Source organism: Pelophylax lessonae (genome assembly GCF_965119305.1).
Source record: "Pelophylax lessonae genome assembly, chromosome: 12".
In the NCBI taxonomy this organism is placed as follows: Eukaryota; Metazoa; Chordata; class Amphibia; order Anura; family Ranidae; genus Pelophylax; species Pelophylax lessonae.
In genome coordinates, this window is record NC_138779.1 from 164772049 (window position 1) to 164844137 (window position 72089).

The window sequence follows — 72089 nt, forward strand, 5'->3', positions numbered from 1 at the left end:
GAGTCTTAAAAAGCCGGTTTTAGACAAGATAACTGCATTTGGTTTCCAATGGCCTGAAAAAAACTTTTAAGTGAAAATGACTACTTTGGTCTCTAAGTGTCTAAAAAGGATTTTTTAGTCAAAATAACTGCATTTGGTCACCAAAGGTCTGAAATTAATTTTTAGCCGAAATGACTGTATTTTTGTCTTTTAGAGTCTTAAAAAGCCGGTTTTAGACAAGATAACTGCATTTATGGTCTCCAATGGTCTGAAATTTGTTTTGCTCAAAATGACTGTATTTTGGTCTCCAAGTGTCTAAAAAGCCTTTTGTTGTCATGATAACTGCATTTGGTCTCCAATGGTCTGAAATTTTTTTGTCAAAATTACTGTATTTTGGGCTCCAAGTGTCTAAAAAGCCATTTTTAGTCAAAATAACTGCATTTGGTCACCAAAGGTATGACATTTCTTTTGGCAAAATGACTGTATTTTTGTCTTTTAGTGTCTTAAAAAGCAGGTTTTAGACAAGATAACTGCATTTGGTCAATAGATGGTCTGAATTTTTTTGTCAAAATGACTCTATATTGGTCTCCAAGTGTCTAAAAAGCCTTTTTTGGTAAAAAAAATAACTTCATTTGGTCACCAACGGTCTGAAACATTTTTTTTACTCAAAATGACTGTATTATTGTCTTTCAGAGTCTTAAAGCGGTTGTAAACCCAAAAATTGAAAAAAAAACCCTGCAAGACAAAGGCATAATGAGCTAGTATGCATAGCATACTAGCTCATTATGTATTTCTTACCCTAGAATGAAGCCCCGATACAGACCCCCGGACATCGCTGTGGGCGCTGCCATGATCCCTCGTCGTCTCTTCCGGGTTCGGCTCCGGCCAATCATAGCGCCGGAGCCGGGCCGACGTCACTCCCGCACGATTTTCCGGCAAGCTCCCAGCAAGTAAAACTGAAGGTCCCCTGGACTCTCAGAGCGCATGCGCCGCTCGCGTGAGCGGCAGCATGCACTGCAAATATCTCCTAAACTGTGCCGGTTTAGGAGATATTAATTGTACCTACAGGTAAGCCTTATTATAAGCTTACCTGTAGGTAAAAGTGTCAAAAAGCGGGAAACTACCGTTTTAAAAAGCCGGTTTTAGTCAAGAAAACTGCATTTGGTCACCAAAGGTCTGAAATTAATTTTTAGTCAAAATGATTGTATTTTTGTCTTTTAGAGTCTTAAAAAGCATTTTTTAGTCAAAATAACGGCATTTGGTCACCAAAGGTCTGAAAATGTTTTTGTCAAAATTACTGTATTTTTGTCTTTTAGAGTCTTGAAAAGCCGGTTTTAGACAGGATAACTGCACTGAATTTTTTTGTCAAAATGCATGTATTTTGGTCTCCAAGTGTATAAAAAGCCTTTTTTGTCAAAATAACTGCATGTTTTGTTTCCAATGGTCTGAAAAAAATTTGGGCCAGAATGACTGTATTTTGGTCTCCAAGTGTCTAAAAAGCCTTTTGTAGTCAAAATAACTGCATTTGGTCACCGAAGGTCTGAAAAAATTTTTTAGTCAAAATGACTGTATTTTTGTCTTTTAGAGTTTTAAAAAGCCGGTTTTAGACCAGATAACTACATTTGGTCTCCAATGGCCTGAAAAGTTATTTTTGGTCAAAATTACTCTATTTTGGTCTCCATGTGTCTAAAATGCCCTTTTTAGTCAAAACAAAGGCCAACAAAGTCTGGTCTCCAGTTTGGTCTCCTTCTCCATCTCTAGTTTGGTCTCCAATGGCCTGAAAAATTTTTTTTGGTCAAAATGACTGTATTTTGGTCTTTTAGAGTTGTAAAAAGCCAGTTTTAGACAGGATAACTGCACTGAATTGTTTTGTCAAAATGCATGTATTTTGGTCTCCAAGTGTATAAAAAGCATTTTTTAGTCAAAATAAATGCATTTGGTCACCAAAGGTCTGAAAATGTTTTTGTCAAAATGACTGTAAAAAATGACATTTTTGTCTTTTAGAGTCTTGAAAAGCCGGTTTTAGACAGGATACATTGATTGTCAAAATGCATGTATTTTGGTCTCCAAGTGTATAAAAAGCCGGTTTTAGACAAGATAACTACATTTGGTCTCCAATGGCCTGAAAAAAATGTTTTGGTCAAAATAACTCTATTTTGGTCTCCAAGTGTCTAAAAAGCCTTTTTTAGTCAAAATAACTGCATTTGGTCACCAATGGTCTGAACAGTTTTTTTTTCAAAATGACTGTATTTTTGTCTTTTAGAGTCTTAAAAAGCCGGTTTTAGACAAGAATACTGCATTTGGCCTCCAATGGTCTGAGAAAATGTTTGTGTTCAAAATTACTTTATTTTGGTCTCCAACTGTATTTTAGTCTCCAACGGCCTGAAATTCTTTTTTGGTCAAATTGACTGTATTTTGGTCTTTTAGAGTCGTAAAAAGCCGGTTTTAGACAGGATAACTGCACTGAAATTGTTTTTTGTCAAAATGCATGTATTTTGGTCTCAAAGTGTATAAAAAGCCTTTTTTTGTCAAAATAACTGCATTTGGTCACCAAAGGTCTGACATTTTTTGTCAAAATGACTGTATTTTTGTCTTTTAGAGTCTTGAAAAGCCGGTTTTAGACAGGATAACTGCACTGAAATTTTTTTGTCAAAATGCATGTATTTTGGTCTCCAAGTGTATAAAAAGCCTTTTTTTGTCAAAATAACTACATTTTTGGTCTCCAATGGTCCTGAAAATTTTTTTGGTCACAATGACTGTATTTTGGTCTCCAAGTGTCTCAAAAGCTTTTTTTAGTCAAAATAACTGCATTTGGTAACCAAAGGTCTGAGAATTTTTTTAGTCATAAATGACTGTATTTTTGTCATTTAGAGTCTTAAAAAGCCGGTTTTAGACAAGATAACTACATTTGGTCTCCAATTGCCTGAAAAAAATGTTTTGGTCAAAATAACTCTATTTTGGTCTCCAAGTGTCTAAAAAGCCCTTTTTAGTCAAAATAACTACATTTGGTCACCAAAGGTCTGAAAAAATTTTTAAGTCAAAATGACTATATTTTTGTCTTTTAGAGTCTTAAAAAGCCGGTTTTAGACAAGAAAACTGCATTTGGTCTTTAATGGTCTGAGAAAATGTTTGTGTTCAAAATGACTTTATTTTGGTCTCCAACTGTATTTTAGTCTCCAACGGCCTGAAAATTTTTTTTTTTGGTCAAAATGACTAGTTTGGTCTCCAAGTGTCTAAAAAGCTTTTTTTGTCAAAATAACTGCATTTGGTAACCAAAGGTCTGATACATTTTTTTAGTCATAAATGACTGTTTTTTTTGTCTTTTAGAGTCTTAAAAAGCCGGTTTTAGACAAGATAACTGCATTTGATCTCCAAAAGCCATAAAAAAATTTTAGTCAAAATGATTGTAATTTTGTTCTCCAAGTGTCTAAAAAGCTTTTTTTGATCAAAATAACAGCATTTGGTCACCAACGGTCTGAAACATTTTTTTAGTCAAAATGACTATTTTTGTCTTTTAGAGTGTTAAAAAGCCGGTTTTTGAAAAGATAACTGCATTTGGTCTCCAATGGCCTGAAAAATTTTTTTTGTTCAAAATGACTCTACTTTGGTCTCCAAGTGTTTAAAAAGCCATTTATTAGTCAAAATAACTGCATTTGGTCTCCAATGGTTTGAGAAAATGTTTTTGTTCAAAATGACGGTATTTTGGTCTCCAACTGTAGTTTGGTCTCCAATGGCCTGAAAAAATTTTTTTGGTCAAAATGACTGTATTTTGGTCTTTTAGAGTTGTAAAAAGCCAGTTTTAGACAGGATAACTGCACTGAATTTTTTGTCAAAATGCATGTATTTTGGTCTCCAAGTGTATAAAAAGCATTTTTTAGTCAAAATAAATGCATTTGGTCACCAAAGGTCTGAAAATGTTTTTCTCAAAATGACTGTAAAAATGACATTTTTGTCTTTTAGAGTCTTGAAAAGCCGGTTTTAGACAGGATAAATTTTTTGTCAAAATGCATGTATTTTGGTCTCCAAGTGTATAAAAAGCCTTTTTTTTGTCAAAATAACTGCATGTTTTGTTTCCAATGGTCTGAAAAAAGAGTTTTTGGCCAAAATGACTGTATTTTGGTCTCCAAGTGTCCAAAAATCCTTTTGTAGTCAAAACAACTGCATTTGTTCACCAAAGGTCTGAATTTTTTTTAGTCAAAATGACTGTATTTTTGTCTTTTAGAGTCTTAAAAAGCCAATTTTAGACAAGATAACTGCATTTGGTCTATAATGGTCTAAATTTTTTTTTTTCAAAATTACTGTATTTTGGTCTCCAAGTGTCTAAAAAGCCATTTTTAGTCAAAATAACTGCATTTGGTAACCAAAGGTATGACATTTTTTGTCAAAATGACTATTTTTGTCTTTTAGAGTCTTTAAAAGCAGGTTTTAGACAAGATAACTGCATTTAGTCAATAGATGGTCTGAATTTTTTTGTCAAAATTACTCTATTTTGGTCTCCAAGAGTCTAAAAAGCCTTTTTTAGTCAAAATAACTGCATTTGGTCACCAAAGGTATGAAATTTGTTTGTCAAAATGACTGTATTTTTGCCTTTTAGTCTTAAAAAGCCGGTTTTAGACAAGATAACTGCATTTGGTTTCCAATGGCCTGAAAAAACTTTTAAGTGAAAATGATTATTTTGGTCTTCCAAGTGTCTAAAAAGCCTTTTTTTAGTGAAAATAACTGCATTTGGTCACCAAAGGTCTGAAATTTTTTTTAGTCAAAATGACTGTTTTTTGTCTTTTAGAGTCTTAAAAAGCCAGTTTTAGACCAGATAACTGCATTTGGTCTATAATGGTCTGAAATGTTTTTGTCAAAATTACTGTATTTTGGTCTCCAAGTGTCTAAAAAGCCTTTTTAGTCAAAATAACTGCATTTGGTCACCAAAGGTATGACATTTTTTTGTCAAAATGACTATTTTTGTCTTTTAGAGTCTTTAAAAGCAGATTTTAGACAAGATAACTGCATTTAGTCAATAGATGGTCTGAATTTTTTTGTCAAATTGACTCTATTTTAGTCTCCAAGTGTCTAAAAAGCCTTTTTTTAATCAAAATAACTGCATTTGGTCACCAAAGGTATGAAATTTGTTTGTCAAAATGAATGTATTTTTTCTTTTAGAGTCTTAAAAATCCGGTTTTAGACAAGATAACTGAATTTGGTTTCCAATGGCCTGAAAAAAACTTTTAAGTAAAAATGACTATTTTGGTCTTCCAAGTGTCTAAAAATTCTTTCTTTAGTGAAAATAACTTCATTTGGTCACCAAAGGTCTGAAATTAATTTTTAGTCAAAATGACTGTATTTTTGTCTTTTTGAGTCTTAAAAAGCCGATTTTAGAAAAGATAACTGCATTTATGGTCTCCAATGGTCTGAATTTTTTTGCTCAAAATGACTGTATTTTGGTCTCCAAGTGTATAAAAAGCCTTTTTTTATCAAAATAACTGCATTTGGTCACCAAACATCTGAAATTTTTTTGTCAAAATGACTGTATTTTTGTCTTTTAGAGTCTTGAGAATCCAGTTTTAGACAGAATAACTGCACTGAATTTTTTTGTCAAAATGCATGTATTTTGGTCTCCAAGTGTATAAAAAGCATTTTTCAGTCAAAATAACTGCATTTGGTCACCAAAGGTCTGAAAATGTTTTTGTCAAAATTACTGTATTTTTGTCTTTTAGAGACTTGAAAAGCCGGTTTTAGACAGGACAAATTTTTTTGTCAAAATGCATGTATTTTGGTCTCCAAGTGTATAAAAAGCCCTTTCTTTGTCAAAATAACAGCATGTTTTGTTTCTAATGGTCTGAAAAAAGTTTGGGCCAAAATGACTGTATTTTGGTCTGAAAGTATCTAAAAAGCCTTTTGTAGTCAAAATAACTGCATTTGGTCACCAAAGGTCTGAAAAATTTTTTAGTCAAAATTACTGTATTTTTGTCTTTTGGAGTCTTAAAAAGCCGGTTTTGGACAAGATAACTGCATTTAGTCAATAGATGGTCTGAATTTTTTTGTCAAAATTACTCTATTTTCGTCTCCAAGTGTCTAAAAAGCCTTTTTTAGTCAAAATAACTATATTTGGTCACCAAAGGTATGAAATTTGTTTGTCAAAATGACTGTATTTTTGTCTTTTAGAGTTTTAAAAAGTCGGTTTTAGACAAGATAACTGCATTTGGTTTCCAATGGCCTGAAAAAAAACTTTTAAGTGAAAATGACTATTTTGGTCTCCAAGCCTTTTTTTTTCAAAATAACTGCATTTTTGGTCTCCAATGGTCCTGAAAATTTCTTTGGTTAAAATGACTGTATTTTCGTCTCCAAGCGTCTAAATAGCTTTTTTTAGTCAAAATAACTGCATTTGAAAATCAAAGGTCTGAAAAAAAATTTTAGTCATAAATGACTTTTTTTCTTTTAGAGACTTAAAAAGCCGGTTTTAAACAAGATAACTACATTTAGTCAATAGATGGTCTGAATTTTTTCATCAAAATGACTCTATTTTGGTCTCCAAGTGTCTAAAAAGCATTTTTAGTCAAAATAACTGCATTTGGTCACCAAAGGTCTGAAATTAATTTTTAGTCGAAATGACTATATTTTTGTCTTTTAGAATCTTAAAAAGCCGGTTTTAAAAAAGATAACTGCATTTATGGTCTCCAATGGTCTGAAATTTGTTTTGCTCAAAATGACTGTATTTTTGTCTTTTAGAGTTTTAAAAAGCCGGTTTTAGACCAGATAACTACATTTGGTCTCCAATGGCCTGAAAAGTTATTTTTGGTCAGAATTACTCTATTTTGGTCTCCATGTGTCTAAAATGCCCTTTTTAGTCAAAATAACGGCATTTGGTCAACAAAGGCCTGAAAAAAGTTGCCTTAAAAAGACGGTTTTAGACAAGAAAACTGCATTTGGTCTCCAATGGTTTGAGAAAATGTTTGTGTTTTCATTATGACTGTATTTTGGTCTCCAACTGTATTTTGGTCTTCGATGGCCTGAAAATTGTTTTGGTCAAAATGACTGTATTTTGGTCTTTTAGAGTCGTAAAAAGTCGGTTTTAGACAGGATAACTGCACTGAAATTGTTTTTTGTCAAAATGCATGTATTTTGGTCTCCAAGTGTATAAAAAGCCTTTTTTTGGCAAAATAACTGCATTTGGTCACCAAAGGTCTGAATTTTTTTGGTCAAAATGACTGCATTTTTCTCTTTTAGAGTCTTGAAAAGCCGGTTTAAGACAGGATAACTGCACTGAAATTTTTTGTCACAATGCATGCATTTTGGTCTCCAAGTGTATAAAAAGCATTTTTTTGTCAAAATAACTGCATTTTTGGTCTCCAATGGTCTGAAAAAAATATCTTGGTCAAAATGACTCTATTTTGGTCTCCAAGTGTCTAAAAAGCCTTTTTTTGGTCAAAATAACTGCATTTGGTCACCAACGGTCTGAATCATTTTTTTAGTCCAAATGACTGTATTTTTTTATTTTAGAGTCTTAAAAAGCCGGTATTAGACAAGATAACTACATTTGGTCTCCAATGGCCTGAAATGTTTTTTTTTTCTTCAAAATTACTCTATTTTGGTCTCCAAGTGTCTAAAGAGCCTTTTTTAGTCAAAATAACTGCATTTGGTCACCAAAGGTTGGAAAATTTTTTTTAGTCAAAATGACTTTATTTTTGTCTTTTAGAATCTTAAAAAGCCAGTTTTAGACAAGATAGCTGCCTTGGGGGTCTCCAATGGTCTGAATTTTTTTCAAAATGACTGTATTTTGGTCTCCAAGTGTCTTAAAAGCATTTTTTAGTCAAAATAACTGCATTTGGTCACCAAAGGTCTGAAATTAATTTTTATTCAAAATAACTGCATTTGGTCACCCAAGGTTGGAAAAAAAATTAGTCAAAATAGACAAAATAGTCAAAAAGACAAGATAACTGCATTTAGTCTCCAATGGCCTGAAAAAACATTTTTTGATCAAAATAGCTGTATTTTGGTTCCAAGTGTCTAAAAAGCCCTTTTTAGTCAATATAACTACATTTGGTCACCAAAGGTCTGAAAAAAATTTTAAGTCAAAATGACTATATTTTTTGTCTTTTAGAGTCTTAAAAAGCCGGTTTTAGACAAGAAAACTGCATTTGGTCTTTAATGGTCTGAGAAAATGTTTGTGTTCAAAATGACTTTATTTTGGTCTCCAACTGTATTTTAGTCTCCAACGGCCTGAAAAAAAATTTTATGGTCAAAATGACTGTAGTTTGGTCTCCAAGTGTCTAAAAAGCTTTTTTTTATCAAAATAACTGCATTTGGTAACCAAAGGTCTGATACAATTTTTTAGTCATAAATGACTGTTTTTTTGTCTTTTAGAGTCTTAAAATGCCGGTTTTAGACAAGATAACTGCATTTGATCTCCAAAAGCCATAAAAAAATTTTAGTCAAAATGATTGTAATTTTGTTCTCCAAGTGTCTAAAAATCTTTTTTTGATCAAAATAACAGCATTTGGTCACCAACGGTCTGAAACATTTTTTTAGTCAAAATGACTATTTTTGTCTTTTAGAGTGTTAAAAAGCCGGTTTTTGAAAAGATAACTGCATTTGGTCTCCAATGGCCTGAAAAAAATTTTTTTGTTCAAAATGACTATTTTGGTCTCCAAGTGTTTAAAAAGCCATTTATTAGTCAAAATAACTGCATTTGGTCTCCAATGGTCTGAGAAAATGTTTTGGTCAAAATTACTGTATTTTGGTCTTTTAGAGTTGTAAAAAGCCAGTTTTAGACAGGATAACTGCACTAAATTTTTTTGTCAAAATGCATGTATTTTGGTCTCCAAGTGTATAACAAGCATTTTTTAGTCAAAATAACTGCATTTGGTCACCAAAGGTCTGAAAATGTTTTTTTAGTCAAAATGACTGTATTTTCGTCTTTTAGAGTCTTTAAAAGCAGGTTTTAGACAAGATAACTGCATTTAGTCAATAGATGGTCTGAATTTTTTTGTCAAAATGACTCTATTTTGGTCTCCAAATGTCTAAAAAGCCTATTTTAGTCAAAATAACTGCATTTGGTCACCAAAGCTATGAAATTTGTTTGTCAAAATGACTGTATTTTTGCTTTTAGAGTCTTAAAAAGCCGGTTTTAGACAAGATAACTGCATTTGGTTTCCAATGGCCTGAAAAAAACTTTTAAGTGAAAATGACTACTTTGGTCTCTAAGTGTCTAAAAAGGATTTTTTAGTCAAAATAACTGCATTTGGTCACCAAAGGTCTGAAATTAATTTTTAGCCGAAATGACTGTATTTTTGTCTTTTAGAGTCTTAAAAAGCCGGTTTTAGACAAGATAACTGCATTTATGGTCTCCAATGGTCTGAAATTTGTTTTGCTCAAAATGACTGTATTTTGGTCTCCAAGTGTCTAAAAAGCCTTTTGTTGTCATGATAACTGCATTTGGTCTCCAATGGTCTGAAATTTTTTTGTCAAAATTACTGTATTTTGGGCTCCAAGTGTCTAAAAAGCCATTTTTAGTCAAAATAACTGCATTTGGTCACCAAAGGTATGACATTTCTTTTGTCAAAATGACTGTATTTTTGTCTTTTAGTGTCTTAAAAAGCAGGTTTTAGACAAGATAACTGCATTTGGTCAATAGATGGTCTGAATTTTTTTGTCAAAATGACTCTATATTGGTCTCCAAGTGTCTAAAAAGCCTTTTTTGGTAAAAAAATAACTTCATTTGGTCACCAACGGTCTGAAACATTTTTTTTACTCAAAATGACTGTATTATTGTCTTTCAGAGTCTTAAAGCGGTTGTAAACCCAAAAATTGAAAAAAAAACCCTGCAAGACAAAGGCATAATGAGCTAGTATGCATAGCATACTAGCTCATTATGTATTTCTTACCCTAGAATGAAGCCCCGATACAGACCCCCGGACATCGCTGTGGGCGCTGCCATGATCCCTCGTCGTCTCTTCCGGGTTCGGCTCCGGCCAATCATAGCGCCGGAGCCGGGCCGACGTCACTCCCGCACGATTTTCCGGCAAGCTCCCAGCAAGTAAAACTGAAGGTCCCCTGGACTCTCAGAGCGCATGCGCCGCTCGCGTGAGCGGCAGCATGCACTGCAAATATCTCCTAAACTGTGCCGGTTTAGGAGATATTAATTGTACCTACAGGTAAGCCTTATTATAAGCTTACCTGTAGGTAAAAGTGTCAAAAAGCGGGAAACTACCGTTTTAAAAAGCCGGTTTTAGTCAAGAAAACTGCATTTGGTCACCAAAGGTCTGAAATTAATTTTTAGTCAAAATGATTGTATTTTTGTCTTTTAGAGTCTTAAAAAGCATTTTTTAGTCAAAATAACGGCATTTGGTCACCAAAGGTCTGAAAATGTTTTTGTCAAAATTACTGTATTTTTGTCTTTTAGAGTCTTGAAAAGCCGGTTTTAGACAGGATAACTGCACTGAATTTTTTTGTCAAAATGCATGTATTTTGGTCTCCAAGTGTATAAAAAGCCTTTTTTGTCAAAATAACTGCATGTTTTGTTTCCAATGGTCTGAAAAAAATTTGGGCCAGAATGACTGTATTTTGGTCTCCAAGTGTCTAAAAAGCCTTTTGTAGTCAAAATAACTGCATTTGGTCACCGAAGGTCTGAAAAAAATTTTTAGTCAAAATGACTGTATTTTTGTCTTTTAGAGTTTTAAAAAGCCGGTTTTAGACCAGATAACTACATTTGGTCTCCAATGGCCTGAAAAGTTATTTTTGGTCAAAATTACTCTATTTTGGTCTCCATGTGTCTAAAATGCCCTTTTTAGTCAAAACAAAGGCCAACAAAGTCTGGTCTCCAGTTTGGTCTCCTTCTCCATCTCTAGTTTGGTCTCCAATGGCCTGAAAAATTTTTTTTGGTCAAAATGACTGTATTTTGGTCTTTTAGAGTTGTAAAAAGCCAGTTTTAGACAGGATAACTGCACTGAATTGTTTTGTCAAAATGCATGTATTTTGGTCTCCAAGTGTATAAAAAGCATTTTTTAGTCAAAATAAATGCATTTGGTCACCAAAGGTCTGAAAATGTTTTTTTAGTCAAAATGACTGTATTTTCGTCTTTTAGAGTCTTTAAAAGCAGGTTTTAGACAAGATAACTGCATTTAGTCAATAGATGGTCTGAATTTTTTTGTCAAAATGACTCTATTTTGGTCTCCAAATGTCTAAAAAGCCTATTTTAGTCAAAATAACTGCATTTGGTCACCAAAGCTATGAAATTTGTTTGTCAAAATGACTGTATTTTTGCTTTTAGAGTCTTAAAAAGCCGGTTTTAGACAAGATAACTGCATTTGGTTTCCAATGGCCTGAAAAAAACTTTTAAGTGAAAATGACTACTTTGGTCTCTAAGTGTCTAAAAAGGATTTTTTAGTCAAAATAACTGCATTTGGTCACCAAAGGTCTGAAATTAATTTTTAGCCGAAATGACTGTATTTTTGTCTTTTAGAGTCTTAAAAAGCCGGTTTTAGACAAGATAACTGCATTTATGGTCTCCAATGGTCTGAAATTTGTTTTGCTCAAAATGACTGTATTTTGGTCTCCAAGTGTCTAAAAAGCCTTTTGTTGTCATGATAACTGCATTTGGTCTCCAATGGTCTGAAATTTTTTTGTCAAAATTACTGTATTTTGGGCTCCAAGTGTCTAAAAAGCCATTTTTAGTCAAAATAACTGCATTTGGTCACCAAAGGTATGACATTTCTTTTGTCAAAATGACTGTATTTTTGTCTTTTAGTGTCTTAAAAAGCAGGTTTTAGACAAGATAACTGCATTTGGTCAATAGATGGTCTGAATTTTTTTGTCAAAATGACTCTATATTGGTCTCCAAGTGTCTAAAAAGCCTTTTTTGGTAAAAAAATAACTTCATTTGGTCACCAACGGTCTGAAACATTTTTTTTACTCAAAATGACTGTATTATTGTCTTTCAGAGTCTTAAAGCGGTTGTAAACCCAAAAATTGAAAAAAAAACCCTGCAAGACAAAGGCATAATGAGCTAGTATGCATAGCATACTAGCTCATTATGTATTTCTTACCCTAGAATGAAGCCCCGATACAGACCCCCGGACATCGCTGTGGGCGCTGCCATGATCCCTCGTCGTCTCTTCCGGGTTCGGCTCCGGCCAATCATAGCGCCGGAGCCGGGCCGACGTCACTCCCGCACGATTTTCCGGCAAGCTCCCAGCAAGTAAAACTGAAGGTCCCCTGGACTCTCAGAGCGCATGCGCCGCTCGCGTGAGCGGCAGCATGCACTGCAAATATCTCCTAAACTGTGCCGGTTTAGGAGATATTAATTGTACCTACAGGTAAGCCTTATTATAAGCTTACCTGTAGGTAAAAGTGTCAAAAAGCGGGAAACTACCGTTTTAAAAAGCCGGTTTTAGTCAAGAAAACTGCATTTGGTCACCAAAGGTCTGAAATTAATTTTTAGTCAAAATGATTGTATTTTTGTCTTTTAGAGTCTTAAAAAGCATTTTTTAGTCAAAATAACGGCATTTGGTCACCAAAGGTCTGAAAATGTTTTTGTCAAAATTACTGTATTTTTGTCTTTTAGAGTCTTGAAAAGCCGGTTTTAGACAGGATAACTGCACTGAATTTTTTTGTCAAAATGCATGTATTTTGGTCTCCAAGTGTATAAAAAGCCTTTTTTGTCAAAATAACTGCATGTTTTGTTTCCAATGGTCTGAAAAAAATTTGGGCCAGAATGACTGTATTTTGGTCTCCAAGTGTCTAAAAAGCCTTTTGTAGTCAAAATAACTGCATTTGGTCACCGAAGGTCTGAAAAAAATTTTTAGTCAAAATGACTGTATTTTTGTCTTTTAGAGTTTTAAAAAGCCGGTTTTAGACCAGATAACTACATTTGGTCTCCAATGGCCTGAAAAGTTATTTTTGGTCAAAATTACTCTATTTTGGTCTCCATGTGTTTAAAATGCCCTTTTTAGTCAAAACAAAGGCCAACAAAGTCTGGTCTCCAGTTTGGTCTCCTTCTCCATCTCTAGTTTGGTCTCCAATGGCCTGAAAAATTTTTTTGGTCAAAATGACTGTATTTTGGTCTTTTAGAGTTGTAAAAAGCCAGTTTTAGACAGGATAACTGCACTGAATTGTTTTGTCAAAATGCATGTATTTTGGTCTCCAAGTGTATAAAAAGCATTTTTTAGTCAAAATAAATGCATTTGGTCACCAAAGGTCTGAAAATGTTTTTCTCAAAATGACTGTAAAAAATGACATTTTTGTCTTTAAGAGTCTTGAAAAGCCAGTTTTAGACAGGATACATTGATTGTCAAAATGCATGTATTTTGGTCTCCAAGTGTATAAAAAGCCGGTTTTAGACAAGATAACTACATTTGGTCTCCAATGGCCTGAAAAAAATGTTTTGGTCAAAATAACTCTATTTTGGTCTCCAAGTGTCTAAAAAGCCTTTTTTAGTCAAAATAACTGCATTTGGTCACCAATGGTCTGAACAGTTTTTTTTTCAAAATGACTGTATTTTTGTCTTTTAGAGTCTTAAAAAGCCGGTTTTAGACAAGAATACTGCATTTGGCCTCCAATGGTCTGAGAAAATGTTTGTGTTCAAAATTACTTTATTTTGGTCTCCAACTGTATTTTAGTCTCCAACGGCCTGAAATTCTTTTTTGGTCAAATTGACTGTATTTTGGTCTTTTAGAGTCGTAAAAAGCCGGTTTTAGACAGGATAACTGCACTGAAATTGTTTTTTGTCAAAATGCATGTATTTTGGTCTCAAAGTGTATAAAAAGCCTTTTTTTGTCAAAATAACTGCATTTGGTCACCAAAGGTCTGACATTTTTTGTCAAAATGACTGTATTTTTGTCTTTTAGAGTCTTGAAAAGCCGGTTTTAGACAGGATAACTGCACTGAAATTTTTTTGTCAAAATGCATGTATTTTGGTCTCCAAGTGTATAAAAAGCCTTTTTTGTCAAAATAACTACATTTTTGGTCTCCAATGGTCCTGAAAATTTTTTTGGTCACAATGACTGTATTTTGGTCTCCAAGTGTCTCAAAAGCTTTTTTTAGTCAAAATAACTGCATTTGGTAACCAAAGGTCTGAGAATTTTTTTAGTCATAAATGACTGTATTTTTGTCATTTAGAGTCTTAAAAAGCCGGTTTTAGACAAGATAACTACATTTGGTCTCCAATTGCCTGAAAAAAATGTTTTGGTCAAAATAACTCTATTTTGGTCTCCAAGTGTCTAAAAAGCCCTTTTTAGTCAAAATAACTACATTTGGTCACCAAAGGTCTGAAAAATTTTTTAAGTCAAAATGACTATATTTTTGTCTTTTAGAGTCTTAAAAAGCCGGTTTTAGACAAGAAAACTGCATTTGGTCTTTAATGGTCTGAGAAAATGTTTGTGTTCAAAATTACTTTATTTTGGTCTCCAACTGTATTTTAGTCTCCAACGGCCTGAAATTCTTTTTTGGTCAAATTGACTGTATTTTGGTCTTTTAGAGTCGTAAAAAGCCGGTTTTAGACAGGATAACTGCACTGAAATTGTTTTTTGTCAAAATGCATGTATTTTGGTCTCAAAGTGTATAAAAAGCCTTTTTTTGTCAAAATAACTGCATTTGGTCACCAAAGGTCTGACATTTTTTGTCAAAATGACTGTATTTTTGTCTTTTAGAGTCTTGAAAAGCCGGTTTTAGACAGGATAACTGCACTGAAATTTTTTTGTCAAAATGCATGTATTTTGGTCTCCAAGTGTATAAAAAGCCTTTTTTGTCAAAATAACTACATTTTTGGTCTCCAATGGTCCTGAAAATTTTTTTGGTCACAATGACTGTATTTTGGTCTCCAAGTGTCTCAAAAGCTTTTTTTAGTCAAAATAACTGCATTTGGTAACCAAAGGTCTGAGAATTTTTTTAGTCATAAATGACTGTATTTTTGTCATTTAGAGTCTTAAAAAGCCGGTTTTAGACAAGATAACTACATTTGGTCTCCAATTGCCTGAAAAAAATGTTTTGGTCAAAATAACTCTATTTTGGTCTCCAAGTGTCTAAAAAGCCCTTTTTAGTCAAAATAACTACATTTGGTCACCAAAGGTCTGAAAAATTTTTTAAGTCAAAATGACTATATTTTTGTCTTTTAGAGTCTTAAAAAGCCGGTTTTAGACAAGAAAACTGCATTTGGTCTTTAATGGTCTGAGAAAATGTTTGTGTTCAAAATGACTTTATTTTGGTCTCCAACTGTATTTTAGTCTCCAACGGCCTGAAAAATTTTTTTTTGGTCAAAATGACTAGTTTGGTCTCCAAGTGTCTAAAAAGCTTTTTTTGTCAAAATAACTGCATTTGGTAACCAAAGGTCTGATACATTTTTTTAGTCATAAATGACTGTTTTTTTTGTCTTTTAGAGTCTTAAAAAGCCGGTTTTAGACAAGATAACTGCATTTGATCTCCAAAAGCCATAAAAAAATTTTAGTCAAAATGATTGTAATTTTGTTCTCCAAGTGTCTAAAAAGCTTTTTTTGATCAAAATAACAGCATTTGGTCACCAACGGTCTGAAACATTTTTTTAGTCAAAATGACTATTTTTGTCTTTTAGAGTGTTAAAAAGCCGGTTTTTGAAAAGATAACTGCATTTGGTCTCCAATGGCCTGAAAAATTTTTTTTGTTCAAAATGACTCTACTTTGGTCTCCAAGTGTTTAAAAAGCCATTTATTAGTCAAAATAACTGCATTTGGTCTCCAATGGTTTGAGAAAATGTTTTTGTTCAAAATGACGGTATTTTGGTCTCCAACTGTAGTTTGGTCTCCAATGGCCTGAAAAAATTTTTTTGGTCAAAATGACTGTATTTTGGTCCTTTAGAGTTGTAAAAAGCCAGTTTTAGACAGGATAACTGCACTGAATTTTTTGTCAAAATGCATGTATTTTGGTCTCCAAGTGTATAAAAAGCATTTTTTAGTCAAAATAAATGCATTTGGTCACCAAAGGTCTGAAAATGTTTTTCTCAAAATGACTGTAAAAAATGACATTTTTGTCTTTTAGAGTCTTGAAAAGCCGGTTTTAGACAGGATAAATTTTTTGTCAAAATGCATGTATTTTGGTCTCCAAGTGTATAAAAAGCCTTTTTTTTTGTCAAAATAACTGCATGTTTTGTTTCCAATGGTCTGAAAAAAGAGTTTTTGGCCAAAATGACTGTATTTTGGTCTCCAAGTGTCCAAAAATCCTTTTGTAGTCAAAACAACTGCATTTGTTCACCAAAGGTCTGAATTTTTTTTAGTCAAAATGACTGTATTTTTGTCTTTTAGAGTCTTAAAAAGCCAATTTTAGACAAGATAACTGCATTTGGTCTATAATGGTCTAAAATTTTTTTTTCAAAATTACTGTATTTTGGTCTCCAAGTGTCTAAAAAGCCATTTTTAGTCAAAATAACTGCATTTGGTAACCAAAGGTATGACATTTTTTGTCAAAATGACTATTTTTGTCTTTTAGAGTCTTTAAAAGCAGGTTTTAGACAAGATAACTGCATTAAGTCAATAGATGGTCTGAATTTTTTTGTCAAAATTACTCTATTTTGGTCTCCAAGAGTCTAAAAAGCCTATTTTAGTCAAAATAACTGCATTTGGTCACCAAAGCTATGAAATTTGTTTGTCAAAATGACTGTATTTTTGCTTTTAGAGTCTTAAAAAGCCGGTTTTAGACAAGATAACTGCATTTGGTTTCCAATGGCCTGAAAAAAACTTTTAAGTGAAAATGACTACTTTGGTCTCTAAGTGTCTAAAAAGGATTTTTTAGTCAAAATAACTGCATTTGGTCACCAAAGGTCTGAAATTAATTTTTAGCCGAAATGACTGTATTTTTGTCTTTTAGAGTCTTAAAAAGCCGGTTTTAGACAAGATAACTGCATTTATGGTCTCCAATGGTCTGAAATTTGTTTTGCTCAAAATGACTGTATTTTGGTCTCCAAGTGTCTAAAAAGCCTTTTGTTGTCATGATAACTGCATTTGGTCTCCAATGGTCTGAAATTTTTTTGTCAAAATTACTGTATTTTGGGCTCCAAGTGTCTAAAAAGCCATTTTTAGTCAAAATAACTGCATTTGGTCACCAAAGGTATGACATTTCTTTTGTCAAAATGACTGTATTTTTGTCTTTTAGTGTCTTAAAAAGCAGGTTTTAGACAAGATAACTGCATTTGGTCAATAGATGGTCTGAATTTTTTTGTCAAAATTACTCTATATTGGTCTCCAAGTGTCTAAAAAGCCTTTTTTGGTAAAAAAATAACTTCATTTGGTCACCAACGGTCTGAAACATTTTTTTTACTCAAAATGACTGTATTATTGTCTTTCAGAGTCTTAAAGCGGTTGTAAACCCAAAAATTGAAAAAAAAACCCTGCAAGACAAAGGCATAATGAGCTAGTATGCATAGCATACTAGCTCATTATGTATTTCTTACCCTAGAATGAAGCCCCGATACAGACCCCCAGACATCGCTGTGGGCGCTGCCATGATCCCTCGTCGTCTCTTCCGGGTTCGGCTCCGGCCAATCATAGCGCCGGAGCCGGGCCGACGTCACTCCCGCACGATTTTCCGGCAAGCTCCCAGCAAGTAAAACTGAAGGTCCCCTGGACTCTCAGAGCGCATGCGCCGCTCGCGTGAGCGGCAGCATGCACTGCAAATATCTCCTAAACTGTGCCGGTTTAGGAGATATTAATTGTACCTACAGGTAAGCCTTATTATAAGCTTACCTGTAGGTAAAAGTGTCAAAAAGCGGGAAACTACCGTTTTAAAAAGCCGGTTTTAGTCAAGAAAACTGCATTTGGTCACCAAAGGTCTGAAATTAATTTTTAGTCAAAATGATTGTATTTTTGTCTTTTAGAGTCTTAAAAAGCATTTTTTAGTCAAAATAACGGCATTTGGTCACCAAAGGTCTGAAAATGTTTTTGTCAAAATTACTGTATTTTTGTCTTTTAGAGTCTTGAAAAGCCGGTTTTAGACAGGATAACTGCACTGAATTTTTTTGTCAAAATGCATGTATTTTGGTCTCCAAGTGTATAAAAAGCCTTTTTTGTCAAAATAACTGCATGTTTTGTTTCCAATGGTCTGAAAAAAATTTGGGCCAGAATGACTGTATTTTGGTCTCCAAGTGTCTAAAAAGCCTTTTGTAGTCAAAATAACTGCATTTGGTCACCGAAGGTCTGAAAAAAATTTTTAGTCAAAATGACTGTATTTTTGTCTTTTAGAGTTTTAAAAAGCCGGTTTTAGACCAGATAACTACATTTGGTCTCCAATGGCCTGAAAAGTTATTTTTGGTCAAAATTACTCTATTTTGGTCTCCATGTGTTTAAAATGCCCTTTTTAGTCAAAACAAAGGCCAACAAAGTCTGGTCTCCAGTTTGGTCTCCTTCTCCATCTCTAGTTTGGTCTCCAATGGCCTGAAAAAATTTTTTTGGTCAAAATGACTGTATTTTGGTCTTTTAGAGTTGTAAAAAGCCAGTTTTAGACAGGATAACTGCACTGAATTGTTTTGTCAAAATGCATGTATTTTGGTCTCCAAGTGTATAAAAAGCATTTTTTAGTCAAAATAAATGCATTTGGTCACCAAAGGTCTGAAAATGTTTTTGTCAAAATGACTGTAAAAAATGACATTTTTGTCTTTAAGAGTCTTGAAAAGCCAGTTTTAGACAGGATACATTGATTGTCAAAATGCATGTATTTTGGTCTCCAAGTGTATAAAAAGCCGGTTTTAGACAAGATAACTACATTTGGTCTCCAATGGCCTGAAAAAAATTTGTTTTAGTCAAAATAACTCTATTTTGGTCTCCAAGTGTCTAAAAAGCCTTTTTTAGTCAAAATAACTGCATTTGGTCACCAATGGTCTGAACAGTTTTTTTTTCAAAATGACTGTATTTTTGTCTTTTAGAGTCTTAAAAAGCCGGTTTTAGACAAGAATACTGCATTTGGCCTCCAATGGTCTGAGAAAATGTTTGTGTTCAAAATTACTTTATTTTGGTCTCCAACTGTATTTTAGTCTCCAACGGCCTGAAATTCTTTTTTGGTCAAATTGACTGTATTTTGGTCTTTTAGAGTCGTAAAAAGCCGGTTTTAGACAGGATAACTGCACTGAAATTGTTTTTTGTCAAAATGCATGTATTTTGGTCTCAAAGTGTATAAAAAGCCTTTTTTTGTCAAAATAACTGCATTTGGTCACCAAAGGTCTGACATTTTTTGTCAAAATGACTGTATTTTTGTCTTTTAGAGTCTTGAAAAGCCGGTTTTAGACAGGATAACTGCACTGAAATTTTTTTGTCAAAATGCATGTATTTTGGTCTCCAAGTGTATAAAAAGCCTTTTTTTGTCAAAATAACTACATTTTTGGTCTCCAATGGTCCTGAAAATTTTTTTGGTCACAATGACTGTATTTTGGTCTCCAAGTGTCTCAAAAGCTTTTTTTAGTCAAAATAACTGCATTTGGTAACCAAAGGTCTGAGAATTTTTTTAGTCATAAATGACTGTATTTTTGTCATTTAGAGTCTTAAAAAGCCGGTTTTAGACAAGATAACTACATTTGGTCTCCAATTGCCTGAAAAAAATGTTTTGGTCAAAATAACTCTATTTTGGTCTCCAAGTGTCTAAAAAGCCCTTTTTAGTCAAAATAACTACATTTGGTCACCAAAGGTCTGAAAAATTTTTTAAGTCAAAATGACTATATTTTTGTCTTTTAGAGTCTTAAAAAGCCGGTTTTAGACAAGAAAACTGCATTTGGTCTTTAATGGTCTGAGAAAATGTTTGTGTTCAAAATGACTTTATTTTGGTCTCCAACTGTATTTTAGTCTCCAACGGCCTGAAAAATTTTTTTTTGGTCAAAATGACTAGTTTGGTCTCCAAGTGTCTAAAAAGCTTTTTTTGTCAAAATAACTGCATTTGGTAACCAAAGGTCTGATACATTTTTTTAGTCATAAATGACTGTTTTTTTTGTCTTTTAGAGTCTTAAAAAGCCGGTTTTAGACAAGATAACTGCATTTGATCTCCAAAAGCCATAAAAAAATTTTAGTCAAAATGATTGTAATTTTGTTCTCCAAGTGTCTAAAAATCTTTTTTTGATCAAAATAACAGCATTTGGTCACCAACGGTCTGAAACATTTTTTTAGTCAAAATGACTATTTTTGTCTTTTAGAGTGTTAAAAAGCCGGTTTTTGAAAAGATAACTGCATTTGGTCTCCAATGGCCTGAAAAATTTTTTTTGTTCAAAATGACTCTACTTTGGTCTCCAAGTGTTTAAAAAGCCATTTATTAGTCAAAATAACTGCATTTGGTCTCCAATGGTTTGAGAAAATGTTTTTGTTCAAAATGACGGTATTTTGGTCTCCAACTGTAGTTTGGTCTCCAATGGCCTGAAAAAATTTTTTTGGTCAAAATGACTGTATTTTGGTCTTTTAGAGTTGTAAAAAGCCAGTTTTAGACAGGATAACTGCACTGAATTTTTTGTCAAAATGCATGTATTTTGGTCTCCAAGTGTATAAAAAGCATTTTTTAGTCAAAATAAATGCATTTGGTCACCAAAGGTCTGAAAATGTTTTTCTCAAAATGACTGTAAAAAATGACATTTTTGTCTTTTAGAGTCTTGAAAAGCCGGTTTTAGACAGGATAAATTTTTTGTCAAAATAAATGTATTTTGGTCTCCAAGTGTATAAAAAGCCTTTTTTTTGGTCAAAATAACTGCATGTTTTGTTTCCAATGGTCTGAAAAAAGAGTTTTTGGCCAAAATGACTGTATTTTGGTCTCCAAGTGTCCAAAAATCCTTTTGTAGTCAAAACAACTGCATTTGTTCACCAAAGGTCTGAATTTTTTTTAGTCAAAATGACTGTATTTTTGTCTTTTAGAGTCTTAAAAAGCCAATTTTAGACAAGATAACTGCATTTGGTCTATAATGGTCTAAATTTTTTTTTCAAAATTACTGTATTTTGGTCTCCAAGTGTCTAAAAAGCCATTTTTAGTCAAAATAACTGCATTTGGTAACCAAAGGTATGACATTTTTTGTCAAAATGACTATTTTTGTCTTTTAGAGTCTTTAAAAGCAGGTTTTAGACAAGATAACTGCATTTAGTCAATAGATGGTCTGAATTTTTTTGTCAAAATACTCTATTTTGGTCTCCAAGAGTCTAAAAAGCCTTTTTTAGTCAAAATAACTGCATTTGGTCACCAAAGGTATGAAATTTGTTTGTCAAAATGACTGTATTTTTGCCTTTTAGTCTTAAAAAGCCGGTTTTAGACAAGATAACTGCATTTGGTTTCCAATGGCCTAAAAAAAACTTTTAAGTGAAAATGATTATTTTGGTCTTCCAAGTGTCTAAAAAGCCTTTTTTTAGTGAAAATAACTGCATTTGGTCACCAAAGGTCTGAAATTTTTTTTAGTCAAAATGACTGTTTTTTGTCTTTTAGAGTCTTAAAAAGCCAGTTTTAGACCAGATAACTGCATTTGGTCTATAATGGTCTGAAATGTTTTTGTCAAAATTACTGTATTTTGGTCTCCAAGTGTCTAAAAAGCCTTTTTAGTCAAAATAACTGCATTTGGTCACCAAAGGTATGACATTTTTTTGTCAAAATGACTATTTTTGTCTTTTAGAGTCTTTAAAAGCAGATTTTAGACAAGATAACTGCATTTAGTCAATAGATGGTCTGAATTTTTTTGTCAAATTGACTCTATTTTAGTCTCCAAGTGTCTAAAAAGCCTTTTTTTAATCAAAATAACTGCATTTGGTCACCAAAGGTATGAAATTTGTTTGTCAAAATGAATGTATTTTTTCTTTTAGAGTCTTAAAAATCCGGTTTTAGACAAGATAACTGAATTTGGTTTCCAATGGCCTGAAAAAAACTTTTAAGTAAAAATGACTATTTTGGTCTTCCAAGTGTCTAAAAATTCTTTCTTTAGTGAAAATAACTTCATTTGGTCACCAAAGGTCTGAAATTAATTTTTAGTCAAAATGACTGTATTTTTGTCTTTTTGAGTCTTAAAAAGCCGATTTTAGAAAAGATAACTGCATTTATGGTCTCCAATGGTCTGAATTTTTTTGCTCAAAATGACTGTATTTTGGTCTCCAAGTGTATAAAAAGCCTTTTTTTATCAAAATAACTGCATTTGGTCACCAAACATCTGAAATTTTTTTGTCAAAATGACTGTATTTTTGTCTTTTAGAGTCTTGAGAATCCAGTTTTAGACAGAATAACTGCACTGAATTTTTTTGTCAAAATGCATGTATTTTGGTCTCCAAGTGTATAAAAAGCATTTTTCAGTCAAAATAACTGCATTTGGTCACCAAAGGTCTGAAAATGTTTTTGTCAAAATTACTGTATTTTTGTCTTTTAGAGACTTGAAAAGCCGGTTTTAGACAGGACAATTTTTTTTGTCAAAATGCATGTATTTTGGTCTCCAAGTGTATAAAAAGCCCTTTCTTTGTCAAAATAACAGCATGTTTTGTTTCTAATGGTCTGAAAAAAGTTTGGGCCAAAATGACTGTATTTTGGTCTGAAAGTATCTAAAAAGCCTTTTGTAGTCAAAATAACTGCATTTGGTCACCAAAGGTCTGAAAAAATTTTTAGTCAAAATTACTGTATTTTTGTCTTTTGGAGTCTTAAAAAGCCGGTTTTGGACAAGATAACTGCATTTAGTCAATAGATGGTCTGAATTTTTTGTCAAAATTACTCTATTTTGGTCTCCAAGTGTCTAAAAAGCCTTTTTTAGTCAAAATAACTGCATTTGGTCACCAAAGGTATGAAATTTGTTTGTCAAAATGACTGTATTTTTGTCTTTTAGAGTTTTAAAAAGTCGGTTTTAGACAAGATAACTGCATTTGGTTTCCAATGGCCTGAAAAAAAACTTTTAAGTGAAAATGACTATTTTGGTCTCCAAGCCTTTTTTTTTCAAAATAACTGCATTTTTGGTCTCCAATGGTCCTGAAAATTTCTTTGGTTAAAATGACTGTATTTTCGTCTCCAAGCGTCTAAATAGCTTTTTTTAGTCAAAATAACTGCATTTGAAAATCAAAGGTCTGAAAAAAAATTTTAGTCATAAATGACTTTTTTTCTTTTAGAGACTTAAAAAGCCGGTTTTAAACAAGATAACTACATTTAGTCAATAGATGGTCTGAATTTTTTCATCAAAATGACTCTATTTTGGTCTCCAAGTGTCTAAAAAGCATTTTTAGTCAAAATAACTGCATTTGGTCACCAAAGGTCTGAAATTAATTTTTAGTCGAAATGACTATATTTTTGTCTTTTAGAATCTTAAAAAGCCGGTTTTAAAAAAGATAACTGCATTTATGGTCTCCAATGGTCTGAAATTTGTTTTGCTCAAAATGACTGTATTTTTGTCTTTTAGAGTTTTAAAAAGCCGGTTTTAGACCAGATAACTACATTTGGTCTCCAATGGCCTGAAAAGTTATTTTTGGTCAGAATTACTCTATTTTGGTCTCCATGTGTCTAAAATGCCCTTTTTAGTCAAAATAACGGCATTTGGTCAACAAAGGCCTGAAAAAAGTTGCCTTAAAAAGACGGTTTTAGACAAGAAAACTGCATTTGGTCTCCAATGGTTTGAGAAAATGTTTGTGTTTTCATTATGACTGTATTTTGGTCTCCAACTGTATTTTGGTCTTCGATGGCCTGAAAATTGTTTTGGTCAAAATGACTGTATTTTGGTCTTTTAGAGTCGTAAAAAGTCGGTTTTAGATAGGATAACTGCACTGAAATTGTTTTTTGTCAAAATGCATGTATTTTGGTCTCCAAGTGTATAAAAAGCCTTTTTTTGGCAAAATAACTGCATTTGGTCACCAAAGGTCTGAATTTTTTTGGTCAAAATGACTGCATTTTTCTCTTTTAGAGTCTTGAAAAGCCGGTTTAAGACAGGATAACTGCACTGAAATTTTTTGTCACAATGCATGCATTTTGGTCTCCAAGTGTATAAAAAGCATTTTTTTGTCAAAATAACTGCATTTTTGGTCTCCAATGGTCTGAAAAAAATATCTTGGTCAAAATGACTCTATTTTGGTCTCCAAGTGTCTAAAAAGCCTTTTTTTGGTCAAAATAACTGCATTTGGTCACCAACGGTCTGAATCATTTTTTTAGTCCAAATGACTGTATTTTTGTATTTTAGAGTCTTAAAAAGCCGGTATTAGACAAGATAACTACATTTGGTCTCCAATGGCCTGAAATGTTTTTTTTTCTTCAAAATTACTCTATTTTGGTCTCCAAGTGTCTAAAGAGCCTTTTTTAGTCAAAATAACTGCATTTGGTCACCAAAGGTTGGAAAAATTTTTTTAGTCAAAATGACTTTATTTTTGTCTTTTAGAATCTTAAAAAGCCAGTTTTAGACAAGATAGCTGCCTTGGGGGTCTCCAATGGTCTGAATTTTTTTCAAAATGACTGTATTTTGGTCTCCAAGTGTCTTAAAAGCATTTTTTAGTCAAAATAACTGCATTTGGTCACCAAAGGTCTGAAATTAATTTTTATTCAAAATAACTGCATTTGGTCACCCAAGGTTGGAAAAAAAATTAGTCAAAATAGACAAAATAGTCAAAAAGACAAGATAACTGCATTTAGTCTCCAATGGCCTGAAAAAACATTTTTTGATCAAAATAGCTGTATTTTGGTTCCAAGTGTCTAAAAAGCCCTTTTTAGTCAATATAACTACATTTGGTCACCAAAGGTCTGAAAAAAATTTTAAGTCAAAATGACTATATTTTTTGTCTTTTAGAGTCTTAAAAAGCCGGTTTTAGACAAGAAAACTGCATTTGGTCTTTAATGGTCTGAGAAAATGTTTGTGTTCAAAATGACTTTATTTTGGTCTCCAACTGTATTTTAGTCTCCAACGGCCTGAAAAAAAATTTTATGGTCAAAATGACTGTAGTTTGGTCTCCAAGTGTCTAAAAAGCTTTTTTTTATCAAAATAACTGCATTTGGTAACCAAAGGTCTGATACAATTTTTTAGTCATAAATGACTGTTTTTTTGTCTTTTAGAGTCTTAAAATGCCGGTTTTAGACAAGATAACTGCATTTGATCTCCAAAAGCCATAAAAAAATTTTAGTCAAAATGATTGTAATTTTGTTCTCCAAGTGTCTAAAAATCTTTTTTTGATCAAAATAACAGCATTTGGTCACCAACGGTCTGAAACATTTTTTTAGTCAAAATGACTATTTTTGTCTTTTAGAGTGTTAAAAAGCCGGTTTTTGAAAAGATAACTGCATTTGGTCTCCAATGGCCTGAAAAAAATTTTTTTGTTCAAAATGACTATTTTGGTCTCCAAGTGTTTAAAAAGCCATTTATTAGTCAAAATAACTGCATTTGGTCTCCAATGGTCTGAGAAAATGTTTTTGTTCAAAATGACGGTATTTTGGTTTTCAACTGTAGTTTGGTCTCCAATGGCCTGAAAAATTTTTTTTGGTCAAAATGACTGTATTTTGGTCTTTTAGAGTTGTAAAAAGCCAGTTTTAGACAGGATAACTGCACTGAATTGTTTTGTCAAAATGCATGTATTTTGATCTCCAAGTGTATAAAAAGCATTTTTTAGTCAAAATAAATGCATTTGGTCACCAAAGGTCTGAAAATGTTTTTGTCAAAATGACTGTAAAAAATGACATTTTGTCTTTTAGAGTCTTGAAAAGCTGGTTTTAGACAGGATACATTGATTGTCAAAATGCATGTATTTTGGTCTCCAAGTGTATAAAAAGCCGGTTTTAGACAAGATAACTACATTTGGTCTCCAATGGCCTGAAAAAAATGTTTTGGTCAAAATAACTCTATTTTGGTCTCCAAGTGTCTAAAAAGCCTTTTTTAGTCAAAATAACTGCATTTGGTCACCAATGGTCTGAACAGTTTTTTTTTTCAAAATGACTGTATTTTTGTCTTTTAGAGTCTTAAAAAGCCGGTTTTAGACAAGAATACTGCATTTGGCCTCCAATGGTCTGAGAAAATGTTTGTGTTCAAAATGACTTTATTTTGGTCTCCAATAGTGTTGAGCGAACACGGACTGTATTATTCGTGTTCGTACCGAATAATTGGATTTTTTGTACCCGAACACGGACACGGACACTTTACTGTATGTTCGGGTAAAAATCCGTGTTCGGTCGTTTTATTTCCGGGTTTTGCATGCTTTGGCGCTCTTTTCATGGCGGGCTTTCAACAGCCAATCAACAATCGTTTAACTGGTGTGCCTTAAGCCATCCCAGCCATGCCTGCAAATGTCTCAGTAGCTGTGATTGGCCGTCTGAAGCATGTGACCAAGTCTTTATAAGTTCGAGGCAGCCGCAGCGGCGTCATTATGCTGCTTAGATTCAGGGACAGAGCACACATCAACGTGCTGGCTGCTGATTAGGGAAAGATAGGCAGGAAAAAACCATTTGTGTCCGGATAGAATTGAGGGACAGGTCGGAGTGTTTAGGCAGGGCGAGTTGTAGGCATTTTAGGGATAGAGTCTGCTGAATTATAGGGTCAGTGTCTTCTACAAACTACAATCGATATTGCTGTGTGGGGGGTGGGGTGAATCTGCACTCAATCCTGATCTACGATCTCTTCTCAATCCTGTTAGGGACAGAGTCTGCTGAATTTTAGGGAAACTGTGTTCTACAAACTACAATCGATATTGCTGTGTGGTGTGGGATTGGAGATAGGCAGGTGTCAGTGATCCACATCCATTTTTCTGTGTGTGAGCTGCAGTGAACACAATCTTTTTGGGCTGCAGTGAACACAATCTTTTTGGGCTGCAGTGAACACAATCTTTTTGGGCTGCAGTGAACACAATCTTTTTGGGCTGCAGTGAACACAATCTTTTTGGGGTGCAGTGAACAAAATCTTTTTGGGGTGCAGTGAACACAATCCTTTTTGGTGTGCAGTGAACACAATCTTTGTGGGGTGCAGTGAACAAAATCCTTTGTGGGGTGCAGTGAACACAATCTTTTTGGGGTGCAGTGAACAAAATCCTTTTTGGGGTGCAGTGAACAACATCCTTTTTGGGGTGCAGTGAACACAATCTTTTTGGGGTGCAGTGAACAAAATCCTTTGTGGGGTGCAGTGAACACAATCTTTTTGGGGTGGAGTGAACAACATCCTTTTTGGGGTGCAGTGAACAAAATCCTTTTTGGGGTGCAGTGAACAAAATCATTTTTGGGGTGCAGTGAACACAATCTTTTTGGGGTGCAGTGAACACAATCTTTGTGGGGTGCAGTGAACACAATCTTTTTGGGGTGGAGTGAACAACATCCTTTTTGGGGTGCAGTGAACAACATCCTTTTTGGGGTGCAGTGAACACAATCTTTTTGGGGTGCAGTGAACACAATCTTTGTGGGGTACAGTGAACAGAATCTTTGTGGGGTGCAGTGAACACAATCTTTGGGGGGTACAGTGAACACAATCTTTGTGAGGTGCAGTGAACACAATCTTTGTGGGGTGCAGTGAACACAATCATTGTGGGGTGCAGTGAACTCAATCTTTGTGGGGTACAGTGAACACAATCTCATACTTCTGAAGGTTTGAGGGTGCTGCCTGTTCCATACTCCCCCTACTCCTCATCTAGCCTTTTAGGGGTACAAACAATAGTAATTGGGGCCTAGTGTGGTTGTGTACGTGTGATATACATACACTTTTTTGGGATCATATTTTCTATTCCGCTATTTAATCAAAAACCTTTGGGGATCAGTTAAATTGGGGGATAGTCTGTGTTGGTACGTGTGAGAGAGATCCACCTTTCCAAGTTGTTGGGGTTCATCTCATACTTCTGAAGGTTTGAGGGTGCTGCCTGTTCCATACTCCCCCTACTCCTAGCCTTTTAGGGGTACAAACAATAGTAATTGGGGCCTAGTGTGGTTGTGTACGTGTGATATACATACACTTTTTTTGGATCATATTTTCTATTCCGCTATTTAATCAAAAACCTTTGGGGATCAGTTAAATTGGGGGATAGTCTGTGTTGGTACGTGTGAGAGAGATCCACCTTTCCAAGTTGTTGGGGTTCATCTCATACTTCTGAAGGTTTGAGGGTGCTGCCTGTTCCATACTCCCCCTACTCCTCATCTAGCCTTTTAGGGGTACAAACAATAGTAATTGGGGCCTAGTGTGGTTGTGTACGTGTGATATACATACACTTTTTTGGGATCATATTTTCTATTCCGCTATTTAATCAAAAACCTTTGGGGATCAGTTAAATTGGGGGATAGTCTGTGTCGGTACGTGTGAGAGAGATCCACCTTTCCAAGTTGTTGGGGTTCATCTCATACTTCTGAAGGTTTGAGGGTGCTGCCTGTTCCATACCCCCCCTACTCCTCATCTAGCCTTTTAGGGGTACAAACAATAGTAATTGGGGCCTAGTGTGGTTGTGTACGTGCGAGATACATACACTTTTTTTGATCATATTTCCTATTCCGCTATTCAATAAAAACCTTTGAGGATCAATTGAATTGCGGGATAGTCTGTGTTGGTACGTGTGAGAGAGATCCACCTTTCCAAGTTGTTGGGGTTCATCTCATACTTCTGAAGGTTTGAGGGTGCTGCCTGTTCCATACTCCCCCTACTCCTCATCTAGCCTTTTAGGGGTACAAACAATAGTAATTGGGGCCTAGTGTGGTTGTGTACGTGTGATATACATACACTTTTTTGGGATCATATTTTCTATTCCGCTATTTAATCAAAAACCTTTGGGGATCAGTTAAATTGGGGGATAGTCTGTGTCGGTACGTGTGAGAGAGATCCACCTTTCCAAGTTGTTGGGGTTCATCTCATACTTCTGAAGGTTTGAGGGTGCTGCCTGTTCCATACCCCCCCTACTCCTCATCTAGCCTTTTAGGGGTACAAACAATAGTAATTGGGGCCTAGTGTGGTTGTGTACGTGCGAGATACATACACTTTTTTTGATCATATTTCCTATTCCGCTATTCAATAAAAACCTTTGAGGATCAATTGAATTGCGGGATAGTCTGTGTCGGTACGTGTGAGAGAGATCCACCTTTCCAAGTTGTTGGGGTTCATCTCATACTTCTGAAGGTTTGAGGGTGCTGCCTGTTCCATACTCCCCCTACTCCTCATCTAGCCTTTTAGGGGTACAAACAATAGTAATTGGGGCCCAGTGTGGTTGTGTACGTGTGATATACATACACTTTTTTGGGATCATATTTTCTATTCCGCTATTTAATCAAAAACCTTTGGGGATCAGTTAAATTGGGGGATAGTCTGTGTCGGTACGTGTGAGAGAGATCCACCTTTCCAAGTTGTTGGGGTTCATCTCATACTTCTGAAGGTTTGAGGGTGCTGCCTGTTCCATACCCCCCCTACTCCTCATCTAGCCTTTTAGGGGTACAAACAATAGTAATTGGGGCCTAGTGTGGTTGTGTACGTGCGAGATACATACACTTTTTTTGATCATATTTCCTATTCCGCTATTCAATAAAAACCTTTGAGGATCAATTGAATTGCGGGATAGTCTGTGTCGGTACGTGTGAGAGAGATCCACCTTTCCAAGTTGTTGGGGTTCATCTCATACTTCTGAAGGTTTGAGGGTGCTGCCTGTTCCATACTCCCCCTACTCCTCATCTAGCCTTTTAGGGGTACAAACAATAGTAATTGGGGCCTAGTGTGGTTGTGTACGTGTGATATACATACACTTTTTTTGGATCATATTTTCTATTCCGCTATTTAATCAAAAACCTTTGGGGATCAGTTAAATTGGGGGATAGTCTGTGTTGGTACGTGTGAGAGAGATCCACCTTTCCAAGTTGTTGGGGTTCATCTCATACTTCTGAAGGTTTGAGGGTGCTGCCTGTTCCATACTCCCCCTACTCCTCATCTAGCCTTTTAGGGGTACAAACAATAGTAATTGGGGCCCAGTGTGGTTGTGTACGTGTGATATACATACACTTTTTTGGGATCATATTTTCTATTCCGCTATTTAATCAAAAACCTTTGGGGATCAGTTAAATTGGGGGATAGTCTGTGTCGGTACGTGTGAGAGAGATCCACCTTTCCAAGTTGTTGGGGTTCATCTCATACTTCTGAAGGTTTGAGGGTGCTGCCTGTTCCATACCCCCCCTACTCCTCATCTAGCCTTTTAGGGGTACAAACAATAGTAATTGGGGCCTAGTGTGGTTGTGTACGTGCGAGATACATACACTTTTTTTGATCATATTTCCTATTCCGCTATTCAATAAAAACCTTTGAGGATCAATTGAATTGCGGGATAGTCTGTGTCGGTACGTGTGAGAGAGATCCACCTTTCCAAGTTGTTGGGGTTCATCTCATACTTCTGAAGGTTTGAGGGTGCTGCCTGTTCCATACTCCCCCTACTCCTCATCTAGCCTTTTAGGGGTACAAACAATAGTAATTGGGGCCTAGTGTGGTTGTGTACGTGTGATATACATACACTTTTTTTGGATCATATTTTCTATTCCGCTATTTAATCAAAAACCTTTGGGGATCAGTTAAATTGGGGGATAGTCTGTGTTGGTACGTGTGAGAGAGATCCACCTTTCCAAGTTGTTGGGGTTCATCTCATACTTCTGAAGGTTTGAGGGTGCTGCCTGTTCCATACTCCCCCTACTCCTCATCTAGCCTTTTAGGGGTACAAACAATAGTAATTGGGGCCCAGTGTGGTTGTGTACGTGTGATATACATACACTTTTTTGGGATCATATTTTCTATTCCGCTATTTAATCAAAAACCTTTGGGGATCAGTTAAATTGGGGGATAGTCTGTGTCGGTACGTGTGAGAGAGATCCACCTTTCCAAGTTGTTGGGGTTCATCTCATACTTCTGAAGGTTTGAGGGTGCTGCCTGTTCCATACCCCCCCTACTCCTCATCTAGCCTTTTAGGGGTACAAACAATAGTAATTGGGGCCTAGTGTGGTTGTGTACGTGTGATATACATACACTTTTTTTGGATCATATTTTCTATTCCGCTATTTAATCAAAAACCTTTGGGGATCAGTTAAATTGGGGGATAGTCTGTGTCGGTACGTGTGAGAGAGATCCACCTTTCCAAGTTGTTGGGGTTCATCTCATACTTCTGAAGGTTTGAGGGTGCTGCCTGTTCCATACCCCCCCTACTCCTCATCTAGCCTTTTAGGGGTACAAACAATAGTAATTGGGGCCTAGTGTGGTTGTGTACGTGCGAGATACATACACTTTTTTTGATCATATTTCCTATTCCGCTATTCAATAAAAACCTTTGAGGATCAATTGAATTGCGGGATAGTCTGTGTCGGTACGTGTGAGAGAGATCCACCTTTCCAAGTTGTTGGGGTTCATCTCATACTTCTGAAGGTTTGAGGGTGCTGCCTGTTCCATACTCCCCCTACTCCTCATCTAGCCTTTTAGGGGTACAAACAATAGTAATTGGGGCCCAGTGTGGTTGTGTACGTGTGATATACATACACTTTTTTTGGATCATATTTTCTATTCCGCTATTTAATTTAACTGGGCCTCCATGCGAGACCTGTGTGCCTTGTTGCGCTGTTTTGAGTACTCCACCAACATGGCCAGTGGCAATGACGCCGTTCTCAGCTTAACTATCCCACTTCTATGCCTCCTTGAAAAAACAATTCGGGCGATGATGGAAGAGGATGTGGCACAGGATGAGGAGGAGGAGGAGGATGAAGAGGTAACATTTCCAAGGCTTTCAGGGCAGTCATTCGCAAGGGGCTCCGAGGGTGGGTTCCTGCACACGCAAACGCCAGGGACGCAATTGTCCAGCAGGGGCACAGTTCTGGAGGATGAGGAGGATGAGGAGGAGGAGGAGCTGGAGGAGGAGATGGAACCATGTTCACAGCAGGGTGGCACCCAGGCCAGCTCATGGCCATCACTGGTGCGTGGCTGGGGGGATACAGAGGACACGGACGATACACCTCCCACAGAGGACAGCCTTTCGTTGCCTCTGGGCAGCCTGGCACACATGAGCGATTACATGCTGCAGTGTCTCCACAACGACCGCCGAGTTGCCCACATTCTAACTTGTGCTGATTACTGGGTGGCCACGCTGCTGGATCCCCGTTACAAGGACAACGTACCGTCCTTAATTCACTCACTGGAGCGCGATCGCAAGATGCGCGAGTACAAGCGCACGCTGGTAGATGCCATGCTGCTGGCATTCCCATCTGACAGCGGGGCCACAGTGGAAGCACAAGGCAGAGGAGGAGGAGGAGGAGGTCGCCAACGCAACCAGGGCACCGCCAGCACCTCAGAAGGCAGGGTTAGCATGGCCGAAATGTGGAAAAGCTTTGTCAGCACGCCACAACAAACAGCAGCACCAGCAGCTCAGATGGAACGTCTTAGCAGGAGGCAGCATTTTACCAACATGGTGGAGCAGTATGTGTGCACACGCCTACATGTAGTGAATGACGGGTCTGCCCCCTTCAACTTCTGGGTCTCCAAATTGGGCACATGGCTTGAGCTTGCCCTTTACGCCTTGGAGGTGCTGGCGTGCCCTGCAGCCAGTGTATTATCTGAACGGGTATTTAGCACGGCTGGGGGCGTTATAACAGACAAGCGCAGCCGCCTGTCCAGAGACAATGTGGACAAGCTCACGTTCATTAAAATGAACCAGGCATGGATCCCACGGGACTTTTCCGTACCTTATGCAGAATAGCAATGGATACCGACCTTACCCACCCATTGTTCCATTTTTGCTCTTTCTCACTCTTTTGGGGTGTACCCTCATTTAAAATTTTTGAAAAGAAGCAGTGTTGGCTACCTCGTCCTCCTCCTCAGGGCCAGATTAATGTAGGGGCTATTGGAGCTGCAGCTCCAGGCCCCTACCTTTTATATAGGCCCCGGGTTGGCCATATTCACTGTTACCGCTCTTCTGTCACTTGTAAACACAGAAGTCTGGCTTCTATGCTCGCTTCCCCAGGCAGCACCCTCAGAACCTCCCCACACAGCGTGAAGGCCGGACAAGGAGGGACAGTTGGCGATGCATGGATGTGTTTATGGGCTTCAGAGACAGCATCCCATGTTGAATTAGGCATGCATGGCTGCACCCTTCCTCCTCTGGGTGCATGGCAAGGCACGGCCCTTAAGGCCCTTCAAAATCCTCAGCACCAAGCCCATGATGCTGTTAATCCGGCCCTGGTCCTCCTCCACCGCCGCTTCCACCTACACCGCCCATAGGTGTGCGCAGCCTATTGCATTAAGGTGTGCACCCCAAAGTTGAAATACACATGCATGTGTTTGCCAGCAGGGAGAGTAATGTATCGGGGCCATGTACCTGTAGGCAAGGAGAAATAGAGCAGAGCAGGTCCCAGGGAGATCTTTCCCATCTCCTCACTGGCAATGCTATGTGCCCTAGGTGATTAGGGTGTGCCCAGGCACACCCAGCACACCCTGTGCGCACGCCTATGTCACCGCCACATCCACCACCACCTCAACCTCCCTCCTACTCCATATGGGCCTCGTCCTTCAGAGATGAAGAAGAACATTGTTTTATTTTTCTGTTTTTTTTTTGTTGTTTTAAGTTATTTCCCTATCCACATTTGTTTGCAGAGCACTTGCCATGCTCTTAATTACGTTTTGCTGCCATTTGCAGCACTCTAGCCCTTTCCTTTGGTGTTTTAGAGCCATTTTAGTGCCTTAAAGTTCGGGTCCCCATTGACTTCAATGGGGTTCGGTGTCCGGGAAAAGTTCGGTAAAAGTCCGGGACACGGACCCGGACTTTTTTTTAAAGTTCGGCCGAACCCGTCGAACACGGACATCTAGGTGTTCGCTCAACCCTAGTCTCCAACTGTATTTTAGTCTCCAACGGCCTGAAATTTTTTTGGTCAAATTGACTGTATTTTGGTCTTTTAGAGTCGTAAAAAGCCGGTTTTAGACAGGATAACTGCACTGAAATTGTTTTTTGTCAAAATGCATGTATTTTGGTCTCAAAGTGTATAAAAAGCCTTTTTTTGTCAAAATAACTGCATTTGGTCACCAAAGGTCTGACATTTTTTGTCAAAATGACTGTATTTTTGTCTTTTAGAGTCTTGAAACACCGGTTTTAGACAGGATAACTGCACTGAAATTTTTTTGTCAAAATGCATGTATTTTGGTCTCCAAGTGTATAAAAAGCCTTTTCTTGTCAAAATAACTACATTTTTGGTCTCCAATGGTCCTGAAAATTTTTTTGGTCACAATGACTGTATTTTGGTCTCCAAGTGTCTCAAAAGCTTTTTTTTAGTCAAAATAACTGCATTTGGTAACCAAAGGTCTGAGAATTTTTTTAGTCATAAATGACTGTATTTTTGTCATTTAGAGTCTTAAAAAGCCGGTTTTAGACAAGATAACTACATTTGGTCTCCAATTGCCTGAAAAAAATGTTTTGGTCAAAATAACTCTATTTTGGTCTCCAAGTGTCTAAAAAGCCCTTTTTAGTCAAAATAACTACATTTGGTCACCAAAGGTCTGAAAATTTTTTTAAGTCAAAATGACTATATTTTTGTCTTTTAGAGTCTTAAAAAGCCGGTTTTAGACAAGAAAACTGCATTTGGTCTTTAATGGTCTGAGAAAATGTTTGTGTTCAAAATGACTTTATTTTGGTCTCCAACTGTATTTTAGTCTCCAACGGCCTGAAAAAAAATTTTTATGGTCAAAATGACTGTAGTTTGGTCTCCAAGTGTCTAAAAAGCTTTTTTTGTCAAAATAACTGCATTTGGTAACCAAAGGTCTGATACATTTTTTTAGTCATAAATGACTGTTTTTTTGTCTTTTAGAGTCTTAAAAAGCCGGTTTTAGACAAGATAACTGCATTTGATCTCCAAAAGCCATAAAAAAATTTTAGTCAAAATGATTGTAATTTTGTTCTCCAAGTGTCTAAAAATCTTTTTTTGATCAAAATAACAGCATTTGGTCACCAACGGTCTGAAACATTTTTTTTAGTCAAAATGACTATTTTTGTCTTTTAGAGTGTTAAAAAGCCGGTTTTTGAAAAGATAACTGCATTTGGTCTCCAATGGCCTGAAAAAATTTTTTTTGTTCAAAATGACTATTTTGGTCTCCAAGTGTTTAAAAAGCCATTTATTAGTCAAAATAACTGCATTTGGTCTCCAATGGTCTGAGAAAATGTTTTTGTTCAAAATGACGGTATTTTGGTCTCCAACTGTAGTTTGGTCTCCAATGGCCTGAAAAATTTTTTTGGTCAAAATGACTGTATTTTGGTCTTTTAGAGTTGTAAAAAGCCAGTTTTAGACAGGATAACTGCACTGAATTTTTTGTCAAAATGCATGTATTTTGGTCTCCAAGTGTATAAAAAGCATTTTTTTAGTCAAAATAAATGCATTTGGTCACCAAAGGTCTGAAAATGTTTTTCTCGAAATGACTGTAAAAAATGACATTTTTGTCTTTTAGAGTCTTGAAAAGCCGGTTTTAGACAGGATAAATTTTTTGTCAAAATGCATGTATTTTGGTCTCCAAGTGTATAAAAAGCCTTTTTTTGTCAAAACAACTGCATTTGTTCACCAAAGGTCTGAATTTTTTTAGTCAAAATGACTGTATTTTTGTCTTTTAGAGTCTTAAAAAGCCAATTTTAGAAAAGATAACTGCATTTGGTCTATAATGGTCTAAATTTTTTTTTCAAAATTACTGTATTTTGGTCTCCAAGTGTCTAAAAAGCCATTTTTAGTCAAAATAACTGCATTTGGTCACCAAAGGTATGACATTTTTTTGTCAAAATGACTATTTTTGTCTTTTAGAGTCTTTAAAAGCAGGTTTTAGACAAGATAACTGCATTTAGTCAATAGATGGTCTGAATTTTTTTGTCAAAATTACTCTATTTTGGTCTCCAAGAGTCTAAAAAGCCTTTTTTAGTCAAAATAACTGCATTTGGTCACCAAAGGTATGAAATTTGTTTGTCAAAATGACTGTATTTTTGCCTTTTAGTCTTAAAAAGCCAGTTTTAGACAAGATAACTGCATTTGGTTTCCAATGGCCTGAAAAAACTTTTAAGTGAAAATGATTATTTTGGTCTTCCAAGTGTCTAAAAAGCCTTTTTTTAGTGAAAATAACTGCATTTGGTCACCAAAGGTCTGAAATTTTTTTTAGTCAAAATGACTGTTTTTTGTCTTTTAGAGTCTTAAAAAGCCAGTTTTAGACAAGATAACTGCATTTGGTCTATAATGGTCTGAAATGTTTTTGTCAAAATTACTGTATTTTGGTCTCCAAGTGTCTAAAAAGCCTTTTTAGTCAAAATAACTGCATTTGGTCACCAAAGGTATGACATTTTTTTGTCAAAATGACTATTTTTGTCTTTTAGAGTCTTTAAAAGCAGGTTTTAGACAAGATAACTGCATTTAGTCAATAGATGGTCTGAATTTTTTTGTCAAATTGACTCTATTTTAGTCTCCAAGTGTCTAAAAAGCCTTTTTTTAATCAAAATAACTGCATTTGGTCACCAAAGGTATGAAATTTGTTTGTCAAAATGAATGCATTTTTGTCTTTTAGAGTCTTAAAAATCCGGTTTTAGACAAGATAACTGAATTTGGTTTCCAATGGCCTGAAAAAAACTTTTAAGTAAAAATGACTATTTTGGTCTTCCAAGTGTCTAAAAATTCTTTCTTTAGTGAAAATAACTTCCTTTGGTCACCAAAGGTCTGAAATTAATTTTTAGTCAAAATGACTGTATTTTTGTCTTTTTGAGTCTTAAAAATCCGATTTTAGAAAAGATAACTGCATTTATGGTCTCCAATGGTCTGATTTTTTTGCTCAAAATGACTGTATTTTGGTCTCCAAGTGTATAAAAAGCCTTTTTTATCAAAATAACTGCATTTGGTCACCAAACATCTGAAATTTTTTTATCAAAATGACTGTATTTTTGTCTTTTAGAGTCTTGAGAATCCAGTTTTAGACAGGATAACTGCACTGAATTTTTTTGTCAAAATGCATGTATTTTGGTCTCCAAGTGTATAAAAAGCATTTTTCAGTCAAAATAACTGCATTTGGTCACCAAAGGTCTGAAAATGTTTTTGTCAAAATTACTGTATTTTTGTCTTTTAGAGACTTGAAAAGCCGGTTTTAGACAGGACAAATTTTTTTGTCAAAATGCATGTATTTTGGTCTCCAAGTGTATAAAAAGCCCTTTCTTTGTCAAAATAACAGCATGTTTTGTTTCTAATGGTCTGAAAAAAGTTTGGGCCAAAATGACTGTATTTTGGTCTGAAAGTATCTAAAAAGCCTTTTGTAGTCAAAATAACTGCATTTGGTCACCAAAGGTCTGAAAATTTTTTTTAGTCAAAATTACTGTATTTTTGTCTTTTGGAGTCTTAAATAGCCGGTTTTGGACAAGATAACTGCATTTAGTCAATAGATGGTCTGAATTTTTTTGTCAAAATTACTCTATTTTGGTCTCCAAGTGTCTAAAAAGCCTTTTTTAGTCAAAATAACTGCATTTGGTCACCAAAGGTATGAAATTTGTTTGTCAAAATGACTGTATTTTTGTCTTTTAGAGTTTAAAAAAGCCGGTTTTAGACAAGATAACTGCATTTGGTTTCCAATGGCCTGAAAAAAAACTTTTAAGTGAAAATGACTATTTTGGTCTCCAAGTGTATAAAAAGCCTTTTTTTTTCAAAATAACTGCATTTTTGGTCTCCAATGGTCCTGAAAATTTCTTTGGTTAAAATGACTGTATTTTCGTCTCCAAGCGTCTAAATAGCTTTTTTTTAGTCAAAATAACTGCATTTGAAAATCAAAGGTCTGAAAAAATTTTTTAGTCATAAATGACTTTTTTTCTTTTAGAGTCTTAAAAAGCCGGTTTTAAACAAGATAACTACATTTAGTCAATAGATGGTCTGAATTTTTTCGTCAAAATGACTCTATTTTGGTCTCCAAGTGTCTAAAAAGCATTTTTAGTCAAAATAACTGCATTTGGTCACCAAAGGTCTGATATTAATTTTTAGTCGAAATGACTGTATTTTTGTCTTTTAGAATCTTAAAAAGCCGGTTTTAAAAAAGATAACTGCATTTATGGTCTCCAATGGTCTGAAATTTGTTTTGCTCAAAATGACTGTATTTTGGTCTCCACGTGTCGAAATAGCTCTTTTTAGTCAAAATAACTGCATTTGGTCACCAAAGGTCTAAATAAAATTTAATTTAAAATTATTGTATTTTTATCTTTTAGAGTATTAAAAGGCCGGTTTTAGACAAGAAAACTGCATTTGGCCTTCAATGGTCTGAGAAAATGTTTGTGTTCAAAATGACTGTATTTTGGTCTCCAACTGTATTTTGGTCTCCAATGGCCTGAAAAAAATGTTTTGGTCAAAATTACTGTATTTTGGTCTTTTAGAGTTGTAAAAAGCCAGTTTTAGACAGGATAACTGCACTAAATTTTTTTGTCAAAATGCATGTATTTTGGTCTCCAAGTGTATAACAAGCATTTTTTAGTCAAAATAACTGCATTTGGTCACCAAAGGTCTGAAAATGTTTTTTTAGTCAAAATGACTGTATTTTCATCTTTTAGAGTCTTTAAAAGCAGGTTTTAGACAAGATAACTGCATTTAGTCAATAGATGGTCTGAATTTTTTTGTCAAAATGACTCTATTTTGGCTCCAAATGTCTAAAAAGCCTATTTTAGTCAAAATAACTGCATTTGGTCACCAAAGCTATGAAATTTGTTTGTCAAAATGACTGTATTTTTGCTTTTAGAGTCTTAAAAAGCCGGTTTTAGACAAGATAACTGCATTTGGTTTCCAATGGCCTGAAAAAAACTTTTAAGTGAAAATGACTACTTTGGTCTCTAAGTGTCTAAAAAGGATTTTTTAGTCAAAATAACTGCATTTGGTCACCAAAGGTCTGAAATTAATTTTTAGCCGAAATGACTGTATTTTTGTCTTTTAGAGTCTTAAAATGCCGGTTTTAGACAAGATAACTGCATTTATGGTCTCCAATGGTCTGAAATTTGTTTTGCTCAAAATGACTGTATTTTGGTCTCCAAGTGTCTAAAAAGCCTTTTGTTGTCATGATAACTGCATTTGGTCTCCAATGGTCTGAAATTTTTTTGTCAAAATTACTGTATTTTGGGCTCCAGCCTCCAAGTGTCTAAAAAGCCATTTTTAGTCAAAATAACTGCATTTGGTCACCAAAGGTATGACATTTCTTTTGTCAAAATGACTGTATTTTTGTCTTTTAGTGTCTTAAAAAGCAGGTTTTAGACAAGATAACTGCATTTGGTCAATAGATGGTCTGAATTTTTTTGTCAAATGACTCTATATTGGTCTCCAAGTGTCTAAAAAGCCTTTTTTGGTAAAAAAAATACCTTATTTGGTCACCAACGGTCTGAAACATTTTTTTTACTCAAAATGACTGTATTATTGTCTTTCAGAGTCTTAAAGCGGTTGTAAACCCAAAAATTGAAAAACAAACCCTGCAAGACAAAGGCATAATGAGCTAGTATGCATCGCATACTAGCTCATTATGTATTTCTTACCCTAGAAGGAAGCCCCGATACAGACCCCCGGACATCGCTGTGGGCGCTGCCATGATCCCTCGTTGTCTCTTCCGGGTTCGGCTCCGGCCAATCATAGCGCCGGAGCCGGGCCGACGTCGCTCCCGCACATGCGTGCGGGAGTGATTTTCCGGCAAGCTCCCAGCAAGTAAAACTGAAGGTCCCCTGGACTCTCAGAGCGCATGCGCCGCTCGCGTGAGCGGCAGCATGCACTGCAAATATCTCCTAAACTGTGCCGGTTTAGGAGATATTAATTGTACCTACAGGTAAGCCTTATTATAAGCTTACCTGTAGGTAAAAGTGTCAAAAAGCGGGAAACTACCATTTTAAAAAGCCGGTTTTAGTCAAGAAAACTGCATTTGGTCACCAAAGGTCTGAAATTAATTTTTAGTCAAAATGATTGTATTTTTGTCTTTTAGAGTCTTAAAAAGCATTTTTTAGTCAAAATAACGGCATTTGGTCACCAAAGGTCTGAAAATGTTTTTGTCAAAATTACTGTATTTTTGTCTTTTAGAGTCTTGAAAAGCCGGTTTTAGACAGGATAACTGCACTGAATTTTTTTGTCAAAATGCATGTATTTTGGTCTCCAAGTGTATAAAAAGCCTTTTTTGTCAAAATAACTGCATGTTTTGTTTCCAATGGTCTGAAAAAAAATTTGGGCCAGAATGACTGTATTTTGGTCTCCAAGTGTCTAAAAAGCCTTTTGTAGTCAAAAATAACTGCATTTGGTCACCGAAGGTCTGAAAAAATTTTTTAGTCAAAATGACTGTATTTTTGTCTTTTAGAGTTTTAAAAAGCCGGTTTTAGATAAGATAACTACATTTGGTCTCCAATGGCCTGAAAAGTTCTTTTTGGTCAAAATTACTCTATTTTGGTCTCCATGTGTCTAAAATGCCCTTTTTAGTCAAAATAACGGCATTTGGTCAACAAAGGCCTGAAAAAAGTTGCCTTAAAAAGACGGTTTTAGACAAGAAAACTGCATTTGGTCTCCAATGGTTTGAGAAAATGTTTGTGTTTTCATTATGACTGTATTTTGGTCTCCAACTGTATTTTGGTCTTCGATGGCCTGAAAATTGTTTTGGTCAAAATGACTGTATTTTGGTCTTTTAGAGTCGTAAAAAGTCGGTTTTAGACAGGATAACTGCACTGAAATTGTTTTTTGTCAAAATGCATGTATTTTGGTCTCCAAGTGTATAAAAAGCCTTTTTTTTTGGCAAAATAACTGCATTTGGTCACCAAAGGTCTGAATTTTTTTGGTCAAAATGACTGCATTTTTCTCTTTTAGAGTCTTGAAAAGTCGGTTTTAGACAGGATAACTGCACTGAAATTGTTTTTTGTCAAAATGCATGCATTTTGGTCTCCAAGTGTATAAAAAGCATTTTTTTTGTCAAAATAACTGCATTTTTGGTCTCCAATGGTCTGAAAAAAATATCTTGGTCAAAATGACTCTATTTTGGTCTCCAAGTGTCTAAAAAGCCTTTTTTTGGTCAAAATAACTGCATTTGGTCACCAACGGTCTGAATCATTTTTTTAGTCCAAATTACTGTATTTTTGTATTTTAGAGTCTTAAAAAGCCGGTATTAGACAAGATAACTACATTTGGTCTCCAATGGCCTGAAATGTTTTTTTTTCTTCAAAATTACTCTATTTTGGTCTCCAAGTGTCTAAAAAGCCTTTTTTAGTCAAAATAACTGCATTTGGTCACCAAAGGTTGGAAAAAAAATTTTAGTCAAAATTACTTTATTTTTGTCTTTTAGAATCTTAAAAAGCCAGTTTTAGACAAGATAGCTGCCTTGGGGGTCTCCAATGGTCTGAATTTTTTTTTTCAAAATGACTGTATTTTGGTCTCCAAGTGTCTTAAAAGCATTTTTTAGTCAAAATAACTGCATTTGGTCACCAAAGGTCTGAAATTAATTTTTATTCAAAATAACTGCATTTGGTCACCCAAGGTTGGAAAAAAAATTAGTCAAAATAGACAAAATAGTCAAAAAGACAAGATAACTGCATTTAGTCTCCAATGGCCTGAAAAAACATTTTTTGATCAAAATGGCTGTATTTTGGTTTCCAAGTGTCTAAAAAGCCCTTTTTAGTCAATATAACTACATTTGGTCACCAAAGGTCTGAAAAAATTTTTAAGTCAAAATGACTATATTTTTTGTCTTTTAGAGTCTTAAAAAGCCGGTTTTAGACAAGAAAACTGCATTTGGTCTTTAACCGCTTCCATACAGAGCAGTTAGACCCCCTTCCTGCCCAGACCAATTTTCAGCTTTCAGCACTCTCACACTTTGAATAACAATTGCTCAGTCATGCTACACTGTAACCAAACAAAATTTTTATCATTTTTTTCACACAAATAGAGCTTTCTTTTGGTGGTATTTGATCACAACTGGGGTTTTTTTTTTCGTGATATAAGCAAAAAAAAGAGCAAAAATTTTGCAAAAAAAAAACACTTTTTTTAGTTTCTATTATAAAATTTTGCAAAAAATTAATTTTTCTTCATACATTTGGGCCAAAATTTATACTGCTACATATCTCTGGTAAAATTAACCCAAATTAGTGTATATTATTTAGTCTGTGTGAAAGTTATTGAGTCTAGAAGCTATGGTACCAATTACTGAAAATTTATCACACCAGATGTACTGATGGCCTATCTCCTTTCTTGAGGCCCTGAAATGTCAGGACAGTACAAATACCCCCCAAATGACCCCTTTTTGTAAAGTAGACAGTCCAAGGTATTTAGTAAGAGGCATGGTGAGTTTTTTGAAGTTATAATTTTTTCCCACAATTCTTGGGAAAATGAAGAAAACATTTTTTTTTCTTTTTTTTTCCCAAAACGTTGTCAATTTATAAGCTATTTCTAACACATAGCATGTACACAGCAAAAATGACACCCCAAAATTCATTCTGCTACTCCTTCTGAGTATGGTGATACCACATGTGTGAGACTTTTACACAGCCTGGCCACAAAAAGAGACTCCACGTCCAAGTAGCACCATAAGGCGTTTTAGGAGCATAAATACACATAAAACTTTCTTACTACCTATCACACTTTTCAAGGCCCTAGAGCACCAATACAATGGAAAAGTCCACAAAATGACCCCATTTTGGAAAGCAAACACTCCAACGTATATTCTATGAGGCATTATGGGTCCTTTGAACATGTCATTTTTTTCCACAAGTTTTTGGAAAATGTGGGAAAAAAATGAAAAAAAAATTTTTTTACACAAAGTTGTAAATTTATAGAATATTCCTAACACATAGCATGTACATAGCAAAAATGACACCCCAAAATACATTCTGCCACTCCTCCTGAGTATGGCAATACCACATGTGTGAGACTTTTTCACAGCCTAGCCATATAGAGGGGCCTAAACATCCAAGGAGCATCATCATGCATCCTAGCCACTTGCCTAGGCCTATTTTTGACATTTGGTGTTTACAAGCTAAAATCAGTTGTTTTTGCTAGAAAACTACTTAGAACCCCAAAACATTATATATTTTTTTTAGCAGAGACCCTAGAGAATAAAATGGAGATTATTGCAATATTTTTTATCACACCGTATTTGCGCAGCGGTCTTCCAAACGCATTTTTTTGGGAAAAAAATAACTTTTTTTAATTAAAAAATAAGAAAACAGTAAAGTTAGCCCAATTGTTTTCCAAAATGTGAAAGATAATGTTACGCCGAGTAAATAGATACCCAACATGTCATGCTTCAAAATTGCGCACGCTCACAGAATGGTGACAAACTTTGGCACTTAAAAATCCCCATAGGCGACATTTTAAAAATTTCTACAGGTTGCTATCTTAGAGTTACAGAGGAGGTCTAGGGCTCAAATTATTGCTCTTGCTCTAACGATCGCGACGATACCTCACATGTGTAGTTTGAACACTGTTTACATATGTGGGCGGGGTTTCCGTATGTGTTCGCTTCTGTGCGCGAGCTCGCGGGGACAGGGCGCTTTAATTTTTTTTTTTTTTTTTACTATTTATTTTATTTATTATTTTTTATTTTTACACTGTTTTTTAAAAAAAAAATTGATCATTTTTATTTCTATTACAAGAAATGTAAACATTACTTGTAATAGAAATAGGCACGACAGGACCTCTTTTTTGTGAGATCTGGGGTCAAAAAGTCCTCAGATCTCACAAGTACACTAAAAGATAGAAAAAAAAAAAAAAAATTAAATAAAATGAAAAAAAAAGGGACCTTTAAACTGGTTGCTAGGCAATGACGTTTGCCGTAGCTCCGGTCCTCCAAGACCATAGAGTCAAGTGAGGGCAAGCTTGCCCTCACTCGACATCCTGTCTGTGAGGATCTGGGACCGGATCGTTTTCCCCGCTGCCGGCGGGTCCGGTAAATGGGGAAAAGGACCAGAATGCAGCGGGAGGGGGGGGGGCACCTCTTTCGCCATCCCGGAAGGGTGATCCGCGGCGAATCTGCCGCTGGGACCACCCTTATCAGAAAGCCAACCGTCCACCGTTTAAAATAATACCAGGGTTATGGCAGCTATCTGCTGCCATAACACCGGTATTTAGGTTTAAACGGAAGATGTATATAAACCTTTTTGGACTTGGACATGGTGGCTGTATGAAGGGTGACAGGTACTCGGGTACTTTGCTGGGCAGGTGACAGGTACTCTGGTACTGATGAGCAAGTGGCAGGTACTCGAGTACTCCGATAGGCAGGTGACAGGTACTCGGGTACTCTTATGGGCAGGTGACAGGCAGGTGATAGGTACTGATGAGTAGTACTGATACTGATAGGTGATACTGATACTGTACTGATGATGGGTACTGATGATCAGTACTGATACTAATAGGTGATAGGTACTGATGGGTACTGATGAGTACTGATGAGTAGTGATGGGTAATGATGAGCAGGTGGCAAGTACTCGGGTACTTCAGGTGTCAGGTACTCTGATGAGCAGGTGGAAGGTACTCGGGTACTCTGTTGGGTAGGTGACAGGTACTTGGGTACTCTGATGGGTAGGTGACAGGTACTCGGGTACTCCGATGACGGGTACTCAAAGTACCAGAGTACCTGTCGTCAGAGTACCCGAGTACCTGTCATCAGAGTACCCGAGTACCCATCATCAGAGTATCCGAGTACCCGTCATCAGCGTACCCGAGTACCTGTCATCAGAGTACCCGAGTACCCGTCATCAGCTTACCCGAGTACCCGTCATCAGAGTACCCGAGTACCCGTCATCAGAGTACCCGAGTACCTGTCATCAGAGTACCCGAGTACCTGTCATCAGAGTACCCGAGTACCCGTCATCAGAGTACCCGAGTACCCGTCATCAGAGTACCCGAGTACCTGTCACCAGCCCATCAGAGTACCTGTCATCAGAGTACCCGAGTACCTGTCGTCAGAGTACCCGAGTACCTGTCATCAGCCCATCAGAGTACCTGTCATCAGAGTACCTGATGGGCTGGCGACAGGTACTCGGGTACTTTGATGGGCTAGTGACAGGTGCTCTTTATTGGGGGGGGGGCAATCAGTGTGTTTAGGGTGCACTGTAGTTGGTAACTAGCTGTTACCACAATCTCCTCCTCACACAGGATCAGTGTGTGAGGAGGAGAACACGGTGACAGCTAGTTTCCGTGTTCTCTGATGACATTTGTGACCGGCTGTGATTGGACACAGCCGGTCACGTGGTAAAGAGCCAATTTCATTGGCTCTTTACCTAGATCGGGGATCGACTCTGTCCGAGGGACGAGCCTCGTCCTCGATCGCCGCGCTGCGCGCCCCCGGGGCCGCGCATTAAGGAAGGAACGAGCGGCTCGCGCTGGAGCCGCTCATGTGATCGGCTGTGATTGACACAGCCGATCACATGGTAAACAGCCAATTTCATTGGCTGTTTACCTTGATCGGGGTTGGGCTCAGTCCGAGGGACGAGCCTCACCCCCGATCGCCGCGCTGCGCGCCCCCCGGGGGCGCGCAGTAGCGGGGAGATCCGGGCGCCGTCATATGACGTCCGCCCGGATCGAGAAAGGATTTGTGCCGACGTCATTTGACATGACGCGGTACGGAAGGGGTTAATGGTCTGAGAAAATGTTTGTGTTCAAAATGACTTTATTTTGGTCTCCAACTGTATTTTAGTCTCCAACGGCCTGAAAAAAAAATTTTATGGTCAAAATGACTGTAGTTTGGTCTCCAAGTGTCTAAAAAGCTTTTTTTTGTCAAAATAACTACATTTTTGGTCTCCAATGGTCCTGAAAATTTTTTTGGTCACAATGACTGTATTTTGGTCTCCAAGTGTCTCAAAAGCTTTTTTTTAGTCAAAATAAATGCATTTGGTAACCAAAGGTCTGAGAATTTTTTTAGTCATAAATGACTGTTTTTTTGTCTTTTAGAGTCTTAAAAAGATGGTTTTAGACAAGATAACTACATTTGGTCTTCAATGGCCTGAAAAAAATGTTTTAGTCAAAATGACTCTATTTTGGTCTTCAAGTGTCTAAAAAGCCTTTTTTTAGTCAAAATAAATGCATTTGGTCACCAAAGGTCTGAACAGTTTTTTTTCAAAATGACTGTATTTTTGTCATTTAGAGTCTTAAAAAGCCGGTTTTAGACAAGATAACTACATTTGGTCTCCAATTGCCTGAAAAAAATGTTTTGGTCAAAATAACTCTATTTTGGTCTCCAAGTGTCTAAAAAGCCCTTTTTAGTCTAAATAACTACAATTGGTCACCAAAGGTCTGAAAAAATTTTTAAGTCAAAATGACTATATTTTTGTCTTTTAGAGTCTTAAAAAGCCGGTTTTAGACAAGAAAACTGCATTTGGTCTTTAATGGTCTGAGAAAATGTTTGTGTTCAAAATGACTTTATTTTGGTCTCCAACTGTATTTTAGTCTCCAACGGCCTGAAAAAAAATTTTTATGGTCAAAATGACTGTAGTTTGGTCTCCAAGTGTCTAAAAAGCTTTTTTTTGTCAAAATAACTGCATTTGGTAACCAAAGGTCTGATACATTTTTTTAGTCATAAATGACTGTTTTTTTGTCTTTTAGAGTCTTAAAAAGCCGGTTTTAGACAAGATAACTGCATTTGATCTCCAAAAGCCATAAAAAAATTTTAGTCAAAATGATTGTAATTTTGTTCTCCAAGTGTCTTAAAAGCTTTTTTTGATCAAAATAACAGCATTTGGTCACCAACGGTCTGAAACTTTTTTTAGTCAAAATGACTATTTTTGTCTTTTAGAGTGTTAAAAAGCCGGTTTTTGAAAAGATAACTGCATTTGGTCTCCAATGGCCTGAAAAAATTTTTTTTGTTCAAAATGACTATTTTGGTCTCCAAGTGTTTAAAAAGCCATTTATTAGTCAAAATAACTGCATTTGGTCTCCAATGGTCTGAGAAAATGTTTTTGTTCAAAATGACGGTATTTTGGTCTCCAACTGTAGTTTGGTCTCCAATGGCCTGAAAAATTTTTTTTGGTGAAAATGACTGTATTTTGGTCTTTTAGAGTTGTAAAAAGCCAGTTTTAGACAGGATAACTGCACTGAATTGTTTTGTCAAAATGCATGTATTTTGGTCTCCAAGTGTATAAAAAGCATTTTTTAGTCAAAATAAATGCATTTGGTCACCAAAGGTCTGAAAATGTTTTTGTCAAAATGACTGTAAAAAATGACATTTTTGTCTTTTAGAGTCTTGAAAAGCCGGTTTTAGGCAGGATACATTGATTGTCAAAATGCATGTATTTTGGTCTCCAAGTGTATAAAAAGCCGGTTTTAGACAAGATAACTACATTTGGTCTCCAATGGCCTGAAAAAAATGTTTTGGTTAAAATAACTCTATTTTGGTCTCCAAGTGTCTAAAAAGCCTTTTTTAGTCAAAATAACTGCATTTGGTCACCAATGGTCTGAACAGTTTTTTTTTCAAAATGACTATATTTTTGTCTTTTAGAGTCTTAAAAAGCCGGTTTTAGACAAGAATACTGCATTTGGCCTCCAATGGTCTGAGAAAATGTTTGTGTTCAAAATGACTTTATTTTGGTCTCCAACTGTATTTAGTCTCCAACGGCCTGAAATTTTTTTTGGTCAAATTGACTGTATTTTGGTCTTTTAGAGTCGTAAAAAGCCGGTTTTAGACAGGATAACTGCACTGAAATTGTTTTTTGTCAAAATGCATGTATTTTGGTCTCAAAGTGTATAAAAAGCCTTTTTTTGTCAAAATAACTGCATTTGGTCACCAAAGGTCTGACATTTTTTGTCAAAATGACTGTATTTTTGTCTTTTAGAGTCTTGAAAAGCCGGTTTTAGACAGGATAACTGCACTGAAATTTTTTTGTCAAAATGCATGTATTTTGGTCTCCACGTGTATAAAAAGCCTTTTTTTGTCAAAATAACTACAATTTTGGTCTCCAATGGTCCTGAAAATTTTTTTGGTCACAATGACTGTATTTTGGTCTCCAAGTGTCTCAAAAGCTTTTTTTTAGTCAAAATAACTGCATCTAGTAACCAAAGGTCTGAGAATTTTTTTTAGTCATAAATGACTGTATTTTTGTCATTTAGAGTCTTAAAAAGCCGGTTTTAGACAAGATAACTACATTTGGTCTCCAATTGCCTGAAAAAAATGTTTTGGTCAAAATAACTCTATTTTGGTCTCCAAGTGTCTAAAAAGCCCTTTTTAGTCAAAATAACTACATTTGGTCACCAAAGGTCTGAAAATTTTTTTAAGTCAAAATGACTATATTTTTGTCTTTTAGAGTCTTAAAAAGCCGGTTTTAGACAAGAAAACTGCATTTGGTCTTTAATGGTCTGAGAAAATGTTTGTGTTCAAAATGACTTTATTTTGGTCTCCAACTGTATTTTAGTCTCCAACGGCCTGAAAAAATTTTTTTATGGTCAAAATGACTGTAGTTTGGTCTCCAAGTGTCTAAAAAGCTTTTTTTGTCAAAATAACTGCATTTGGTAACCAAAGGTCTGATACATTTTTTTAATCATAAATGACTGTTTTTTTGTCTTTTAGAGTCTTAAAAAGCCGGTTTTAGACAAGATAACTGCATTTGATCTCCAAAAGCCATAAAAAATTTTTAGTCAAAATGATTGTAATTTTGTTCTCCAAGTGTCTAAAAAGCTTTTTTTGATCAAAATAACAGCATTTGGTCACCAACGGTCTGAAACATTTTTTTAGTCAAAATGACTATTTTTGTCTTTTAGAGTGTTAAAAAGCCGGTTTTTGAAAAGATAACTGCATTTGGTCTCCAATGGCCTGAAAATTTTTTTTGTTCAAAATGACTCTACTTTGGTCTCCAAGTGTTTAAAAAGCCATTTATTAGTCAAAATAACTGCATTTGGTCTCCAATGGTTTGAGAAAATGTTTTTGTTCAAAATGACGGTATTTTGGTCTCCAACTGTAGTTTGGTCTCCAATGGCCTGAAAAAAAATTTTTTGGTCAAAATGACTGTATTTTGGTCTTTTAGAGTTGTAAAAAGCCAGTTTTAGACAGGATAACTGCACTGAATTTTTTGTCAAAATGCATGTATTTTGGTCTCCAAGTGTATAAAAAGCATTTTTTAGTCAAAATAAATGCATTTGGTCACCAAAGGTCTGAAAATGTTTTTCTCGAAATGACTGTAAAAAATGACATTTTTGTCTTTTAGAGTCTTGAAAAGCCGGTTTTAGACAGGATAAATTTTTTGTCAAAATGCATGTATTTTGGTCTCCAAGTGTATAAAAAGCCTTTTTTTTGTCAAAATAACTGCATGTTTTGTTTCCAATGGTCTGAAAAAAGAGTTTTTGGCCAAAATGACTGTATTTTGGTCTCCAAGTGTCTAAAAATCCTTTTGTAGTCAAAACAACTGCATTTGTTCACCAAAGGTCTGAAATTTTTTTAGTCAAAATGACTGTATTTTTGTCTTTTAGAGTCTTAAAAAGCCAATTTTAGACAAGATAACTGCATTTGGTCTATAATGGTCTAAATTTTTTTTTCAAAATTACTGTATTTTGGTCTCCAAGTGTCTAAAAAGCCATTTTTAGTCAAAATAACTGCATTTGGTCACCAAAGGTATGACATTTTTTTGTCAAAATGACTATTTTTGTCTTTTAGAGTCTTTAAAAGCAGGTTTTAGACAAGATAACTGCATTTAGTCAATAGATGGTCTGAATTTTTTTGTCAAAATTACTCTATTTTGGTCTCCAAGAGTCTAAAAAGCCTTTTTTAGTCAAAATAACTGCATTTGGTCACCAAAGGTATGAGATTTGTTTGTCAAAATGACTGTATTTTTGCCTTTTAGTCTTAAAAAGCCGGTTTTAGACAAGATAACTGCATTTGGTTTCCAATGGCCTGAAAAAACTTTTAAGTGAAAATGATTATTTTGGTCTTCCAAGTGTCTAAAAAGCCTTTTTTTTAGTGAAAATAACTGCATTTGGTCACCAAAGGTCTGAAAAATTTTTTAGTCAAAATGACTGTTTTTTGTCTTTTAGAGTCTTAAAAAGCCAGTTTTAGACAAGATAACTGATTTGGTCTATAATGGTCTGAAATGTTTTTGTCAAAATTACTGTATTTTGGTCTCCAAGTGTCTAAAAAGCCTTTTTAGTCAAAATAACTGCATTTGGTCACCAAAGGTATGACATTTTTTTGTCAAAATGACTATTTTTGTCTTTTAGAGTCTTTAAAAGCAGGTTTTAGACAAGATAACTGCATTTAGTCAATAGATGGTCTGAATTTTTTTGTCAAATTGACTCTATTTTAGTCTCCAAGTGTCTAAAAAGCCTTTTTTTAATCAAAATAACTGCATTTGGTCACCAAAGGTATGAAATTTGTTTGTCAAAATGAATGTATTTTTGTCTTTTAGAGTCTTAAAAATCCGGTTTTAGACAAGATAACTGAATTTGGTTTCCAATGGCCTGAAAAAAAACTTTTAAGTAAAAATGACTATTTTGGTCTTCCAAGTGTCTAAAAATTCTTTCTTTAGTGAAAATAACTTCATTTGGTCACCCAAGGTCTGAAATTAATTTTTAGTCAAAATGACTGTATTTTTGTCTTTTTGAGTCTTAAAAATCCGATTTTAGAAAAGATAACTGCATTTATGGTCTCCAATGGTCTGAATTTTTTTGCTCAAAATGACTGTATTTTGGTCTCCAAGTGTAGAAAAAGCCTTTTTTATCAAAATAACTGCATTTGGTCACCAAACATCTGAATTTTTTTTTGTCAAAATGACTGTATTTTTGTCTTTTAGAGTCTTGAGAATCCAGTTTTAGACAGGATAACTACACTGAATTTTTTTGTCAAAATGCATGTATTTTGGTCTCCAAGTGTATAAAAAGCATTTTTCAGTCAAAATAACTGCATTTGGTCACCAAAGGTCTGAAAATGTTTTTGTCAAAATTACTGTATTTTTGTCTTTTAGAGACTTGAAAAGCCGGTTTTAGACAGGACAAATTTTTTTGTCAAAATGCATGTATTTTGGTCTCCAAGTGTATAAAAAGCCCTTTCTTTGTCAAAATAACAGCATGTTTTGTTTCTAATGGTTTGAAAAAAGTTTGGGCCAAAATGACTGTATTTTGGTCTGAAAGTATCTAAAAAGCCTTTTGTAGTCAAAATAACTGCATTTGGTCACCAAAGGTCTGAAAAATTTTTTTAGTCAAAATTACTGTATTTTTGTCTTTTGGAGTCTTAAAAAGCCGGTTTTGGACAAGATAACTGCATTTAGTCAATAGATGGTCTGAATTTTTTTGTCAAAATTACTCTATTTTGGTCTCCAAGTGTCTAAAAAGCCTTTTTAGTCAAAATAACTGCATTTGGTCACCAAAGGTATGAAATTTGTTTGTCAAAATGACTGTATTTTTGTCTTTTAGAGTTTTAAAAAGCCGGTTTTAGACAAGATAACTGCATTTGGTTTCCAATGGCCTGAAAAAAAACTTTTAAGTGAAAATGACTATTTTGGTCTCCAAGTGTATAAAAAGCCTTTTTTTTCAAAATAACTGCATTTTTGGTCTCCAATGGTCCTGAAAATTTCTTTGGTTAAAATGACTGTATTTTCGTCTCCAAGCGTCTAAATAGCTTTTTTTAGTCAAAATAACTGCATTTGAAAATCAAAGGTCTGAAAAAAATTTTTAGTCATAAATGACTTTTTTTCTTTTAGAGTCTTAAAAAGCCGGTTTTAAACAAGATAACTACATTTAGTCAATAGATGGTCTGAATTTTTTCGTCAAAATGACTCTATTTTGGTCTCCAAGTGTCTAAAAAGCATTTTTAGTCAAAATAACTGCATTTGGTCACCAAAGGTCTGAAATTAATTTTTAGTCGAAATGACTGTATTTTTGTCTTTTAGAATCTTAAAAAGCCGGTTTTAAAAAAGATAACTGCATTTATGGTCTCCAATGGTCTGAAATTTGTTTTGCTCAAAATGACTGTATTTTGGTCTCCACGTGTCTAAATAGCTCTTTTTAGTCAAAATAACTGCATTTGGTCACCAAAGGTCTAAATAAAATTTAAGTCAAAATTATTGTATTTTTATCTTTTAGAGTATTAAAAGGCCGGTTTTAGACAAGAAAACTGCATTTGGCCTTCAATGGTCTGAGAAAATGTTTGTGTTCAAAATGACTGTATTTTGGTCTCCAACTGTATTTTGGTCTCCAATGGCCTGAAAAAAATGTTTTGGTCAAAATTACTGTATTTTGGTCTTTTAGAGTTGTAAAAAGCCAGTTTTAGACAGGATAACTGCACTAAATTTTTTTGTCAAAATGCATGTATTTTGGTCTCCAAGTGTATAACAAGCATTTTTTAGTCAAAATAACTGCATTTGGTCACCAAAGGTCTGAAAATGTTTTTTTAGTCAAAATGACTGTATTTTCATCTTTTAGAGTCTTTAAAAGCAGGTTTTAGACAAGATAACTGCATTTAGTCAATAGATGGTCTGAATTTTTTTGTCAAAATGACTCTATTTTGGTCTCCAAATGTCTAAAAAGCCTATTTTAGTCAAAATAACTGCATTTGGTCACCAAAGCTATGAAATTTGTTTGTCAAAATGACTGTATTTTTGTCTTTTAGAGTCTTAAAATGCCGGTTTTAGACAAGATAACTGCATTTATGGTCTCCAATGGTCTGAAATTTGTTTTGCTCAAAATGACTGTATTTTGGTCTCCAAGTGTCTAAAAAGCCTTTTGTTGTCATGATAACTGCATTTGGTCTCCAATGGTCTGAAATTTTTTTGTCAAAATTACTGTATTTTGGGCTCCAAGTGTCTAAAAAGCCATTTTTAGTCAAAATAACTGCATTTGGTCACCAAAGGTATGACATTTCTTTTGTCAAAATGACTGTATTTTTGTCTTTTAGTGTCTTAAAAAGCAGGTTTTAGACAAGATAACTGCATTTGGTCAATAGATGGTCTGAATTTTTTTGTCAAAATGACTCTATATTGGTCTCCAAGTGTCTAAAAAGCCTTTTTTGGTAAAAAAATAACTTCATTTGGTCGCCAACGGTCTGAAACATTTTTTTTACTCAAAATGACTGTATTATTGTCTTTCAGAGTCTTAAAGCGGTTGTAAACCCAAAAATTGAAAAAAAAACCCTGCAAGACAAAGGCATAATGAGCTAGTATGCATCGCATACTAGCTCATTATGTATTTCTTACCCTAGAAGGAAGCCCCGATACAGACCCCCGGACATCGCTGTGGGCGCTGCCATGATCCCTCGTCGTCTCTTCCGGGTTCGGCTCCGGCCAATCATAGCGCCGGAGCCGGGCCGACGTCACTCCCGCACATGCGTGCGGGAGTGATTTTCCGGCAAGCTCCCAGCAAGTAAAACTGAAGGTCCCCTGGACTCTCAGAGCGCATGCGCCGCTCGCGTGAGCGGCAGCATGCACTGCAAATATCTCCTAAACTGTGCCGGTTTAGGAGATATTAATTGTACCTACAGGTAAGCCTTATTATAAGCTTACCTGTAGGTAAAAGTGTCAAAAAGCGGGACACTACCGTTTTAAAAAGCCGGTTTTAGTCAAGAAAACTGCATTTGGTCACCAAAGGTCTGAAATTAATTTTTAGTCAAAATGATTGTATTTTTGTCTTTTAGAGTCTTAAAAAGCATTTTTTAGTCAAAATAACGGCATTTGGTCACCAAAGGTCTGAAAATGTTTTTGTCAAAATTACTGTATTTTTGTCTTTTAGAGTCTTGAAAAGCCGGTTTTAGACAGGATAACTGCACTGAATTTTTTTGTCAAAATGCATGTATTTTGGTCTCCAAGTGTATAAAAAGCCTTTTTTGTCAAAATAACTGCATGTTTTGTTTCCAATGGTCTGAAAAAAAAATTTGGGCCAGAATGACTGTATTTTGGTCTCCAAGTGTCTAAAAAGCCTTTTGTAGTCAAAATAACTGCATTTGGTCACCGAAGGTCTGAAAAAATTTTTTAGTCAAAATGACTGTATTTTTGTCTTTTAGAGTTTTAAAAAGCCGGTTTTAGACCAGATAACTACATTTGGTCTCCAATGGCCTGAAAAGTTCTTTTTGGTCAAAATTACTCTATTTTGGTCTCCATGTGTCTAAAATGCCCTTTTTAGTCAAAATAACGGCATTTGGTCAACAAAGGCCTGAAAAAAGTTGCCTTAAAAAGACGGTTTTAGACAAGAAAACTGCATTTGGTCTCCAATGGTTTGAGAAAATGTTTGTGTTTTCATTATGACTGTATTTTGGTCTCCAACTGTATTTTGGTCTTCGATGGCCTGAAAATTGTTTTGGTCAAAATGACTGTATTTTGGTCTTTTAGAGTCGTAAAAAGTCGGTTTTAGACAGGATAACTGCACTGAAATTGTTTTTTGTCAAAATGCATGTATTTTGGTCTCCAAGTGTATAAAAAGCCTTTTTTTGGCAAAATAACTGCATTTGGTCACCAAAGGTCTGAATTTTTTTGGTCAAAATGACTGCATTTTTCTCTTTTAGAGTCTTGAAAAGCCGGTTTAAGACAGGATAACTGCACTGAAATTTTTTGTCACAATGCATGCATTTTGGTCTCCAAGTGTATAAAAAGCATTTTTTTTGTCAAAATAACTGCATTTTTGGTCTCCAATAGTCTGAAAAAAATATCTTGGTCAAAATGACTCTATTTTGGTCTCCAAGTGTCTAAAAAGCCTTTTTTTGGTCAAAATAACTGCATTTGGTCACCAACGGTCTGAATCATTTTTTTAGTCCAAATGACTGTATTTTTGTATTTTAGAGTCTTAAAAAGCCGGTATTAGACAAGATAACTACATTTGGTCTCCAATGGCCTGAAATGTTTTTTTTTTCTTCAAAATTACTCTATTTTGGTCTCCAAGTGTCTAAAAAGCCTTTTTTATTCAAAATAACTGCATTTGGTCACCAAAGGTTGGAAAAAATTTTTTAGTCAAAATGACTTTATTTTTGTCTTTTAGAATCTTAAAAAGCCAGTTTTAGACAAGATAGCTGCCTTGGGGGTTTCCAATGGTCTGAATTTTTTTTCAAAATGACTGTATTTTGGTCTCCAAGTGTCTTAAAAGCATTTTTTAGTCAAAATAACTGCATTTGGTCACCAAAGGTCTGAAATTAATTTTTATTCAAAATAACTGCATTTGGTCACCCAAGGTTGGAAAAAAAATTAGTCAAAATAGACAAAATAGTCAAAAAGACAAGATAACTGCATTTAGTCTCCAATGGCCTGAAAAAACATTTTTTGATCAAAATGGCTGTATTTTGGTTTCCAAGTGTCTAAAAAGCCCTTTTTAGTCAATATAACTACATTTGGTCACCAAAGGTCTGAAAAAAATTTTAAGTCAAAATGACTATATTTTTTGTCTTTTAGAGTCTTAAAAAGCCGGTTTTAGACAAGAAAACTGCATTTGGTCTTTAATGGTCTGAGAAAATGTTTGTGTTCAAAATGACTTTATTTTGGTCTCCAACTGTATTTTAGTCTCCAACGGCCTGAAAAAAAATTTTTATGGTCAAAATGACTGTAGTTTGGTCTCCAAGTGTCTAAAAAGCTTTTTTTTATCAAAATAACTGCATTTGGTAACCAAAGGTCTGATACAATTTTTTAGTCATAAATGACTGTTTTTTTGTCTTTTGATCTCCAAAAGCCATAAAAATTTTTTAGTCAAAATGATTGTAATTTTGTTCTCCAAGTGTCTAAAAATCTTTTTTTGAATAAAATAACAGCATTTGGTCACCAACGGTCTGAAACATTTTTTTAGTCAAAATGACTATTTTTGTCTTTTAGAGTGTTAAAAAGCCGGTTTTTGAAAAGATAACTGCATTTGGTCTCCAATGGCCTGAAAAAACATTTTTTTGTTCAAAATGACTATTTTGGTCTCCAAGTGTTTAAAAAGCCATTTATTAGTCAAAATAACTGCATTTGGTCTCCAATGGTCTGAGAAAATGTTTTTGTTCAAAATGACGGTATTTTGGTCTCCAACTGTAGTTTGGTCTCCAATGGCCTGAAAAATTTTTTTTGGTCAAAATGACTGTATTTTGGTCTTTTAGAGTTGTAAAAAGCCAGTTTTAGACAGGATAACTGCACTGAATTGTTTTGTCAAAATGCATGTATTTTGGTCTCCAAGTGTATAAAAAGCATTTTTTAGTCAAAATAAATGCATTTGGTCACCAAAGGTCTGAAAATGTTTTTGTCAAAATGACTGTAAAAAATGACATTTTTGTCTTTTAGAGTCTTGAAAAGCCGGTTTTAGACAGGATACATTGATTGTCAAAATGCATGTATTTTGGTCTCCAAGTGTATAAAAAGCCGGTTTTAGACAAGAAAACTACATTTGGTCTCCAATGGCCTGAAAAAAATGTTTTGGTCAAAATAACTCTATTTTGGTCTCCAAGTGTCTAAAAAGCCTTTTTTAGTCAAAATAACTGCATTTGGTCACCAATGGTCTGAACAGTTTTTTTTTCAAAATGACTGTATTTTTGTCTTTTAGAGTCTTAAAAAGCCGGTTTTAGACAAGAATACTGCATTTGGCCTCCAATGGTCTGAGAAAATGTTTGTGTTCAAAATTACTTTATTTTGGTCTCCAACTGTATTTTAGTCTCCAACGGCCTGAAATTCTTTTTTGGTCAAATTGACTGTATTTTGGTCTTTTAGAGTCGTAAAAAGCCGGTTTTAGACAGGATAACTGCACTGAAATTGTTTTTTGTCAAAATGCATGTATTTTGGTCTCAAAGTGTATAAAAAGCCTTTTTTTGTCAAAATAACTGCATTTGGTCACCAAAGGTCTGACATTTTTTGTCAAAATGACTGTATTTTTGTCTTTTAGAGTCTTGAAAAGCCGGTTTTAGACAGGATAACTGCACTGAAATTTTTTTGTCAAAATGCATGTATTTTGGTCTCCAAGTGTATAAAAAGCCTTTTTTTGTCAAAATAACTACATTTTTGGTCTCCAATGGTCCTGAAAATTTTTTTGGTCACAATGACTGTATTTTGGTCTCCAAGTGTCTCAAAAGCTTTTTTTAGTCAAAATAACTGCATTTGGTAACCAAAGGTCTGAGAATTTTTTTAGTCATAAATGACTGTATTTTTGTCATTTAGAGTCTTAAAAAGCCGGTTTTAGACAAGATAACTACATTTGGTCTCCAATTGCCTGAAAAAAATGTTTTGGTCAAAATAACTCTATTTTGGTCTCCAAGTGTCTAAAAAGCCCTTTTTAGTCAAAATAACTACATTTGGTCACCAAAGGTCTGAAAAATTTTTTAAGTCAAAATGACTATATTTTTGTCTTTTAGAGTCTTAAAAAGCCGGTTTTAGACACGAAAACTGCATTTGGTCTTTAATGGTCTGAGAAAATGTTTGTGTTCAAAATGACTTTATTTTGGTCTCCAACTGCATTTTAGTCTCCAACGGCCTGAAAATTATTTTTTTTGGTCAAAATGACTAAGCCATAAAAAAATTTTAGTCAAAATGATTGTAATTTTGTTCTCCAAGTGTCTAAAAAGCTTTTTTTGATCGAAATAACAGCATTTGGTCACCAACGGTCTGAAACATTTTTTTAGTCAAAATGACTATTTTTGTCTTTTAGAGTGTTAAAAAGCCGGTTTTAGACAAGAATACTGCATTTGGCCTCCAATGGTCTGAGAAAATGTTTGTGTTCAAAATTACTTTATTTTGGTCTCCAACTGTATTTTAGTCTCCAACGGCCTGAAATTCTTTTTTGGTCAAATTGACTGTATTTTGGTCTTTTAGAGTCGTAAAAAGCCGGTTTTAGACAGGATAACTGCACTGAAATTGTTTTTTGTCAAAATGCATGTATTTTGGTCTCAAAGTGTATAAAAAGCCTTTTTTTGTCAAAATAACTGCATTTGGTCACCAAAGGTCTGACATTTTTTGTCAAAATGACTGTATTTTTGTCTTTTAGAGTCTTGAAAAGCCGGTTTTAGACAGGATAACTGCACTGAAATTTTTTTGTCAAAATGCATGTATTTTGGTCTCCAAGTGTATAAAAAGCCTTTTTTTGTCAAAATAACTACATTTTTGGTCTCCAATGGTCCTGAAAATTTTTTTGGTCACAATGACTGTATTTTGGTCTCCAAGTGTCTCAAAAGCTTTTTTTAGTCAAAATAACTGCATTTGGTAACCAAAGGTCTGAGAATTTTTTTAGTCATAAATGACTGTATTTTTGTCATTTAGAGTCTTAAAAAGCCGGTTTTAGACAAGATAACTACATTTGGTCTCCAATTGCCTGAAAAAAATGTTTTGGTCAAAATAACTCTATTTTGGTCTCCAAGTGTCTAAAAAGCCCTTTTTAGTCAAAATAACTACATTTGGTCACCAAAGGTCTGAAAAATTTTTTAAGTCAAAATGACTATATTTTTGTCTTTTAGAGTCTTAAAAAGCCGGTTTTAGACACGAAAACTGCATTTGGTCTTTAATGGTCTGAGAAAATGTTTGTGTTCAAAATGACTTTATTTTGGTCTCCAACTGCATTTTAGTCTCCAACGGCCTGAAAATTATTTTTTTTGGTCAAAATGACTAGTTTGGTCTCCAAGTGTCTAAAAAGCTTTTTTTGTCAAAATAACTGCATTTGGTAACCAAAGGTCTGATACATTTTTTTAGTCATAAATGACTGTTTTTTTGTCTTTTAGAGTCTTAAAAAGCCGGTTTTAGACAAGATAACTGCATTTGATCTCCAAAAGCCATAAAAAAATTTTAGTCAAAATGATTGTAATTTTGTTCTCCAAGTGTCTAAAAAGCTTTTTTTGATCGAAATAACAGCATTTGGTCACCAACGGTCTGAAACATTTTTTTAGTCAAAATGACTATTTTTGTCTTTTAGAGTGTTAAAAAGCCGGTTTTTGAAAAGATAACTGCATTTGGTCTCCAATGGCCTGAAAAATTTTTTTTGTTCAAAATGACTCTACTTTGGTCTCCAAGTGTTTAAAAAGCCATTTATTAGTCAAAATAACTGCATTTGGTCTCCAATGGTTTGAGAAAATGTTTTTGTTCAAAATGACGGTATTTTGGTCTCCAACTGTAGTTTGGTCTCCAATGGCCTGAAAAAAATTTTTTGGTCAAAATGACTGTATTTTGGTCTTTTAGAGTTGTAAAAAGCCAGTTTTAGACAGGATAACTGCACTGAATTTTTTGTCAAAATGCATGTATTTTGGTCTCCAAGTGTATAAAAAGCATTTTTTAGTCAAAATAAATGCATTTGGTCACCAAAGGTCTGAAAATGTTTTTCTCGAAATGACTGTAAAAAATGACATTTTTGTCTTTTAGAGTCTTGAAAAGCCGGTTTTAGACAGGATAAATTTTTTGTCAAAATGCATGTATTTTGGTCTCCAAGTGTATAAAAAGGCTTTTTTTTTGTCAAAATAACTGCATGTTTTGTTTCCAATGGTCTGAAAAAAGAGTTTTTGGCCAAAATGACTGTATTTTGGTCTCCAAGTGTCTAAAAATCCTTTTGTAGTCAAAACAACTGCATTTGTTCACCAAAGGTCTGAATTTTTTTTAGTCAAAATGACTGTATTTTTGTCTTTTAGAGTCTTAAAAAGCCAATTTTAGACAAGATAACTGCATTTGGTCTATAATGGTCTAAATTTTTTTTTCAAAATTACTGTATTTTGGTCTCCAAGTGTCTAAAAAGCCATTTTTAGTCAAAATAACTGCATTTGGTCACCAAAGGTATGACATTTTTTGTCAAAATGACTATTTTTGTCTTTTAGAGTCTTTAAAAGCAGGTTTTAGACAAGATAACTGCATTTAGTCAATAGATGGTCTGAATTTTTTTGTCAAAATTACTCTATTTTGGTCTCCAAGAGTCTAAAAAGCCTTTTTTAGTCAAAATAACTGCATTTGGTCACCAAAGGTATGAAATTTGTTTGTCAAAATGACTGTATTTTTGCCTTTTAGTCTTAAAAAGCCGGTTTTAGACAAGATAACTGCATTTGGTTTCCAATGGCCTGAAAAAACTTTTAAGTGAAAATGATTATTTTGGTCTTCCAAGTGTCTAAAAAGCCTTTTTTTTAGTGAAAATAACTGCATTTGGTCACCAAAGGTCTGAAATTTTTTTTAGTCAAAATGACTGTTTTTTGTCTTTTAGAGTCTTAAAAAGCCAGTTTTAGACCAGATAACTGCATTTGGTCTATAATGGTCTGAAATGTTTTTGTCAAAATTACTGTATTTTGGTCTCCAAGTGTCTAAAAAGCCTTTTTAGTCAAAATAACTGCATTTGGTCACCAAAGGTATGACATTTTTTTGTCAAAATTACTATTTTTGTCTTTTAGAGTCTTTAAAAGCAGGTTTTAGACAAGATAACTGCATTTAGTCAATAGATGGTCTGAATTTTTTTGTCAAATTGACTCTATTTTAGTCTCCAAGTGTCTAAAAAGCCTTTTTTTAATCAAAATAACTGCATTTGGTCACCAAAGGTATGAAATTTGTTTGTCAAAATGAATGTATTTTTTCTTTTAGAGTATTAAAAATCCGGTTTTAGACAAGATAACTGAATTTGGTTTCCAATGGCCTGAAAAAAACTTTTAAGTAAAAATGACTATTTTGGTCTTCCAAGTGTCTAAAAATTCTTTCTTTAGTGAAAATAACTTCATTTGGTCACCAAAGGTCTGAAATTAATTTTTAGTCAAAATGACTGTATTTTTGTCTTTTTGAGTTGTAAGAATATTTAATAATAAATATCTCGCGCTCGTACTTATGTCAGAATATTTATACTGCTCTGAATATAGCAGTGTATTTATTTATGGTTAATAAGCAAAGATCTATGAAAAAGGAGAGTCTTCACCTATTGCCATAAATCAATGTCGTGAATTCTTTTTAATTGATTAATTTCTTTTTAAAAGCATATACCAATCTTAGTGAGTACAGTCTACAGTGTGGAATATATATAAAAATATTTATTCTCAAGACATGCAAACACAATATATGATCAAACAAGAAATGACACATAAAGATAACTTCTACATAAAAATGCTAACTTCAAATAATCAATGCAATGTGATGTTTAGCTCAATAATGAAAGTGAAACTGAAACAAAGTGAAACAAAACAAAGTGAAAGTGAAACCAAAGTAAAAGCAGGATTACCATTTCTTCCCAGGTATAGTATAAGCCATAAATTAATGTTCTATATAAACAGACTACAATGGTCTGCGAATCACACGGCCCAAAGTCATTCCACTGCAGAAGGAATGAGAATAAGCCATGCAAAACGGAAGACTTAAAATTGCAAATAATGCACTTAATCTGATATTAATAATAATGTATAAAAACAAAAATCAGCTTTTTAGAGAAAAATCTACCATGGCTTATACGGCTGGGATTGTAATCTCATTACCCTTTAAATATGCAATATAAAACATATAAGGAAGGAATAAACAATTGTTGAATAAAATCAAATAACATAGCAAGGCATAATTACCACACTTAAGATAGCCGCTAGCTTCAAATCGTTACCAGAGTCCTAAGATGGATGCCTTTCTTAAGATGGTGGATTCCCTTCAAGTTTCAGATGAATGATGGACCAGGAAGTATGTCTGGATGAGTCTATTGAAAAATGTAATAGCGTGTGTGGTGTAAGTGTGAGGTGTGTTGTCAGTAGTGTAATGTGTGTCCTCTCTCTCATCTGGGTTGGTCTTTTATATGGTAAGAACAAAGAGCTATAAAAATTACCATAAGTAAAACCCAGAGGGATGAAACATTATCCCTATTGGTCGGGATATTCTATACCTAAACTGATGAGGTCAGAGACACACCCCTTTTTATAATTAACCCCATATTTGGTCTAATAAAATTAAGGATGATTTCTCTATATGTGAGATTAATCATATAACACAACATAAAACTTTCTCCAGACTCCCAGTACATACATAAATGTCCACCTGTATTTCCATTATTCATCTTGGCAAGTAATGCCATTTCAATAATTATATTATTTAACACAATATAATATTTTTATATTGGAATATCTCAAATTATCTCAAGACTGCACCTGGTATTTCGTCTCCAGAGGGCAGTATTGTACCGTTCATTAGATTTTGTATTTAATATAATTAAAACAATTTGTTATCTGATGACCTATTGACCTGTCGGCTAGTGAAAAGCAATTACTTATTTGACTTGTGACACAACTGTCAGACATCCAGACTAGGATAGGAAGATCTATAGTGTCATAAAAACTTACACCAGACCTACACAGAAACTTCTCTGAAATGAGGTAACTAGTGACGAGATACATATGTCCTTACACTTATTAGAAAAAGAATTCTAAGTAAGATTATTACTGAGAATATAAACCCAAAATGTGATATAACATTCCTAAATATATATGTATATGCCTTACATAATATAATGACATAATTATGGCTTATATCTTCTCACATATGATAATGTATCTATAAAAACTTATATGGTTCATCTTTAAATGTATGCTGAAAAACACTGAGGTATTGTCCATTGTTATATACAGATAAGATTACAGGCCAGACTAGCCATGAGTGACTAGTACGATGTCTCGCCAATTGATTCTTATCTGATGAAATGTATGTATTACCTTATTTACGATCACATAGATACAAAGATCTCTGTTGAAACTATAAGACCCTATTGTTGAAATTCTATGCTCTCTTGTAAGCTTGTGAGAGACATTTTGCAACAAGACATATATGAACCTTCTTTCACCTTAAAAACAAGATGGATCCTGTCCTGTTCAGAATCTCTTATATGCATAATACAAAATATACATGGCTTTTAAAATCATTTTTCTTTTTACCTATTATTATTTTAATCAACCCCCAATAACCCCGACATATCCCCCCCTTTCTTCCCAGTAGACAAGTGAGCAACTTAGGCCTATCTGGAAAGAAAGCTTTTTAAGGAGTAGTAAAAGGAAAAAAAAATGTCTTGTTCTCTTTTTGTAAGAGAATAGTTCATATTGGGAATTGTTCATTACTTTTAAGTAAAGCGGTAAAAATGAGAGAAAAAAAAAATCAGTTCAAAATATCAGTTCGTAGCGATTTTGCAATGTTAGCTATGTCACCAACTGTTCCTTGTTAGTCTCTTTGAATTCTGATCTCCTGGTAAAGAAACACAAATGTTCCTTGAAATCTGCATCTCCAGCTTGCAAAGTCTTGATGGAGACAGAAATTAACTGCTGCAATGGCATTGACAATTACCATTCAAAGCGCAGTAAAACAATGTTGGCAATCAGGAATCCGAGAAATCTGTTTGGACGTTCAACCTTGGATGTTGGTTGGATAATGAATGGTTTCAGCACGGTCTAGAGTGTTATACACCTCGACTGAGGTTTTCTCACATGTGCAATGCACCATTCTCACATCTCCTTCAACTGAAAACAGGAGGTAGTGCGATTCCTCTCAATGGATTTCCTTGGATCAAATGCACAAAGATCTGTTGAAACAAATCTTCCTCTCCGTCAACAAGAATCTGGGGCGTCTCGCAGCTTGATTCCTGTAGAGGGATCCGATTCAATGAGGGGTTCCGTCCTGAGCTGTGCTCTAGGGAGAGATGACCGATCCGATCGCTGTGTCTTTGGCAAACATCATCGTCTGTACCATTCAACGACCTGGCATGGAAGGTTAATCTCTTCCTATTGGATGAAACATATAGTATGAATATACATTCTTATCAATTGACATTTCAATGCGATGTAGGTACCCTAAGCTTTCTCAGAGTTCTCCTTTAGACCACCATGTGATCAGCCCTTTTATATGACACCAGGGAAGGTGAGACTATATATGTGACCTTTCCTAGGACGACTGACTTCTGGGGCTTATTAACATGGGGATGTATTTATCGCCATGGATACTACGCATTGGACAATAATACAATGATCTAATATTTTGTTATAATTTTACCTACTACTTAGGAGAAAAAAAAAAATATCTCCCCCTTTGGGGCATCAATGCAATTTATTGGAGGCAACAAACTACCTGGCATTGAGGATTCCTTCTTGGTTACCGTATACAACCTTTAACCTCTTGACTGCATTACGTCAGTAGGGTTTGATCCTCCTTGTATCACCGTCATTGGCGATTTTTCAAAATGTGTCCGCTTTGAGCGACCTGTTTGAGTCAGAGGGATGAAGTGACCACTGAAAAATAGGAGGGTAGTTATTATCTAACAACCAAGAATCCCCTGATAGGGTTTCAGGATCCTCAATGCTGTGACCTGGGAATAAAATGGTGTTAGAACCTCTGTATCCTATGCCTCTATTCAGTGTATCCCTTCTGATTCCTGCCACTTGGGCATTAAAGGATTTTATGGCCTTTGGCTGGCCATAGGATTTGTTCCTGAAAAGGAATTTATTTTAATTCTGGGCTGCAGTGCCCAAAGTGAACCAAGTGATCAGCTGATCAATTTGGCATCTGCTATGTTGAAAACTTTTACAAAATTGAATTATTGGCTCCGCCTCCTGCGGTGCCTGTGTCTCTCGGGTTCAGACAGATGGGACAGATCCCCATCAGAACCAGTTACTTGGTTCTGGCGTGAGGTCTGGGCCTTAATGTCACTCTAACTTCCCGAGGATTTTGGGGAACCCTAGGATGGGGCAAATCCCTATTTATTTGTGGGTGTCCCCCCCCCTTGTTAATGGGATGTCCGGTGTCCTCCTTAAGGTATCCGGTGTTCCCCTTGGGGCCTAGGTGGCATATCTTGCTCCTTTGCCAAACTTATTATTATGTACATGGGCAATGCCTCAAAGCACAGGGATTTAAATTACAGGTGGTTGCACTCAGGCTCTTTCATTGAAGGGTGTTAGGCACTTTTTAGTACAGTAAAAAAAATCAATGGGGCTTTGGTGCTGTGTACATTTTAAATTGTAGATAACAGCTCTAGCAGCAGTAAAGTTTTTGTATGGGCTGCATTTAAATGACACCCTGCAGGCACAACACAGAAAGTTGTTTTCATAGGCCTCAGGGTGATCAATAATGTTTAAGGACCTTTTTCATGACAAAAATCAGGACAGTACTCTTTTTAAAACTTTTTTAAAAAAAAACTGGAGGTGCATGGTGTCTTTTTAGGGGTGCTAGTCTTTTTGCAGTGACCTGATATGACTCATACCTATTTATGCATGGCTGCCCAATTTCTGCCCTCCTATATTAGAAGATGGCTGGGGTAGGACATGGACTCTTTGCCTGACTCCCCCCCTTTGTCTGGGTCATAACCAACAGACTGGGAATCATATCTGGGTCAATGAATAATTACATGATATTTAAAATGCAGGACTAATAAAGCATTACCCTTTTGCATGGACACCATGACCTTATGGAACTCTGCTATGTATTTACTGGTGAGTTCCTGTCAAGACTTGAATTGTTACATTTTTATTATTTTATTTTTCAAAATTTTCCACTGCTGGTTACTCGGCAACTTTCGCTAGAAAAACATTTTTCCTTGCTTAAAACTTCCTAATTATTGCATAAATCATTAACATTTCTCTTTCACATGATTACTTTCATTACAGCTTACTTGATAAGACTTTTGCCACAATTCTACTTTATTTTGCAGTTTCACGCTACATTCTCTTAACTGATGTGTCCCAATAGAGGTTACTTTCACCTGCTCAAGGAGGTTCCTAATCTCATACTCTCATTTATTTGGAGTGGAGATTGAAACTTTACTAAACTCCTTTTTGCTGAGCCTTCTGGTGCAGTTCCTCACAAAGATACAGTAAGATTGGCCATGACTCAAAAAGTATGTGATCACGCTTCCTGACGTCTTTTGGTGTTAGATAAGCTTATTGGTGAGTTCATACATACAGGTTGTCCTCTACCCATGTCAGATGCCCTTTATTGGCCCGACTTCTGAGGATTTTGATATATGACTCTAACCAGCATTTACATGTTCCACCATTTCAGACTCAGAGAGGTGTTTCCACACATTTATGATCTGTGCCAAATCTACTGGGGTTGTGGCATTACCACTAGGGACTCACACCTTGCCAGAGTTGGCAGCGTGAACATTACCTGCTATAAACATTTTTAAGGCATTTCTATTACATTCATAATTAATAAAAAAAAAAAAAAATCCAAAAAAAAAATTTTTTTTTTTTCAAAGTTATTGATTATGTCACATGATCAATATTTATGATTGGCATATGTAAGAAATCAATAATTATCTCGCTGGGGCCTCCATTATATGTAAGAATATTTAATAATAAATATCTCGCGCTCGTACTTATGTCAGAATATTTATACTGCTCTGAATATAGCAGTGTATTTATTTATGGTTAATAAGCAAAGATCTATGAAAAAGGAGAGTCTTCACCTATTGCCATAAATCAATGTCGTGAATTCTTTTTAATTGATTAATTTCTTTTTAAAAGCATATACCAATCTTAGTGAGTACAGTCTACAGTGTGGAATATATATAAAAATATTTATTCTCAAGACATGCAAACACAATATATGATCAAACAAGAAATGACACATAAAGATAACTTCTACATAAAAATGCTAACTTCAAATAATCAATGCAATGTGATGTTTAGCTCAATAATGAAAGTGAAACTGAAACAAAGTGAAACAAAACAAAGTGAAAGTGAAACCAAAGTAAAAGCAGGATTACCATTTCTTCCCAGGTATAGTATAAGCCATAAATTAATGTTCTATATAAACAGACTACAATGGTCTGCGAATCACACGGCCCAAAGTCATTCCACTGCAGAAGGAATGAGAATAAGCCATGCAAAACGGAAGACTTAAAATTGCAAATAATGCACTTAATCTGATATTAATAATAATGTATAAAAACAAAAATCAGCTTTTTAGAGAAAAATCTACCATGGCTTATACGGCTGGGATTGTAATCTCATTACCCTTTAAATATGCAATATAAAACATATAAGGAAGGAATAAACAATTGTTGAATAAAATCAAATAACATAGCAAGGCATAATTACCACACTTAAGATAGCCGCTAGCTTCAAATCGTTACCAGAGTCCTAAGATGGATGCCTTTCTTAAGATGGTGGATTCCCTTCAAGTTTCAGATGAATGATGGACCAGGAAGTATGTCTGGATGAGTCTATTGAAAAATGTAATAGCGTGTGTGGTGTAAGTGTGAGGTGTGTTGTCAGTAGTGTAATGTGTGTCCTCTCTCTCATCTGGGTTGGTCTTTTATATGGTAAGAACAAAGAGCTATAAAAATTACCATAAGTAAAACCCAGAGGGATGAAACATTATCCCTATTGGTCGGGATATTCTATACCTAAACTGATGAGGTCAGAGACACACCCCTTTTTATAATTAACCCCATATTTGGTCTAATAAAATTAAGGATGATTTCTCTATATGTGAGATTAATCATATAACACAACATAAAACTTTCTCCAGACTCCCAGTACATACATAAATGTCCACCTGTATTTCCATTATTCATCTTGGCAAGTAATGCCATTTCAATAATTATATTATTTAACACAATATAATATTTTTATATTGGAATATCTCAAATTATCTCAAGACTGCACCTGGTATTTCGTCTCCAGAGGGCAGTATTGTACCGTTCATTAGATTTTGTATTTAATATAATTAAAACAATTTGTTATCTGATGACCTATTGACCTGTCGGCTAGTGAAAAGCAATTACTTATTTGACTTGTGACACAACTGTCAGACATCCAGACTAGGATAGGAAGATCTATAGTGTCATAAAAACTTACACCAGACCTACACAGAAACTTCTCTGAAATGAGGTAACTAGTGACGAGATACATATGTCCTTACACTTATTAGAAAAAGAATTCTAAGTAAGATTATTACTGAGAATATAAACCCAAAATGTGATATAACATTCCTAAATATATATGTATATGCCTTACATAATATAATGACATAATTATGGCTAATATCTTCTCACATATGATAATGTATCTATAAAAACTTATATGGTTCATCTTTAAATGTATGCTGAAAAACACTGAGGTATTGTCCATTGTTATATACAGATAAGATTACAGGCCAGACTAGCCATGAGTGACTAGTACGATGTCTCGCCAATTGATTCTTATCTGATGAAATGTATGTATTACCTTATTTACGATCACATAGATACAAAGATCTCTGTTGAAACTATAAGACCCTATTGTTGAAATTCTATGCTCTCTTGTAAGCTTGTGAGAGACATTTTGCAACAAGACATATATGAACCTTCTTTCACCTTAAAAACAAGATGGATCCTGTCCTGTTCAGAATCTCTTATATGCATAATACAAAATATACATGGCTTTTAAAATCATTTTTCTTTTTACCTATTATTATTTTAATCAACCCCCAATAACCCCGACAGAGTCTTAAAAAGCCGATTTTAGAAAAGATAACTGCATTTATGGTCTCCAATGGTCTGAATTTTTTTGCTCAAAATGACTGTATTTTGGTCTCCAAGTGTATAAAAAGCCTTTTTTTATCAAAATAACTGCATTTGGTCACCAAACATCTGAAATTTTTTTGTCAAAATGACTGTATTTTTGTCTTTTAGAGTCTTGAGAATCCAGTTTTAGACAGAATAACTGCACTGAATTTTTTTGTCAAAATGCATGTATTTTGGTCTCCAAGTGTATAAAAAGCATTTTTCAGTCAAAATAACTGCATTTGGTCACCAAAGGTCTGAAAATGTTTTTGTCAAAATTACTGTATTTTTGTCTTTTAGAGACTTGAAAAGCCGGTTTTAGACAGGACAAATTTTTTTGTCAAAATGCATGTATTTTGGTCTCCAAGTGTATAAAAAGCCCTTTCTTTGTCAAAATAACAGCATGTTTTGTTTCTAATGGTCTGAAAAAAGTTTGGGCCAAAATGACTGTATTTTGGTCTGAAAGTATCTAAAAAGCCTTTTGTAGTCAAAATAACTGCATTTGGTCACCAAAGGTCTGAAAATTTTTTTAGTCAAAATTACTGTATTTTTGTCTTTTGGAGTCTTAAAAAGCCGGTTTTGGACAAGATAACTGCATTTAGTCAATAGATGGTCTGAATTTTTTTGTCAAAATTACTCTATTTTGGTCTCCAAGTGTCTAAAAAGCCTTTTTTAGTCAAAATAACTGCATTTGGTCACCAAAGGTATGAAATTTGTTTGTCAAAATGACTGTATTTTTGTCTTTTAGAGTTTTAAAAAGTCGGTTTTAGACAAGATAACTGCATTTGGTTTCCAATGGCCTGAAAAAAAACTTTTAAGTGAAAATGACTATTTTGGTCTCCAAGCCTTTTTTTTTCAAAATAACTGCATTTTTGGTCTCCAATGGTCCTGAAAATTTCTTTGGTTAAAATGACTGTATTTTCATCTCCAAGCGTCTAAATAGCTTTTTTTAGTCAAAATAACTGCATTTGAAAATCAAAGGTCTGAAAAAAAATTTTAGTCATAAATGACTTTTTTTCTTTTAGAGACTTAAAAAGCCGGTTTTAAACAAGATAACTACATTTAGTCAGTAGATGGTCTGAATTTTTTCATCAAAATGACTCTATTTTGGTCTCCAAGTGTCTAAAAAGCATTTTTAGTCAAAATAACTGCATTTGGTCACCAAAGGTCTGAAATTAATTTTTAGTCGAAATGACTATATTTTTGTCTTTTAGAATCTTAAAAAGCCGGTTTTAAAAAAGATAACTGCATTTATGGTCTCCAATGGTCTGAAATTTGTTTTGCTCAAAATGACTGTATTTTGGTCTCCACATGTCTAAATAGCCCTTTTTAGTCAAAATAATTGCATTTGGTCACCAAAGGTCTAAATAAAATTTAAGTCAAAATTATTGTATTTTTATCTTTTAGAGTATTAAAAGGCCGGTTTTAGACAAGAAAACTGCATTTGGCCTTCAATGGTCTGAGAAAATGTTTGTGTTCAAAATGACTGTATTTTGGTCTCCAACTGTATTTTGGTCTCCAATGGCCTGAAAAAAATGTTTTGGTCAAAATTACTGTATTTTGGTCTTTTAGAGTTGTAAAAAGCCAGTTTTAGACAGGATAACTGCACTAAATTTTTTTGTCAAAATGCATGTATTTTGGTCTCCAAGTGTATAACAAGCATTTTTTAGTCAAAATAACTGCATTTGGTCACCAAAGGTCTGAAAATGTTTTTTTAGTCAAAATGACTGTATTTTCGTCTTTTAGAGTCTTTAAAAGCAGGTTTTAGACAAGATAACTGCATTTAGTCAATAGATGGTCTGAATTTTTTTGTCAAAATGACTCTATTTTGGTCTCCAAATGTCTAAAAAGCCTATTTTAGTCAAAATAACTGCATTTGGTCACCAAAGCTATGAAATTTGTTTGTCAAAATGACTGTATTTTTGCTTTTAGAGTCTTAAAAAGCCGGTTTTAGACAAGATAACTGCATTTGGTTTCCAATGGCCTGAAAAAAACTTTTAAGTGAAAATGACTACTTTGGTCTCTAAGTGTCTAAAAAGGATTTTTTAGTCAAAATAACTGCATTTGGTCACCAAAGGTCTGAAATTAATTTTTAGCCGAAATGACTGTATTTTTGTCTTTTAGAGTCTTAAAAAGCCGGTTTTAGACAAGATAACTGCATTTATGGTCTCCAATGGTCTGAAATTTGTTTTGCTCAAAATGACTGTATTTTGGTCTCCAAGTGTCTAAAAAGCCTTTTGTTGTCATGATAACTGCATTTGGTCTCCAATGGTCTGAAATTTTTTTGTCAAAATTACTGTATTTTGGGCTCCAAGTGTCTAAAAAGCCATTTTTAGTCAAAATAACTGCATTTGGTCACCAAAGGTATGACATTTCTTTTGTCAAAATGACTGTATTTTTGTCTTTTAGTGTCTTAAAAAGCAGGTTTTAGACAAGATAACTGCATTTGGTCAATAGATGGTCTGAATTTTTTTGTCAAAATGACTCTATATTGGTCTCCAAGTGTCTAAAAAGCCTTTTTTGGTAAAAAAAATAACTTCATTTGGTCACCAACGGTCTGAAACATTTTTTTTACTCAAAATGACTGTATTATTGTCTTTCAGAGTCTTAAAGCGGTTGTAAACCCAAAAATTGAAAAAAAAAACCCTGCAAGACAAAGGCATAATGAGCAAGTATGCATAGCATACTAGCTCATTATGTATTTCTTACCCTAGAATGAAGCCCCGATACAGACCCCCGGACATCGCTGTGGGCGCTGCCATGATCCCTCGTCGTCTCTTCCGGGTTCGGCTCCGGCCAATCATAGCGCCGGAGCCGGGCCGACGTCACTCCCTCACGATTTTCCAGCAAGCTCCCAGCAAGTAAAACTGAAGGTCCCCTGGACTCTCAGAGCGCATGCGCCGCTCGCGTGAGCGGCAGCATGCACTGCAAATATCTCCTAAACTGTGCCGGTTTAGGAGATATTAATTGTACCTACAGGTAAGCCTTATTATAAGCTTACCTGTAGGTAAAAGTGTCAAAAAGCGGGAAACTACCGTTTTAAAAAGCCGGTTTTAGTCAAGAAAACTGCATTTGGTCACCAAAGGTCTGAAATTAATTTTTAGTCAAAATGATTGTATTTTTGTCTTTTAGAGTCTTAAAAAGCATTTTTTAGTCAAAATAACGGCATTTGGTCACCAAAGGTCTGAAAATGTTTTTGTCAAAATTACTGTATTTTTGTCTTTTAGAGTCTTGAAAAGCCGGTTTTAGACAGGATAACTGCACTGAATTTTTTTGTCAAAATGCATGTATTTTGGTCTCCAAGTGTATAAAAAGCCTTTTTTGTCAAAATAACTGCATGTTTTGTTTCCAATGGTCTGAAAAAAATTTGGGCCAGAATGACTGTATTTTGGTCTCCAAGTGTCTAAAAAGCCTTTTGTAGTCAAAATAACTGCATTTGGTCACCGAAGGTCTGAAAAAATTTTTTAGTCAAAATGACTGTATTTTTGTCTTTTAGAGTTTTAAAAAGCCGGTTTTAGACCAGATAACTACATTTGGTCTCCAATGGCCTGAAAAGTTATTTTTGGTCAAAATTACTCTATTTTGGTCTCCATGTGTCTAAAATGCCCTTTTTAGTCAAAACAAAGGCCAACAAAGTCTGGTCTCCAGTTTGGTCTCCTTCTCCATCTCTAGTTTGGTCTCCAATGGCCTGAAAAAAATTTTTTGGTCAAAATGACTGTATTTTGGTCTTTTAGAGTTGTAAAAAGCCAGTTTTAGACAGGATAACTGCACTGAATTGTTTTGTCAAAATGCATGTATTTTGGTCTCCAAGTGTATAAAAAGCATTTTTTAGTCAAAATAAATGCATTTGGTCACCAAAGGTCTGAAAATGTTTTTGTCAAAATGACTGTAAAAAATGACATTTTTGTCTTTTAGAGTCTTGAAAAGCCGGTTTTAGACAGGATACATTGATTGTCAAAATG